Source organism: Triticum aestivum, chromosome 5D, assembly GCF_018294505.1.
Source record: "Triticum aestivum cultivar Chinese Spring chromosome 5D, IWGSC CS RefSeq v2.1, whole genome shotgun sequence".
In the NCBI taxonomy this organism is placed as follows: domain Eukaryota; kingdom Viridiplantae; phylum Streptophyta; class Magnoliopsida; order Poales; family Poaceae; genus Triticum; species Triticum aestivum.
In genome coordinates, this window is record NC_057808.1 from 130641591 (window position 1) to 130713679 (window position 72089).

Here is a 72089-nt window from a genome sequence, read left to right on the forward strand (position 1 = left end):
TCCGAAGAAAAATCATAAGCAAGCTTTTGGGATGAGACTCTGCCGCCACGAGGCGGAACCTTGGCGGAACCAATCTAGGGCTCCAGCAGAGCTGTTCTGCCGGGGAGACTTCCCACCGGGAGGGGGAAATCATCGCCATCGTCATCACCAACGCTCCTCTCATCGGGAGAGGGCCAATCTCCATCAACATCTTCACCAGCACCATCTCATCTAAAACCCTAGTTCATCTCTTGTATCCAATTCTTGTCTCTAAGTCTGGGATTGGTACTTGTAGGTTGCTAGTAGTGTTGATTACTCCTTGTAGTTGATGCTAGTTGGTTTATTTGGTGGAAGATCATATGTTCAGATCGTATATGCATATTAATACCCCTCTGATTATGAACATGAATATGCTTTGTGAGTAGTTACGTTTGTTCCTGAGGACATGGGAGAAGTCTTGCTATTAGTAGTCATGTGAATTTGGTATTCGTTCGATATTTTGATGAGATGTATGTTGTCTCTCCTCTAGTGGTGTTATGTGAACGTCGACTACATGACACTTCACCATTGTTTGGGCCTAGAGGAAGGCATTGGGAAGTAATAAGTAGATGATGGGTTGCTAGAGTGACAGAAGCTTAAACCCTAGTTTATGCGTTGCTTCATAAGGGACTGATTTGGATCCATATGTTTCATGCTATGGTTAGGTTTACCTTAATACTTCTTTTGTAGTTGCGGATGCTTGCAATAGGGGTTAATCATAAGTGGGATGCTTGTTCAAGTAAGAACAGCACCCAAGCACCGGTCCACCCACATATCAAATTATCAAAGTACCGAACGCGAATCATATGAATGTGATGAAAACTAGCTTGATGATAATTCCCATGTGTCCTCGGGAGCGCTTTTCTCTATATAAGAGTTTGTCCAGGCTTGTCCTTTGCTACAAAAAGGATTGGGCCACCTTGCTGCACTTTATTTACTTTTGTTACTTGTTGCTCGTTACAATTTATCTTATCACAAAACTATCTGTTACCTATAATTTCAGTGCTTGCAGAGAATACCTTGTTGAAAACCGCTTATCATTTCCTTCTGCTCCTCGTTGGGTTTGACACTCTTACTTATCGAAAGGACTACGATAGATCCCCTATACTTGTGGGTCATCAAGCATGCAAAACAGAATTTCATTTGAAGGTTTAGAGTTTGGCACATACAAATTTACTAGGAACGGCAGGTAGATACCGCATACAGGAAGGTATAGTGGACTCATATGGAATAACTTTGGGGTTTAAGGGATTGGATGCACAAGCAGTATTCCCGCTTAGTACAAGTGAAGGCTAGCAAAAGACTGGGAAGCGACCAACTAGAGAGCGACAACAGTCCTGAACATGCATTAAAATTAATAAACATTGAGTGCAAGCATGAGTAGGATATAATCCACCATGAACATAAATATCATGAAGGCTATGTTGATTTTGTTTCAACTTCATGTGTGAACATGTGCCAAGTCAAGTCACTTGAATCATTCAAAGGAGGATACCATCCTATCATACCTCATCACAACCATTTTAATAGCATGTTGGCACGCAAGGTAAACCATTATAAACTCCTAGCTAATTAAGCATGGCATAAGTAACTATAATCTCTAATTGTCATTGCAAACATGTTTATTCATAGTAGGCTGAATCAGGAACGATGAACTAATCATATTTACAAAAACAAGAGAGGTTGAGTTCATACCAGCTTCTCTCATCTCAATCATTCCATCATATATTGTCATAATTGCCTTTCACTTGCACGACCGAACGATGTGAATAATAATAGTGCACGTGCATTGGACTAAGCTGGAATCTGCAACCATTCAATACAAAGGAGAAGACAAGGCAAGATGGGCTCTTGGTTAAATCAACCATAATGCATATAAGAGCCACTTCAACAATTTCATTATGGTCTTCCCCTATCGACCCCCAAAGAAAAGAAAAGAAATAAAACTATTTACACGGGAAAGCTCCCAACAAGCAAAAGAAGAACGGGAAATCTTTTTGGGTTTTCTTTTAATTATTACTTCTACAGCATGAAAATAAACTAGCTAAAAGCTACTACTAATTTTTTTTGTTTTCTTAAGGTTTTTTCAAACACACAAGAAGAAAGCAAGAAAAGGAAAATAAACTAGCATGGATATTACAGTGAAAAAGTATGAGCACCGACATCTAGCAATGAGTGTGTAAACATGAATGTAATGTCAGTGAGAGATACGTACTCCCCCAAGCTTAGGCTTTTGGCCTAAGTTGGTTTATGGCCACGGCTGGCCTGGTGGATACCCGAAGTTGTAACTGGGGTCGTACTGAGATGCAGCCTCAGGTTGCCACTGGCTGGCCACCTCCTCCGGATCCCACTGGTAAACAGAATGGCGTGGAGGAACAAATTGTGGTTCCGGATCTGGCTCTATAGCTGATGTGGGGTTCCGGTAGGTGTGAATGGCTTCCAACGGAACAAGGTACTAGCCTGCAGATAAATCAAACAAGGAAGGAGCAGGCAAGGTAATAGTCTCAGGGTGATTTTAATCAAATAACAGTCTATAGTTAAGCTCCTTTTTCCTGTTCTTAACAATGAAATCATGTGCAACCATACTCTTGTAATCTAGAAAAATAGTAGGCAACAACTTTTCTTCTTTCTCATAATGCCTAATAGGTATGTTAAAGTATGCAGCGAGGCGCGAGGCAAAGATGCCTCCCAAGATGGGGCCCTTAGTACGGTTAAGATTTAACCGCTTTGCAACAATAGCGCCCATACTAAATGAGTCATCACGAAACAAGGCATGGCACAAAATAACAATATCAGGGGCACTTAGGTTGCCACAGTTTCCGCGACCAATTAAGCATCTACTAGCAAATAATGCAAAGTAACGTAAAACAGGAAAATGTATGCTAGTGATTCTTGCATCGGAAACTTTCCTAGTTTCTCCTACAGCAATTGTATCAATAAACCCCTCCACATCGTCACGATGTGGTTCCTCTACGCTGCCCGAAAAAGGCAACTTGCAAACCTCACAAAATTCAGAGAGGAGCATCTCCTTGTACTCATCATATAAATAGAAATCCACCGAAGGTGGAGACCTCCTAGAATGGAAATGAAAATTTTGCACAAAGATATTAGTGATTAAGAGGTACTGTTCGCGTTGGTCGCGGAGGAAGTCGGTGAGGCCTGCATTCTCAGCCAATTCATAAGAATCATCATAAATCCCGGCTGCTCTCAAGAAATCAACACAAGGCCATTCACACGGCCGAACTTCCGTGGTGCGAGGGAGATTATACTTGGGCCTCTCTTCTTCTTCACTTTGCTTTTCCTTCGAGCTTCGGCTCGAAGAGCCCCTCAAAAATCTCTTCATCATTTTCTGAAAATTTCTGAAATTTTTAGTAACTTCAAATAAAAGTGAACCAAACTCAATAAAATTGATAGCAACTAGTCTCACAAGTGCCTAGAGACTATATCATGCATTAGAACTACTTGGGATCAAAAAAAATTTGACATGCAAGCTCAAGAATAGGGTTACCTAAGCAGCAAAAATTTGCAATAAATAAAGCACTAGAACAAAAACTAATTGGACCATTGGAGGAGTCACATACCGAAGAACAATCCCCCAAAGCAGTTTTGTGAGAGGTGCTTTGAGCAAGGAGATCGAAAATCGCAGCAAAATGAGCTAGAACTCGTGCTTGAGCTGGTTGGTGATTTTTTTGGGAGGAAGAAGGAGTGTGTGGTGGCTGGAATAAGTGGAGGGGAGCCACCATGGGCCCACGAGGCAGGGGCGCGCCCTGGACCCTCGTGGCCAGGTGCTTGCTCCCCTGATGTGTTCTCAGTGCCAGATATTCTCAAATATTCTAGAAAAAATCATATTTCATTTTCGGGGCATTTGGAGAATTTTTATTTTCAGGGTATTTTTATTGCACGGATAATTCAGAAAGCAGACAGAAAATACTAATTTTACTTTATTTCAACTAAATAACAGAAAGTAAAAGGAGGGTACAAAAGGTTGTGCTTTCTAACTTCATCCATCTCATGCTCATCAAAAGGAATCCACTAACAAGGTTGATCAGGTCTTGTTAACAAACTCATTTCGAATAACATGAAACCGGAAAAATTTCGAATAACACTATGTTACCTCAATGGGGATATGCACATCCCCAATAATAAGAATATCATATTTCTTCTTGACAGTAGGAAGAGGAAATTCAAAACCTCCAAAAATAATCGATGGAATTTTTCCAATAGAGTTTATACTATGAACTTGAGGTTGTTTCCTCGGAAAGTGTACCGTATGCTCATTGCCATTAACATGAAAAGTGACATTGCCTTTGTTGCAATCAATAACAGCCCCTGAAGTATTCAAAAAAGGTATTCCAAGAATAATAGACATACTATCGTCCTCGGGAATATCAAGAATAACAAAGTCCATTAAAATAGTAACATTTGCAACCACAACAGGCACGTCCTCACAAATACCGACAGGTATAGCAGTTGATTTATCAGCCATTTACAAAGATATTTCGGTAGGTGTCAACTTATTCAAATCAAGTCTACGATATAAGGAGAGAGACATAACACTAACACCGGCTCCAAGATCACATAAAGCAGTTTTAACATAGTTTCTTTTAATGGAGCATGGTATAGTTGGTACCCCTGGATCTCCAAGTTTCTTTGGTATTCCACCCTTAAAAGTGTAATTAGCGAGCATGGTGGAAATTTCAGCTTCCGGTATCTTTCTCTTGTTTGTAACAATTTCCTTCATATACTTAGCATAAGGATTCATTTTAATCATATCAGTAAAACGCATACGCAAAAAGATAGGTCTAATCATTTCAGCAAAGCGCTCAAAATCCTCATCGTCCTTTTTCTTGGATGGTTTAGGAGGAAAAGGCATGGGTTTCTGAACCCATGGTTCTCTTTCTTTACCGTGCTTCCTAGCAAAAAAGTCTCTCTTATCATAACGTTGATTCTTTGATTGTGGGTTATCAAGATCAACAACAGGTTCAATTTCTACATCATTATTATTACTAGGTTGAGCATCAGCATGAACATCATCATTAACATTATCACTAGGTTCATGTTCATCACCAGAGTGTGTTTCAGCATCAGAAATAGAAATATCATTGGGATTCTCAAGTGTGTCTACAACAGATTCACTAGAAGCATGCAAAGTCCTATCATTTTTCTTTTTCTTCTTTTTAGAAGGACTAGGTGCATCTAAATTAGTTCTCTGAGAATCCTGCTCGATTCTCTTAGGGCGGCCCTCAGGAGACAAAGGTTCCTGAGTCACTTTACCTCCTCTAGTTGCAACTCTAACATCATAGTCATTATTCTTACTATTCAATTCATTGAGCAAATCATTCTGAGCTTTAAGTACTTGTTCTACTTGAGTGGTAACCATAGAAGCATGTTTACTAATGAGTTTAAGTTCACCCTTAACTCTAGACATATAATCACCCAAGTGTTCAAGCATATCAGCATTGTGTTTCAATTGTCTACGAACATAAGCATTGAAGTTTTCTTGTTTGACAATAAAATTATCAAACTCATCTAAGCATTGGCTAGCAGACTTATAACGAGGAATATCACCTTCATCAAATCCATAGAGAGAATTTACCTTTACTACCTGCCTCGGGTTATCGAGACCATGTGTTTCTTCAATAAGTGATGGATTAAGACCATGTATTTCTTCAATAGGCGGTAAATTAAGACCATGTATTTCTTCAATAGGAGGTAAATTCTTAACATCTTCAGCTTTAATACCCTTTTCTTTCATAGATTTCTTTACCTCTTGCATATCTTTAGGACTGAGAAATAGAACACCCCTTTTCTTTGGAGTTGGCTTAGGAGTTGGTTCAGGAAGTGTCCAATTATTTTCATTGGTCAACATATTATTCAATAGAATTTAAGCTTGACCAACAGTTCTTTCCCTGAAAACACAACCAGCACAACTATCCAGGTGGTCTCTGGAAGCATCGGTTAGTCCATTATAAACGATATCAAGTATTTCATTTTTCTTGAGAGGATGATCAGGCAAAGCATTAAGTAATTGGAGAAGCCTCCCCAAGCTTGTGGGAGACTCTCTTCTTCAATTTGCACAAAATTGTATATATCCCTTAAAGCAGCTTGTTTCTTATGAGCAGGGAAATATTTAGCAGAGAAGTAATAAATCATATCCTGGGGACTACGCACACAACCAGGATCAAGAGAATTAAACCATATCTTAGCATCACCCTTTAATGAGAACGGAAATATCTTAAGGATATAATAGTAGCGAGTTTTCTCATCATTAGTGAACAGGGTGGCTATATCATTTAATTTAGTAAGATGTGCCACAACAGTTTCAGATTCATAGCCATAAAAAGGATCAGATTCAACCAAAGTAATTATATCAGGATCAACAGAGAATTCATAATCCTTATCAGTAACAAAGATAGGTGAAGTAGCATAAGCAGGATCATATTTCATTCTAGCATTCAGAGTTTTTTGTTTTAGCTTAGCTAATAATTTCTTAAGATCACTTCTATCATTGCAAGCAAGAAATTCTCTAGCAGTTTCTTCATCCATAACATAGCCTTCAGGCACAACAGGCAATTCATATTTAGTGGGAGAATCTTCATCATCACTTTCATCAATATTATCAGTTTCAATAGTTTCTTTCTCTCTAGCCCTAGCAAGTTGTTCATCAAGAAATTCACCAAGTGGCACAGTAGTATCAAGCATAGAAGTAGTTTCATCATAAGTATCATGCATAGAAGAAGTGGCATCATCAATAACATGCGACATATCAGAATTAATAGCAGAAGCAGGTTTAGGTGTCGCAAGCTTACTCAAAACAGAGGGTGAATCAAGTGCAGAGCTAGATGGCAGTTCCTTACCTCCCCTCGTAGTTGAGGGATAAATTTTTGTTTTCTCATCTTTCAAGTTCTTCATAGTGGCCAGCAGATATAAATCCTAAGTGACTCAAAGAATATAGCTATGCTCCCCGGCAACGGCGCCAGAAAATAGTCTTGATAACCCACAAGTATAGGGGGTCGCAACAGTTTTCGAGGGTAGAGTATTCAACCCAAATTTATTGATTCAACACAAGGGGAGCCAAAGAATATTCTCAAGTATTAGCAGCTGAGTTGTCAATTCAACCACACCTGGATAACTTAATATCTGCAGCAAAGTATTTAGTAGCAAAGTAGTATGATAGTAACAGTAACGGTGGCAAAAGTAACAGTGATAGTTTTGTAGTGATCGTAACATTAGCAACGGTAAAGTAAATAAGTGAAGAAAAATATGTGAAAAGCTCGTAGGCATTAGATCGGTGATGGAGAATTATGCCGGATGCGATTATTCATGTAACAGTTATAACATAGGGTGACACAGAACTAGCTCCAATTCATCAATGTAATGTAGGCATGCATTCTGAATATAGTCATACGTGCTTATGGAAAAGAACTTGCATGACATCTTTTGTCCTACCCTCCCGTGGCAGCGGGGTCCTAGCGGAAACTAAGGGATATTAAGGCCTCCTTTTAATAGAGTACCGGACCAAAGCATTAACACATAGTGAATACATGAACTCCTCAAACTATGGTCATCACCGGGAGTGGTCCCGATTATTGTCACTTCGGGGTTGCCGGATATAAAACATAGTAGGTGACTATTGACTTGCAAGATAGGATCAAGAACTCACTTATATTCATGAAAACATAATAGATTCAGATCTGAAATCATGGCACTCGGGCCCTAGTGACAAGCATTAAGCATAGCAAAGTCATAGCAACATCAATCTCAGAACATAGTGGATACTAGGGATCAAACCCTAATAAAACTAACTCAATTACATGATAAATCTCATCCAACCCAGCACCGTCCAGCAAGCCTACGATGGAATTACTCATGCACGGCGGTGAGCATCATGAAATTGGTGATGGAGGATGGTTGATGATGATGATGAAGATGGCGACGGATTCCCCTCTCCGGAGCCCCGAACGGACTCCAGATCAGCCCTCCCGAGAGAGTTTAGGGCTTGGCGGCGGCTCCGTATCGTAAAACGTGATGAATCTTTTTCTCTGATTTTTTCTCCCCGAACACGAATATATAGAGTTGGAGTTGAGGTCGGTGGAGCTCCAGGGGGCCCACGAGGCAGGGGGGCGCGCCCAGGGGGGCAGGCGCGCCTCCCACCCTCGTGGATAGGGTGTGGGCCCCCTGGCCTTGTTTCTTTCGCCAGTATTTTTTATTATTTCCAAAAATAATCTCCGTGAAGTTTCAGGTCATTTCGAGAACTTTTGTTTCTGCACAAAAATAACACCATGGCAATTCTGTTGAAAACAACGTCAGTCCAGGTTAGTTCCATTCAAATCATGCAAGTTAGAGTCCAAAACAAGGGCAAAAGTGTTTGGAAAAGTAGATACGATGGAGACGTATCAGGGGGGCACAACCCACCTGGCGCGCCTGGGGGCCCAGGCGCGCCCTGTTGGGTTGTGCCCACCTCGGTGGCCTCCCGCACCGCCTCTTTGCTCTATAAATACCCCGAAAATCCAAAACCCTAGGGGATTCTATGAAACACAATTCCAGCCGCCGCAAGTTCCAGAATCACCAGATCCAATCTAGACACCATCACAGAGGGGTTCAGCATTCCCATTGGTGCCTCTCCGATGATGCGTGAGTAGTTCATTGTAGACCTTCGGGTCGGTAGTTAGTAGCTAGATGGATTCCTCTCTCTCTTTTGATTCTCAATACAATGGTCTCTTGGAGATCTATTTGATGTAACTCTTTTTGCGGTGTGTTTGTTGGTATCCGTTGAACTTTGAGTTTATGATCAGATCTATTTTATCCACGAAGGTTATTTGAGTCTTCTTTTGATCTCTTATATATATGATTACTTATAGCCTCGTATTTCTTCTTCGAATCTTTGAATTAGTTAGGCCGACTAGATCGATTTTTCTTGCCATGGGAAGAGGTGCTTTGTGATGGGTTCGATCTTACGGTGCTCAATCCCAGTGACAGAAGGGGACATGACACGTCTGTATCATTGCTATTAAGGATAACAAGATGGGGGTCTATTCTGACATGAATAGATCTTGTCTACATCATGTCATCATTCTTATTGCATTACTCCTTGAACTTAATACACTAGATGCATGCTGGATAGCGGTCGATGTGTGGAGTAATAGTAGTAGATGCAGGCAGGAGTCGATCTACTAATGTTGGATGTGGTTCCTATATAATGATCATTGCCTGGATATTGTCATAATTATTTGAAGTTCTATCAATTGCCCAACAGTAATTTCTTTACCCACCGTATGTTATTTTTCTCGAGAGAATCCACTAGTGAAATCTACGCCCCCCGGGTCTATTCTTTTTCATATTTGCCTTCGAGATCTATTTTTACTCGCTTTTATTTTCAGATCTATTATTCCAAAAACCCAAAAATACCTTGCTGCACTTTTTCTTTGTTTATTTTATTTTGTTTTATCGAGAGATCTATTTATCCATTCTACTACAAATTTATCTATCTTTTTACTCGGGAGAGATTGACAACCCCTCTTACGCGTCGGGTCGCAAGTATTTGTTCTTTGTGTGCAGGTACCGTTTACATAGTGTTGCTTGGTTCTCCTACTGGTTCGATAACCTTGGTTTCAGCACTGAGGGAAATACCTACCATAGTTGTGCTGCATCATCCCTTCCTCTTTGGGGAAATACCGACGTAGTTCAAGCGCATGAAAAGGAATTTCTGGCGCCGTTGCCGGGGAGACATCGTCAACATCTGTTAGGTTCCTAATCATAAATCTCATCTCCTTGCAATTTACATTATTTGCCATTTGCCTCTCGTTTTCATCTCCCTCGCTTCACAAAAATTTGCCGTTTTATTCGCCTTCTTTTTCGTTCGCCTTTTTCTCGTTCGATCTCTTGTTTGCCTTTTTGCTTGTGTTGCCACGTGTCTTCTATTTGCTTGCATCTTCGCTTGCTAAAAATCTATTCGGAGATGGGGGGTGAAGTGGCAGGTGGCTCCATCCCGGTAGTGGTGGGCCTGGGTTCCCGACGGCCCCCGACTGTTACTTTGAGGCGGAGCGAGAGGGCAGGTTGAGTCCACTTAGGAGAGAGGTGGGCCTGGCCCTGGTCGGCGTCCGCGGTTACTTCAAAATAACATGCCTAACGAGTTCTTGGTATTTGATCTGAGTCTCACCATTTGGTCTATACGCACTAACCAACTACGCGGGAACAGTTATGGGCACTCGGTGTCGTGGTATCAGCCGAAGCCTTCGTGACGTCAGCGACTGAGCGGCGCGCGCCGGGTTCGACCGCGTAACGTGACTTCCTTTGCAACGGAGGTTGCTAGGTCTGCTCTCCGGCCGCGTACGCAACGTGCAGGTGTGCAATGGGCGATGGGCCCAGACCCCTGCGCGCATAGGATTTATACCGACGTGCTGACCTCTCTGTTGTGCCTAGGTGGGGCTGCGACGTGTTGATCTTCCGCAGCCGGGCATGACCCAGAGAAGTGTGTCCGGCCAAATGGGATCGAGCGTGTTGGGTTATGTGGTGCACCCCTGCAGGGAAGTTTATCTATTCGAATACCCGTGTCCCTCGGTAAAAGGACGACCCGGAGTTTTACCTTGACCTTATGACAACTAGAACCGGATACTTAATAAAACACACCCTTCCAAGTGCCAGATACAACCCGGTGATCGCTCTCTAATAGGGCGACGAGGAGGGGATCGCCGGGTAGGATTATGCTATGCGATGCTACTTGGTGAACTTACCATCTACTCTCTTCTACATGCTGCAAGATGGAGGTGGCCAGAAGCGTAGTCTTCGACAAGATTAGCTATCCCCCTCTTATTCTGGCATTCTGCAGCTCAGTCCACCGATATGGCCCTTTACACATATACCCATGCATATGTAGTGTAGCTCCTTGCTTGCGAATACTTTGGATGAGTACTCACGGTTGCTTTTCTCCCTCTTTTCCCCCTTCGCATTCTTCTTGGTTGTCGCAACCAGATGTTGGAGTCCAGAAGCTGGAGATCCCGAGGATGATTCTACGTGGAGTTCGGCTTCGAGGAGTAGTTAGGAGGTCCCAGGCAGGAGTCGTTGCCTTTTCGATCGTTGCTACTTTTGTGCTAGCCTTCTTAAGGCAAACTTGTTTAACTTATGTCTGTACTCAAATATTGTTGCTTCCGCTGACTCGTCTATGATCGAGCAATTGTATTCGAGCCCTCGAGGCCCCTGGCTTGTATTATGATGCTTGTATGACTTATTTACGTTTTTAGAGTTGTGTTGTGATATCTTCCCGTGAGTCCCTGATCTTGATCGTACACGTTTGCATGCATGATTAGTGTATGATTGAATCGAGGGCGTCACAAGTTGGTATCAGAGCCAACTGCCTGTAGGAATCCCCCTTCCAAACTCCTTGGCCGAAGTCGAGTCTAGTCGATGAAAACTGTTTTACTAACATGGTTGTGCGGCCCATGGGCCCACGTCGCCATTGGGTGGTATTAGGATCTTTTACTCCTCGTCTATACTCTGGGACTCTGATCTCTCTTCTATTCGGGTTAAGTGATTTTACTAAATCTAACTCTAGGTTCTCATAGCTACTTCCTCCCGGAGAGCCACTCGATACAGGTGATTGCCTGATGCACTAGAAGATTCCGAAGTTACTCTCCGATGTTCCCTCGATACTTTGTGCCATCGCTTTTGCAATTCCCTTCCATCGATAAACCCCTATGGATAACCACGTATACTCGCCATTCATACAATGTTTCCCAGTTGATCTTGTTACTACAAGATACCCCGAAATTCTCTCTGTTGTTCCAAGAATCCTTTGAGCTTAGTGCCTTGCTGTTCTTTGTCACCTGAATACCCCTATGGATAACTCTCGCACTTACCGAGTATCCGCTCATCCCCAGTTGATTCAACTAATTCACAAAAATCTTCGAAATGCTATTTGAACTTCCAAAAATCCCAAGCAGCCTATTGCTCTTGAAATTCTTGCTTGCTTGCATTTTTTAATCCCATAAGTCTCGTAATCATATTGGTATCCCTTGTCAGTATCATTTTGAGTCCGTTGATTCAAAATGTTGTGAATGCTCGCAATCCTCAATCAAATCCTAGAATTCATCCTTCCGGCTCAGACATCATTTTAAAGATGAGCTGGATCTCGACCAATCGAATTGCCATCGATTGTACCCCAAAAACAAAAACCTACTCAACTTATCCACCCTTAATCAGCGCGTTTGCTTCTGGTCCCTTGAATTGGAAATCATAGTTCCTTTGCAGTTGGGCTTTGAATTAGGCAGTTGATTCGATGATCCAATGCCTTTGCATTGTTTCTTCCTCTGGTTGTGTGCCGATGCTCACATCAGCTCCATTATGGACCGTCTGATTCCTTGTTGAATTATCATCCGATAGTGTCCTTCGTATAAAAAAACATCGAGAAGTTCTTTCCTTGATACATAATGCCATTGGTGAATCCTATTCTTTAATTTGGCCAACAATGCTCTGCTTTCGAGCTGGTGGTATTTACTCTTGAAGCTTGAGGTAAATGTTTCTAAGATGCCCCGATGGGTTGAACCTATACCTTCCCTAAAAACCGTATGAACCTGAAGGTTTTCACAAGTTGTACCCTTCTGGTGTTTTACCAGATAATTTTCTACCATACAATTTCTTCGAGGACGAGAAGTGAATGAAAGGTTATGCATTGAAGAAGTGGGAGTCGACCTTGAACTTTGTGTTCATGCCCTTGGACACGATGTAGATCTTATCATGGAAGCTTCTATTAAAGTAATTATTCCCTTGGTATAAGTTCATCTTATATCTTGGATCTGGTCTTTTGCAACCGTGGTTCCGACCATGATTGTTCTCCTTTGATTCTATTTCTCGGACGAGTAAAATACTTGCCTTTGCATATCAATACACCTCTGCAACCTCTATTATGATCTACCTTCGAGTATTACCCCGTGGTATCTTGATAATATCATAGAACCATATTACTTCTTATGAGTTCTTCTTCAAGTATTATTTATCACTGATTCCAAATTTCCCCGGATTCTGAGTTGTTAGACACTCAAGGACACCGATAGTGAATCGAGTCTGTACTCTGATTCAATAACTCTAAGTACTTTTCATTGCTTACGAGTTTAATAATCCTTCAAGTCATTCCTAGCCCGGTTGGCTATATCATTATCATGCTAAATTTTAACTGTGCCACCTGGTCCTTATTCCTGGAGCACAACTTTCGACGATGAGCTAAACTTACGTCGGTCTTCCTCATCTTAACGTTCACCTCAAACAGCAAGCTTGATCCCGAGTAAATGTCGTATCCATGGTTCCAATAATCTCCCGTGGTAGCAGACCTTTTGCTTGATTACAGTCGCTGTTCGATTGCTTCTTCGTGGAGCCTCTCGACAAAATTTGTCATGATCATCATCAATGTTTTGACTCCTTCTAGGATATCAATTGAATCCATGATGAGAAATACCATCCTTGCCCTCTGTCGGGTGGTTGGTGCGACATATGCCAAGGGATGGCTTATCATTGTGGGAGCCAATAAAACGTCGCCGGTGCCCGGAAACGGGATGAGGCGAAGACATGCACGCCGGCGAATCTTACCCAGGTTCGGGGCTCTCCGAGGAGATAACACCCCTAGTCCTGCTCTGCGGGGTCTCCGCATGATCACTAGATCGATAAAGGGTAGCTACAATCGCTCCTAGAGCTGTTGAGGTCAAGGGAGAAGAAGAGCAAGCTAGCTCCTGCTTCTCTCTATCTATGGTGTGTGTGCTATGCTTGGGTGCGAACCTAGAAGCGAACCCTTTGCATGGGTGCTCCGGGGGGTTTATATAGGCCTACCCCCCGGGGGTACAATGGTAATCTGACTGGGAACTGGTCCCAGCCGTCAGTGTCTACGCTCGCCGGCTTCTCCGCCGGCTGCTGGGTCCCGCCGGCTGCCGGCTACTTGGTCGACAGGCCGGTCCCACCGCCTAGGGTCTTGTCGGCGGCTGCTTACTGTAGCCGTGCCTCTGATGATGAGGGCTTTGTTGAGGTGAGCGTGGCTACAGTGGGTCGCCTCGGGGGCTATCACTGTAGCCTCACCTCGTCTTGTCTCCTTAATGGGGCTCCTGCTTCGAGGAAGGGAGTAGCCGGCTTCTGGAGGCCGGCTATACTCTTGGCCGACTAGGAAAAGCCGGGCCGCCTTCACGCCTCTCTCTGGCTGAAGGGGCCCGCAGTCCTTGGGCCGTACAGGAGTGGGTCGTGGATGACGTCGAGGCTAGCGTGGCTACAGTGCCGAGCCGCACGGGAGACGTCCATCCTGTACGGCCTCCTGTAGCCATGCCCGCCTCGGGCTTCGGGGGTCGTGAGCCGCACTGTGGCCACACCCCGTCACGTCGCCGTTATGTAGGAGTGGTTGTGGTCTTGGCCGGCTCCTAGGAATCGGCGTCCTTCTTGGCCGGCTTCTTGGAGTCGGTCTCCCCGTAGTTGCCCTAGGGAGGAGTCGGTGAGGCTGGGTCGCCTTCCGGGAGTCGGCTTTAGTGGTAGCCGGCTAGGGAAGGCGACCCAAATGCCTGGAGTGCTTGAAGGCCCAAAGGCCTGATAAATTTTCCGAAGAGCCAGGGGTAGTCGGTTAGGCTACCCGTGGCCACTTACTCCGACACCCTCGATGATTTGTATTATCACCGACCACTTTATTGCCTTTCGTTCAACACAAACTTGTTCGTGTTTTGTGTTATATCTTGAGATCCTTGCTATCCAGCAATTGTTCTCCTTTACCTTGGAGTATTACCATCTTTATGTCAAGAATGTCGTGAGAATTTCTCCACCTCTTAGAAATTCTCGGTATGATGATACTTCTCACCATCACCATTCTTCCTTGGTCCCCGTGTTGTTTTTAACCAGGATACCAATATGCTAACAATGTTGTTTGAGTTATGTACTTCTAGCAACCCTATTGCTTTGAAGTTAACGATCGACAGTTCATTCTTAGACTGTTGGTTATTGAATCGTCACTCTAACATTGACCTTGCTGCCTAAGGTCATATTCCGGGCACACCTTTCGACTAATGATTGATGGTGTATGCTTTCCTAGAGCATACAACATTATATCATTTGAATTGACAAGTGTTATCTCCTTGTTCACATAATTGTGGAAATCCATCTTTTGGAAATCTCGATGAATTGTCCTTAGCCCATCAGCCACCTCCTTGTCCTCTCCTTGGGTTAATGATGAACTCTTGTTAATGGAAATCACTTCATAGTTCATTTCCTGAGAATCTTACAGTGTCATCCCGTCAATTTGTCTGGCACCTTTTCTTCTCAGGCATCCTGAGTCTGAGGTTTCCTAACACCGATCAGATCTGAATCTCGGTCAGCTATGATGGTTGGAGCATATTTTCAAGAGTTATAACACTGGTCTTTATAAGACCCAGTAAGGTGATGTCATGCCTAGCACACCTGGGCGGAGTACCTATTATTATAGTATTCTTTTTAGCAAGGTTATCTATTCTTCCATGAGGAAATGGTAAGACTTATTCTATAAGTTGTTCCTGATGAATCATTTGAGTATCAAGGTCTGACCTTTGCTTGAAGACCATGTCTGTGGTACTCCAATTTTCAACAAGAACATTTGAAGCCCAATGCTAAATGTTTCTTACTCAATTATCCAAACACCGTTGTATGGGTAATATCATGAAATTTCTCTCCCCTTACCTAAAGGATTTTCTACTTTATATCCTGTCATGGATATCATGCTCTGCTTGTCCTTGGGAAGGATATACCCCTGAAATATGTGTTTAAACACATTTTTCTTTCCATTGTTTTGATTAAATCTGATAAACAATTTTCCTTTCCATTGTTTTGTTTAACCTTTCTGGTGATCTATATGATATAAGTAGTAATATTTCCCTGCTTATGTAAACACCTCGGTGTACAACCTTGTCAGTAAGACCTTGTTACTACTGTTGACAGCATTCCGGTAACCACCGATGGACGAGAACTTTGCCTATTGGTCCGCCTCGTTTCAACGAGCAGGAAAATGGTTCTCTTCGTCCCTCGCCCTTGGTACCAGCATTGTTGCCATCATAACTGGCAGGCTACCCTCTGACATGCCTTGCTATCATGACCATACAAGATGTCGCTGCCCCTCTTACTTTAACCCACATGGTGGGCCCATAACCCACAGTTCCATAGGATCAAAACCTAACTCTCCTGTACACCTTGTTGTCAAAGTTATTCCTCGCGCTTGACTTTGTATGTAATTCACGGGCCACCTGCCTAGTGATCTATACTCGTATCAGATGCAATGCTTATTCACATTGCTCTAAACCCCTCCAATACTTCGTTTTAGGCAAGGAACGATTGCCTATGCGCTTGAAACTTCTATTTTTGTACCTTCTTACTTTGCTCTCGATAATTTCTTAAGTTGCAATTCGAGAGTTACTTTCCGCCACCTTCCCCAATGTTATCGACCAGATAGTCAACCTTACAAAGGTCCGTTCTCCCGGAATACCCGCCCTTTATCCTTTTCGTAAGTACGATGAAGATCTCGAAGAAATGATGCCTACTTCATGATGATGACCTGAAGTAGAGAAATGAAGACATGAACGTAGTGGATCGACCACTTCGAGAAGAGTAACCAAGACCAAGAAGACTCGTTAGAATCTCGTAACCAGATCTTCCCCCTTACTCCGCCTCCTAAATCTCGGGACGAGATTTCTTGTAGTGGAGGAGAATTGTGACGCCCGGATAATTATGCGACAGTAAAACTCTGCTAATGATGCCACGTCACCTCCGTTACTGTTGCTAATCTTTCGTTAGTTCAAAACCGATTCAAAAATCAATTCAAAATATGGCAAACAACAAAAGTTTTCAAACATTAAAATAAAAATGTTCGGAGTGTGCAGTTAAATGCCTAGGTAATTATTGTGGAGAAAACTCATATTTAGAAATTGCCTAAATATTTTAAAGTGATTTAAAATAGAAAAGAAAATAACTAAAAGAAATAAAATAAAATAAAGCAAAAGAAAAAAACACACAAACCACTGGGCCAACCGTGGCCTAGTTGCCAGCTCAACTGGGCAAAGGCCCAACCGCCCCACACACTCACCTTATCCCCTCTCGCCCGAAACCCTAACCCCCCACTACTCCCACTCGCTCCCACTCCCTCTCCCTCGTCCCACTCCTCCTCTGCCTCCCTCCCCCCATCCAGATCGGATCGGGGCATTGGGGCCTGATCCTGAGCGCGCCTCGCCGTCGCCACCCCGACGCCACGCCCCATGCTCGCCGTCGCCACCCCGTCGCCGCTGGACCTCGTCGTCCCCGTCCTCAGCCCCGACGACCGCGCACGTCACCGCCCTCGCCGGATTCGTCAAGCCCCTCCTCACCGGACTGCCTCCTCCACGTCGCCGTCGTCCCCGACCTCCTCCTCGTCCCTCGTTGCCCCTGACCCTACAACCCCCCGTGAGGAACCCCTCCTTATCCTCTTCCCCCAATGCCCGCACGTGCCCTGCAACCGCGCGCCTTGCCGTTTGCATCTTGCTTCACCGGCGCCAGCGCCCCACCGCTGCCCACGCCGGGCCGCGTCCTCCTCCGCCCGGCAGCGCCAGGCCGCGCCCGCGACCCCGCCGCTGCTCCACTCCGCCCCTGGCCACCAGCCACCTCGCCCCGCCGCCGAGTCTCGCCCGCGCCGCCCCGCAGCAGCTCCGCGCCCGCGCAGTTCGCTCGCGCGGCTGCGTTCCTGCCGCCGCAGCCCCTCCTGCCTCCGGCCACCGCTAGCCCCGCCGTGGCCACGGCCTCGTCCCGCACCCGGGCGGGTTGCAGCCTCCGCCGCCCTTCCCCGCACCCCTGGGCATGCGCCCGTTCGGGCTGCGCCCAGCGCCCGCAGTACCGAACCCACTATGGCCTCGGGCCAATGACATGTGGGGCCTAGCCCCCAGAACGTTTTTAAAAAAGAGAATAAAAAATATTAATTAAAAAAATATATTGATTAATTAATTAATTAACTTAATTAATCATAATTAGATTAATCTAATCACTAATTAACTGTTAGTTAATTAATCAGAGTATGACAGGTGGGTCCCACACGTCAGTTTGACCCAGTCAACGCCCTGTTGACTGCTGACGTCATGCTGATGTCAGCAAACACTATTCTGGATAAGGTTGAATTAAATTAATTAATTAAATTCTAGAAAAAGATTTAAAACTTTAAAAAATCATATAAAATAAACCGTAGCTCGAATGAAAATACTTTGTACATGAAAGTTGCTCAGAACGACGAGACGAATCCGAATTCGCAGCCCGTTCGCCCGCCACACATCCCTAGCATAGCAAACACGCCACTTTCCCACTCTGGTTCATTTGTCCGAAAACGCGAAACGATGGGGATACTTTCCCGGGTGTTTCCTCCCTTCGCCGGTATCACCTCTTACCGCGTTAGGGCACACCTAACACCGTTGTTTGCTTTGTCATGCATCGCTATGCATCTGTTTGCATTGTATTCATTGTTTATCCCCCCTCTTCTCTTCGGTAGACTACGAGGCCGACGCCGCTGCTGGTGCCCCGTTCGACTATGGTGTTGACGACCCCTCCTTGCCAGAGCAACCAGGCAAGCCCCCCCCCCTGATCACCAGATATCGCCTATTCTTCTCTATACTGCTTGCATTAGAGTAATGAAGCATGTTACTGCTTTCGGTTAAATCCTATTCTGCTGCATAGCTTGTCATTATTGCTACAGTTGATACCCTTACCTGCAATCCTAAATGCTTAGTATAGGTTGCTAGTGTTCCATCAGTGGCCCTACACTCTTGTGTGTCTGCCATGCTATACTACTGGGCCGTGATCACTTCGGGAGGTGATCACGGGCATATGCTATATACTTTATACTATTACATTACTTATGATACTGTTCGGATATGGGGGCTGAAGGGGCAGGTGGCTCCATCCTGGTAGCGGTGGGCCTGGGTTCCCGACGGCCCCTGACTGTTACTTTGAGGCGGAGCGACAGGGCAGGTTGAGTCCACTTAGGAGAGAGGTGGGCCTGGCCCTGGTCGGCGTCCGCGGCTACATCAAAATAACACGTCTAACAAGTTCTTGGTATTTGATCTGAGTCTGGCCATTTGGTCTATACGCACTAACCAACTACGCGGGAACAGTTATGGGCACTCGGCGTCGTGGTATCAGCCGAAGCCTTCGTGACGTCAGCGACTGAGCGGCGCGCGCCGGGTTCGACCGCGTAACGTGACTTTGAAATGGAGGTTGCTAGGTCTGCTCTCCGGCCGCGTACGCAACGTGCAGGTGTGCAATGGGCGATGGGCCCAGACCCCTGCGCGCATAGGATTTAGACCGACGTGCTGACCTCTCTGTTGTGCCTAGGTGGGGCTGCGACGTGTTGATCTTCCACGGCCGGGCATGACCCAGAAAAGTGTGTCCGGCCAAATGGGATCGAGCGTGTTGGGTTATGTGGTGCACCCCTGCAGGGGAATTTATCTATTCGAATAGCCGTGTCCCTCGGTAAAAGGACGACACGGAGTTGTACCTTGACTTTATGATAACTAGAACCGGATACTTAATAAAACACACCCTTCCAAGGGCCAGATACAACCCGGTGACCGTTCTCTAACAGGGCGACGAGGAGGGGATCGCCGGGTAGGATTATGCTATGCGATGCTACTTGGTGAACTTACCATCTACTCTCTTCTACATGTTGCAAGATGGAGGTGGCCAGAAGCGTAGTCTTCGACAGGATTAGCTATCCCCCTCTTATTCTGGTATTCTGCAGTTCAGTCCACAGATATGGCCCTTTACACATATACCCATGCATATGTAGTGTAGCTCCTTGCTTGCGAGTACTTTGGATGAGTACTCACGGTTGCTTTTCTCCCTCTTTTCCCCCTTCGCATTCTGCTTGGTTGTCGCAACCAGATGTTGGAGTCCAGAAGCTGGAGATCCCGAGGATGATTCTACGTGGAGTTCGGCTTCGAGGAGTAGTTAGGAGGTCCCAGGCAGGAGACCTTGCCTTTTCGATCGTTGCTATTTTTGTGCTAGCCTTCTTAAGGCAAACTTGTTTAACTTATGTCTGTACTCAGATATTGTTGCTTCCGCTGACTCGTCTATGATCGAGCAATTGTATTCGAACCCTCGAGGCCCCTGGCTTGTATTATGATGCTTGTATGACTTATTTATGTTTTTAGAGTTGTGTTGTGATATCTTTCCGTGAGTTCCTGATCTTGATCGTACACGTTTGCGTGCATGATTAGTGTACGATTGAATCGTGGGCGTCACACTCATGTTGGCAACCAATAAATGTATCTTCTTTTATTCGTTTGCAAAACTATGTGAGACATTTTTATTTTTATTCGGCTTGTAAAACTATGCTATTTTATTTGGTTCAAACTATATTATTTGACTATGTTTAAATGCAAATTCATCAATGCAAAATAGGGCGGCCAGCCGGCCACGCCGGCACATATGAGTGGGCGCGTTGCCGACCCATATCTAAAACAGGGCGGACGCCGGACGAACGACAGACCCAAACGAAGAAAAAACGGACGAAATCACCATTCATTTGGGTCGTCCAATTAAAGTTGCTCTAAACGAGAACTATGTCCGTTTACGTGGGCCGGTTGGAGTTGCCCTGACATTTTACTTTTTGAGATAAAATACTTTGCAATTCAACAGGCTCGTGGAAGGAAACGACGAGACCCTGGGGCCTGTGACTTGTGAATGGTGTCGGGGAGATGAGCCCGTGAGTACTGTGGGCCTAGGTGGGACCATGTGAAGTGTCGCCGTTGCTTGAAATCTGTTGCATTTCATCTAGACCCTTAAGGAAAATGAAAATCCGTGTTGGTGTCCATCGCCCGGCCGCAAGCAGCGGAAAACGAACCCATCTTTCCTACTTAACCCCCGCGCTTTTCCAGTAATCCAGAGACACCGCGGCAAGAGAGGAGACGCGGCGGCGGCCATGGCGATTCCCCTCGTGCTCGTCCTGCTCCCGCTCGGCCTCCTCTTCCTCCTCTCCGGCCTCGTCGTCAACACTGTCCAGGTAACCTCGGGCGACCCGGGTCTGGCAATCGTTTCCTGTAATTCTCTGTGGCCCCCTTTCTAGGGATTGTGCGGTGATCTGGAGAGGTTCGCGAGCAGAGATTCAATTGTCTCTCGTAAATGTTTTCCTTTTAGTAGGTTCGAGTTGGTGATTTCATCATGCGTGCCCACGTTGCTTCTTCGCTTGCTCGGATCAAATATGTTTTGTTGGTGTTACGCAGTCCGATCTGATGCCATCATTTTGAGTTCAGCTGCTTAGTTTGGGAGATTGTTCAATTTGCGGTCTCAAAATTGGCAAATTTTGCACTTTGATCTGTTAATTGGCACTGGAATTTCCGTTAAGCCGTTCCTGGTCTCTTACTATATTTGCATAACGTTGCAGGCCGTATTGTTCTTGACGATAAGGCCATTCTCGAAGCGATTGTACCGGCAGATCAACGTATTCCTGGCCGAGTTGTTGTGGCTTCAGCTGATCTGGCTTGTGGACTGGTGGGCAGGTATTAAGGTATGTATAATATTGAAGCAAAAAGTCAACCATCTTTTCTTCTTTATACGCCACTTACACGTCAAATCTGAAGTTAAATCAAAGTGTATATTCACACGATCCTTCATTTTGGGCTACAAGGCCTCTCTTGTTTATCTTTTAAGTTGGTACATGGATAGCGACCTTAGGGTGAATTTGCTGCTTAATTACTTGCATAAAGTTAGATTGCATGCCTTTGGATGATCCACAATTTAATCTGGCATGATGATGGGCATTGCCTTTTTGATAAAAGGCAATGCTGAGGGTTGGTTGGATTGATCACAATCAAGACCATCAGTTAGCATATACCAGATGATTAAAGTCAACATGCTTTTTCAAAGTGGTTAAAGTCTGAATAGACAAGCCATCTTGTTGAGTCAACTGAAATTTGCGATGTCATTTGAGGATGCTTTGTGTCATGTTTTCAGTTATACTGTTGATTTTTTGTTTGCAAATCAACCTGAATAGCAGCACTAATATATATTTCAAAAGAAAAGAGTGATAAGGGTGCAGTATATAAGCAGGTTAGGGATGTTGTAGTGCCTTTTTTTAATACTCTGAGTGAACGTTTCAACGTTTTCGTTTGACAAGAACTTGTATTGCAGTAATCCGTACAAATTTGACCCAATGGTGGCATGTAATTGAACTGGTGCTGCTCCCTCTGTATCTAAATATAAGACGTTTTTGCGGTTTAAATTGAACTGCAAAAACGCCTTATATGTTGACACAGTGGAAGTACAAGATAATTATTTAAACTATGATGTTTTCCTCACTGTTGCATTAAACAGGAAGCAACTTATCTGTATGATCTTAACTTCAACAATCACTGATCAAAACACACTCACCCAATGCCACTGTTTTTTTTATTCAAGTGTGTGCCTCCTTGATAATTCAATCACAGTACGAAAAGCTCTTGTACTTAAATTTCGGTGGAAAGTTGAGTAAACAGAATTTTCAAGTGCTTGTTTGCAGATCATAAGTTGTTTGGACCTTTTTGAAATAGTAATTGATTTCACAACTATAGTTCCCTGATATTAGTCCGTGCAAATTTTGCAGGTACAGGTGTATGCGGATCCAGAAACTTGGAAACTAATGGGTAAGGAGTTAATGCCAATATTACCATTTGGGAACTGATATCATTTCATTATTCACTTAGACCATATTTAGAAAAGGATGTGTTTTGAATACGACCTTATCTGAAGAATTCTTTAGGCAAAGAGCACGCCCTTCTCATATCCAATCATCGAAGTGACATTGATTGGCTGGTTGGATGGATTTTAGCACAGGTTCTTATCACTTGCTAAGCATTATGTTTTTAATTATTAATCTGTTAAGTACATTATGATGAGTCGCCCGTGTTTGATGGTCAGCGTTCAGGATGTCTTGGAAGCGCAATAGCTATAATGAAGAAATCCTCAAAGTTCCTTCCAGTAAGTTAGCACGTACATTTCTATCATCACATTTGGTTCTACATTACTCATAGTTCAGTGATCTTGATAAGACTAAGGCAAGGGAAATTAATCAAATAAGATTACTCAAATGGAGAATTGTGCTAAAGTTATATGGTACACTACTATTATATTTAGTATTTCCTTTTGGCCATCATTTTAATGGCCTTGTGGTGAAGAAGAATGATGCCCTTTAAAAGGTCATCCCTACTGCTAGGTTCCACAAAGTGGAATTTAAGACCTTAAGAAGAGACCATCCCCACTGCTAAAATACAAACGAAAAATAGTATCTAAGAAGAGCAACCCACATTGTTTGGATATAAGATATGGTGTTTCTTAGTAAACTTTGGAGCGTCAGCAAACAGGCACAAGTCGATGCAGTGATAACTGGCAACCAAGGGTTGTCTGACAGACTGAGAGTTAATTTGTACAACATATATGTTGCCCTTGGTGACACTACTTCTGTCTAATAGTAATAACAGTAGTACTAAACTGTTTATAAGCTATTAAGCTTAACTGATTCTTGTAGAATATAGTCTAGGTTCAACTTGTGGAATCAGAACTACCACATTTGAAGAAAAAAAAAAGCAGAGCTAAAATAATTGAATGGATGCTATTTTTTGCTGGAACTAAGAATACTCACGTAATCGTAGCACTGGAGAACTAAAGCCGGATATCATGGCACAGATATAATACCTCTATGCATCAGACAAGCATGATCTCTATGGTCTGTGTAGTTTTTTTTATGGAAACTTCGACAGGCATTATCTAGAATGGGCTGCACATGCATTTAGCTGAAGAAAGTAGTTATTGATTGTGTCTTATCTTGATCAACGATTGCAGGTTATTGGTTGGTCCATGTGGTTTGCAGAATACCTCTTTTTGGAGAGAAGCTGGGCAAAGGATGAAAAAACACTTAAAGTATTTTCCACCTTACCTAATACTACAATGCCTTGCGGTTCATAGTAAATTAATGATATTTACACTCTTAAATGCAGTCGGGTCTTCAAAGGTTGAAAGACTTCCCCAGATCATTTTGGCTTGCCCTTTTTGTTGAGGGTACAAGATTTACTCCAGCAAAACTTTTAGCAGCTCAAGAATATGCAGTCTCACAGGGTTTGACAGCGCCTAGGAATGTGCTGATTCCACGAACAAAGGTATTTAATTTTTTTTCTTCCAATCTGAAATATCGGACTCTGTGCAGTACTAACTTTGCACATCAGATGTCAAATCTGTCCTTAGTTTTCTCTGTTTACTTGGTCTCATTTTGTACAACTTTTTTAATGCTTCGTTGTGACACGTATACAATTCTTAGATTTATCTTCTCTTTTAACAGAGTTGATTGCGCAAAACCACAGGTTTTTGGCTGTGTTAACACAAATGGGCAGGTTGTGGATATTTTATAAAAACAACCACGACTTCTGAGGTAGCCTGTAGTGCTACACCCAAACCTTTCACGGTGAAAATGACAGATAGAGCCTAGACACTCACGTCGAATTACTCATGCCTCATGCTTAAGTGGACATGGGCTGATGGGCTCCACAAGTCAGGTCCTCCTATTCTTTCTGTCTCTCATGCCAATGCCACTGTCTCGATCTCATTCTCATTCTCATCTCTCCTGATGTGACTGGAAGCAGCCATGCAGTGACCTTGATTCGGCAATTCTCTGGTCACAATTGGGAGCTGGGACCAGCAGCCATGGCCTTTGTCGGCTGCGCTTGGCTACCCACATCGGAAAGGAGGAATGGAGTATGGAATTAGGGGGGGTTGGTGCATGCAAAGTCCTGGTTTGCCAGAAACTCATGTGTTTTACTTGGAAGCGGAGGAGCGGGATTGTGTCGGGTGAGGGCTGGACAGTGGCAGATGGCAACATAGGTGGACTGTGGTGGCTCAGCTCCCTGCACGAGAGTATGCACGCATGGTCAAGAGGATGTGCATGGTCCTTAGGGAGATGCAGGAAGCAGGAACGAGTCTGAGGACATGCTAGAGATCGTGAATCATGGCGGCAGTGGTCAGAGACAAAGAAGATGACCTTGATGCAGCAATTCTCTGGTCCAAATTTAAATTAGGGGGTGTTTGGTTCAGAAGTCCTAGGACTTTTTCTAGTCCCAGGGACTAATCAAAAAAGACTCTCTAGTAGAGTCTTTTTCTAGTCCCTGTAGAAAAAGTCCCTCCCGTTTGGTTCCTAGGGACTTTTTAGGGACTTTTTCTAGTCTCTGGGACTAAAAAGTCCCTGAACCAAACACCCCCTTAGTAAGGGGATTAGACAGAGGATAGTTGTGAACGAACGGGAAGGTTGACTAGAGGCTACTGTGCTGGTTTGTCGCCAAATTTAGGATGTCCTTCTCCAGCTCCGACCACTGCCGCCGCCTCTCGATCTCCACCTCAAGTGAGCCTCTGGAAAATTCTTCTCCAAAATGCTCTCTTCTCCATTGATGTTTCCCTCTATTAATTTGACGCTGCTGCAACCACACGGGATAGCAACCAACGCGATCCGGGCTCACCACTGGTGACCACCAGAGCATAGCGGGTCGCCTTGCTGACAAGCTCCCAGTGGTTGCCCTCATCTGTTCCTCTGGTTGTCTCTCGTGCCGCAGCCCTGCCTTGCTGGCACATTGGCCTGCTCGCATGGCAACTAATTAACATGGCTGTGCTGACAGGTGGACTCAGCTGGTCAGTTTTATTGTCAAAACGACTCAATATTTGTCACCGCATCCACAAAACAACCTGTTGTTTTGCGCAATTGCCTCCTTGTAGTATGGTGCAAAAAATCTCGCCTTCCCTTCCAGTGGTCAAACCTCTAAAGACAACAACCTACACGGACACTGACTTGTGGTTATTTGTTACCGCCAAACCACCTGTTGTCTTGCACAATTAACTTCTTGTAGTATGGTAACAATAAACCGACATGAACACTTAGTCAGAACTAATATTTGGTTGTTTGATGCTGTGCATTTGTACATTTTTTCCAAAATTTATCTCCATGTACTTAGTTTATCCCAGAAGTGTCGTTATTCTAACAACTCTTTTTCATTTGAACATCTTAGGGATTTGTATCAGCTGTAAGTATTATGCGTGACTTTGTCCCAGCTATCTACGATACAACAGTGATTATTCCGGAAGATTCGCCTAAACCAACAATGCTGCGTATTCTTCAGGGACAATCATCAGTTGTAAGTATTCTAACTTCTGCAGTCTAGAAATTTACTAGCTGTGAACTCTAGCCATTAAATTTCTTGAAAATATTTATGATTAAAAAAATATATTCATAGAAACCTGAGTTGTTTTTCAGAACCCATCGGATTCTAGCTCGAAGATTTTGATTTGGTACCTTTGGTATTTCAATCATATTTACAGCTCCACTGTTATTATAGGTTCATGTCCGCATAAAACGCCATTCAATGAGTGATATGCCTAACTCGGATGAGGATGTTTCAAAATGGTGCAAAGATATATTTGTAGCAAAGGTATGGAACTAATAATATTAATTATAGGAAACTATGATCATATAATGTGTTATTGTTGGAACAAACCAAGAATTGGCTGATGTGCTACTAATTTTTTTCCCTGTGACAGGACGCGTTATTGGACAAACATATAGCAACTGGTACTTTTGATGAGGAAATTATACCAATTGGCCGTCCAGTGAAATCTTTGATGGTAAAACATAACTAAGGCACCACTTTATGCAATATCATTAACTTTTGACATAAAAAATCTGCGTCAATTATTACTCCCTCTGTTTCAATGTGAAAAACCCTCAGCCCACCAAGCGTGCATGCAAAGAAAACATTAAATCTGAAGAAGTGCTAACTAAACACGATCATGCATACCCCAGTTAAATTCCATGCTGCAGCCAAGCCTCTTCTAAATCATTAAAGTAGGTTTAAGTTGTAAACATTGTATTAACATACCGATTCTTGCTGGACAATTATTTTGAAACGGAGAGTCCAAGGGCAAGGGCAGGGACAGTTAGAATGGAATGGACGGAGTGGATGTTAAGAAACAAGAATAGTATGCAGTCACATGTGCCCTTAAGGTCCTTTAGCACCTTGTAAGATAATGTGACACTTATTATCAAACTATTGACATGTACAGAATTAGAATAGTGCCTTTGAATAGAAAAAGAAGCGGGAAAATGCTCAATTCGATCATGTGACACGCCACGACAACATTATTCGTTTTTCCCACACAACTACAACATGACAGAATATTTTTCTCTTATTCTTAGCATGCCATAGGTACGTGGGTACATCTGCATATGTGTGCAGCTCTTCTACTATTCTGCTATGAGAACTTCTAAGATTATGCTCATGCTCTTTCAGAATAAAATGGGAACTCAAATTACCATATACAAATAGCTTATTTCTTGGTCTCACTTGAGTTCTTGCTGTTGGTTCAGGTGGTCCTGTCTTGGTCATGTCTCCTCCTATATGGTGCTCATAGATTCTTACAGTGGACCCAGCTCTTGTCGACGTGGAAAGGAGTGATCCTCTTTGCTTCTGGATTGGCAATGGTAACCGCCGTTATGCATGTATTCATCATGTTCTCGCAGGCCGAGCGCTCAAGCTCTGCGAAAGCAGCAAGGGACCGAGTGAAGAAGGATTGATAGCTCGTGTGAAATTCAGTCTATAGGGGAACTGCCAATTTATTATGTTCAGAATATATGTAGACACAGGCTCCATGGGTCAAATCTAGTATGTCCTTGTTGTCCTCGGTAAGAGCTTCAGGAATTTTGTGTGGCGAGAACTGTGAGCTTTCTTCCTTCTTTCTCTACTTTGTAATGACTTGTAAAGATTTGCTTTGCCATACCAGGAATCGCTGCTCGAATTTATCGAAGCTTTTTTTTATCAGACTGTTCAGGCAATCCTTGGTACAGATTGCTATTGCCAACCTGGTTATTCTGTGCTTTGGTGTCGCTATGACATCGTGTTTGCGCTGGCTCAAGGAGGGAAATGCGAACGCCAAAACTTTTTCACCTTGTGGCCAATGGACGAGCGTGCTAAGGACATCCCATCTCTTTGTTCTGGTTCCGACCTGATCTTGGACCAAAAGGTTATAGATGAGGTGTTCTTCCAGTTCCAGGCATATGACTTGAGATATGTATGCTGTGCATTGAAGCGGCACTCTACAATGTATTAGGGCAGTCCCAATGCTACACCGTGTGCTATATATCTTGGACGCCAATATTGGCTGACGTCAGCTCCTAGGCCATCTCAGTGAAGGATCGCGGCTGCTGCGTATGTACGCTCGTCTTCTGCTGCTCGGTGCTTGGTCATAGGTGGAGCGTACATAAGCGGCCAATTGATGGAGCGAAAGAGACAGACGAAAAAAAACAGCCACAGCAGAAGCTGGATGCTATTCACCTTCCTCGCTCACGTTTCCATCCCCGTCACTGCCCAGCGCTGGTGCTAGCAGGAGGAGGATGGCGGTGGCGCTAGTAACAGATGGGCAGGTCTTTGTAACATGGACGACGGGTATAGAGTGTGTGGTCTCACGGCGCTTGCGAAGCGATGTACTAGAGTATGATCATACTTTGTGGAATTGCAAGTCGATGGAGGGAGGCGCTCGCGAAGTGATGTACACTAGAGTATGATCATACTTTGTGGAATTGCAAGTCGATGGAGGGAGGCCCTCGCGAAGCGATGTACTAGAGTATGATCATACTTTGTGGAATTGCAAGTCGATGGAGGGAGGCGCTTGCAAAGCGAGGTACTATAGTATAGTATGATCATGTTCATCGTGAATAGGTGAAAAATATTATTTTTTTGAGCCAAAACCGTAGAACAATCATTCTACAGTATTTTTTATATTAATAAATAAAACAAAGTACAATTACAAAGGCTATAAGTAGCCAGACTAAAGAGGATCAACCAACACCAGTTTTGGGAAACATGGAAAAATTAGAGATTTTGTACTATCCAACTGCTAATCAAATCAACTTTCTTCTGCTTTGCTCGAAGTCTAGTAATTGCAAGTCCTTCTCTGAGATAATGCTTCCATGTTCCATAGTGCATCGGTGCCTTTCTGAAAATTTTGTCATTCCTGGTCATCCAGATGCTCCAACATCCCATAATCACCACCTCCATAGCAATATCCTTTGGTATTTCGCGAGGAGTGAACAAGACCTCATCATAGGTCGATGTACCTCTATGTTTATTAGGAACAATCCTATTCCAGCAATTCCAAGCAAACTGGCAGTCCCAGAAGAGATGAATGCTTGTTTCTTCCATAGCCTCAGCACAAAGTGCACAATTATAATCATCTAAGTGCATGTTCCCGCGCTTAATCATATTCCTTGTGCTTAATCTGTCATGGAGTAGTAACCAGAAGAATATTTTGTGCCTTAGCCTGCATGCAGTTTTCCAGACCATCTGAAAGATACTAAGTGCTTGGCTGGGACCAGTAATTGCTTTATACATGCTCATAGAGGAGAATTTTTGTGTGGTGCCACCCATGATCCAAGAATCTCTGTCTGCTCTCTGTTTGTGAGTACCTCTTGAAGTTCATTGAACTGGTTGAATGCTTGGAGTGACAGAGGTCTATGGAAAATGTGGCTTAAGTCCTCATGCTGTTGGGCCTGTAACAGAGTGATGTCTTTATTGATAGCAAAGAGTGTAGCTCAGGGAACAGGGTGTTCAGAGGGTTGTTCATCCATTTATCTGTCCAGAGCATTATAGTATCTCCTCTACCAGCTTTGCACTTTGTATGCTCTTTGAATGTGGGCAACAGTTTCAACACATATTTCCACCAGAATGATCCAATCAATTTATCTCCTGGTAAACTCTTCTGGTAATATGTCTCCCAAATAATATTAACCCATGGCATGTCTTCTCTATTGAAGAATTTGTGCAGAAATTTCATGAGCAGGGCTTGGTTATGAACCTGAAGATCTAGAACCCCCAGGCCACCATGGGATTTAGGTAGACAAACTTTATTCCAAGAGATCAATACCATGCCTCTTTCCTGGGATCCAAATTTTCTCCAAAAGCAGTTCATCAAGTAAGAGTTAATTTGTTTAAGCAGTCTTGGGGATCATGAGAGTACACATGAAAAAGGTTGGCATGCTTGTAAAGACTGACTTGAGGAGTGTAAGCTTATCTGTTTTCAATTCTCTTCAGCATTGGCATATAGTCTTCAACTTTTAGTTTGGTAGAGCCCGGAAGTCCCAAGTAAGTGCGAGGCCAACACAGATTCGAACGGGGCAAAGAGAAGTGGTGATATGGATGGATCGTTTCTCGCATTGGAACACACAGGCACATTTGCTAGTAAACTAAAACAATGGTATGCAGTTGCGTACTCCTGAGAAAAATTTAAATAAAATGACAATCCTTGATAATTATCAGTCTAGTCTTATTCTGAGACCTGATGAAACATTACCGAGTACCCGTCATATACAAGAGCATTCGCTAGTAAAGGACTATCACAAAGGTTCAGGCAATCTGCTGCCCAGGTTATACACGATTATTCATCAGGTTGGACACCAGCTAAGCTGATTTCCTTCTGGAGGGTAATTTGCAAAACTGTTCAAAGGCAGAGTAGAATGATCATCCTTCGCGATACACTAAACTGGAAACAAAAAGCTCAGCTCGATGCATTTACATGGACAGATATCAAAGTATCATGCCCCCAGGTCCTTCAGCTTTCTCGGAACTTTGACAAAAAGTTTTGAAACGAAGAGAAACCTTCCATCGCATCGTGCGGCATGTTAAGCGTGAAGGGGGGAAGAACACTCGGGCCAGCCTTCAGATCCTTCAGGCCAGCGGCTGACGGTAGCGCAAGCGCAGGTTGCTGCCTATTGAGCTTTTCTATGATGTACGAGAAAGTTCCAAAGGCCAGACAGCTCTGAATCAGAGTTTGCGGTGCACCTGCAACAGACAGCAGAAAGTATGGTACTGAGGTGATCAATACATACGAAGCAGTTTATTTATGCTACAGGAGCGAAAACAGAAACACTAACTCTTGCCCCACTTCCTACAAAAAGCACAAAGAGAAGTTGTATTCTCAGCACAATTGGTGAGGGACTTCTCAATGTATATCCGTACAATAAATGACCAACCAACAGCAAATATATATCTGTACAATGATCACTGGTATGCATGAGTTGATCTACATGCCAGACATGATACAATAAGGAAGAACTGTTTCTTCCTCCTCCCTCCCGCGTCGCTCCCGTAGGCGACGGGGAGGGAACCCTAGCCACCGGGCTCCTCCTTCCCTGCTGCCGCCGAAGGGCACAACCGAGCGAAGCCCGGCGGCGGCAGGGCTTCTCACCTCCTCACGCGTGGTCCAGGGCGCTGCGATTTCAAGGGTCGTGGTGCTGCCGCTCGGTGTCTTCCGCGGTGCCGCTCAGGGTGTGTTTGGTTGGGGTCACCAAGTGGAATGTAATGGGCCGGTTCCGCACCCAAGGCCCATTCCAGTGTTTGATCTGTCGAAGGAACAGGGAATGGCATATTCCCTGATTATGCCGATCCAAGCGATTCCCCCAATCGAGCGGCAAGGTTGTCAGAATCGCGATTCCGCTATACGACTTTATGATCCAAACTAACCCCTTTGATTCTACGATTTTGGTTAGTAGAATCTACGTTTCTACGATCCTAATAGTTAAGATTCTATGACTGGCAATCCTACCATCAGAGCTCCGATCAGATTCAAAATCACGATTCTGACAACCTTGTCAAGCGGACCAAGCGGAACGCTCATTTCAGCATCTCTCCCTCTCTGGATCTGCGACGACGGCGAGCACTCACACCTCTCTCCCTCTCCGGCAACGGCTGTCCCTAGCCTCCCCCTCGTCTCTCTGTGATGGCGTGCAGCAGCAGCGGGCGGTGACCTAGCAGCAGCGGCTAGGTACAAGCGTGGCGACGATCAAGCAGCTGGGCGGCGGCTGTAGTGGCCAGCTTGGGCAGAGCGGCGGCAGCAGAAGGAGCAGCAGCTCATGGGCTGTGGCAGTGGCTGGTGGTTGCAGGTGGCGGCCTCACCTGCTGGGCGGCAGCCAGGCACTGCACGTCTCGATTTGTTGAGCGGCACATGATGAGAAATTGGCAGGCGGCGGCTACACCATGGAAGAGAATCAGGCTCTGGTCCATCGTCCTCTCTCCCTTGTGTGTCTGCTAGACTAGTGATCCTAAATGGAAATTTGTACATGCTTGTTCTTTCCTTTTGCAACTACTGTAAATTTGTGTGTTTGCTAGACTAGTGATCCTAAATGGAAATTTGTACATGCTTGTTCTTGCCTTTTGCAACTACTATAAATTTGTGCATGCCGTGGACCATTTATTGATGATTCTTTCTAACCTTGTTAGTTAAATATGATTGTGTATAGACTATTGATGTTATTTATTTGGCATGACTGTGAAGCAAAACATAAATTGTTGGTGATGAAAAGAAAATAAAACATTGTTTTGAAATTAAATAAAGTGCTTCCGAAAATACAATTAACGTTGCATATATAGCCAGAAAAGCAAACACTAATTTGAACATTTCTCATTCCATTCCATCAACCAAACACTGAGATGTAACCGTTTCATTCCACCTCATTATTCATACGAAACACACAGATGGAACCATTACATTCCATTCCACTTGATTCTTCAACCAAACACACCCTCAGTGTCTTCAGCGGTATGGCTGGCTTCTGGGCGGTGGGGCGCGCTCGTGGTGGCCATGGCGGCGACCTAGGCTCCGCCCAGATCTGGCATTCGGTAGCGGCTAGCGGCGCGGGCCGGTGGCTTCTGTTGTGCCTAGGACGGCAGTGGCTGGCGACAGTGGCGGCCCAACAGTGCTCGGTCACGGCGGCTGCCGAGACTTTGCCTTTCCCTACGGGCACGCAGGGCGTGCGAGATGGTGGCCCTAGGCGGGTTACGGTGGGACTGGCAATTGTGTGGGGTCTCAGAGGATGATGCGGCCGGTGATGCCGAGGCTGCCCGGCGACTGGAAGTGCCGGTTCCTAGGCAGGTCCCTGTTGAGATCTGGAGGAGCAAAATCTTGACGGGGTGCTGGCTGCCGCTCCCTCCGGAGGTTCTGCCAGCAGGTGGCTGGCGCGCGAGCCCAGGTGCAGGGGTTGGGTGTCCCCCGGGACGGGCAATTTGTTGGGCAGCCGTGGCGGCGAGCTGCCCGGCTATGGCCCCCCTCCGGCCGACCTTGTGGTGGGACCCAGAGGGTAGGTGGGAAGGTGTCTTCCTTCGGTCGGCGGCGGCCACATGTTATGCCATCGGTGAGAGGTTTGGACAAGGATGCCGAGGCGGCAACCTCAGGTGGCGGGCTACTCGGTAGGCTCTCCGACGGGTCTACGGGTGGCACAGTGGTGGTTCTGCTTCTTGGTCGTGTGGGCGGCGAGAGGTGTTGCGGTGGGTGGCCTTGGCGTCTTCTCTGCTGTGGCAGCGAAGGGATCTAGTTATGGAGATCCCGGCTTCGTAGCAGCGGCTGACTTTGTTACTTCTTCGTGCCTCAGGGTATCAACCGGGTGAAAGTTCTGTGCTTCGTCGCCGGCGGCGACGGCGTCCTTGGGTGCTACTTTCCTCTTGAGGACGTTGTCGCAGTTTCCCCCTACCAGGGTTTCGAGTGAAAAACTTTGTTCATTCCATCGGCGACGGTGACGCTTTGCGCCGTTTCCTTCTTGAGGGCGTTGCCTATCGTTGGTCGTGGAGTGGTGTTGTCTTCAGGCCCTCCTGTATTCTTGCTCATCTTCGTCGTGTCTTTCCATCCGATGTATGTTGTCCGTTATTTTCTATGTTCTACTTTGTTTGAGGGCTTACTCACCATCATGTATCGTTCACGTCCAGCCATGTACTTGTGGTTCGTGCTTTACCCTCCATGCCAGCAATTGTGCATACATAAATGGATCCAAGGGGGCAAGGCAAACCAAGGAAACAAAATAAAAAGCTATGACATCAAAACTGTAAGAACTAAGAAAAAGTGTCATGTAACACCAAACTAATTCGGAAATCATTAGCAACATGCGGTAAACCACGAGAGATTACAGAAGCAGGTGAGCAACTGATGGAGAATTCAAAACGATCAATTTTTTAGCCTGATAGAACTTGCAACTGATGCGAGATATCTAACCACGACCTAAAAGGCTATGTGTGCTCTCAAAGCAAATCCCAAGTCCAGAAACCACCATGACACTAGCACACGTTTGCAGCCAACACTGGGGTTGCCAATCAGGTAAGATCTTTTATCCAAATATGCACACTAGGCAACTAGAACAAAACAGGCAAATCATTCTCACACTTATTGTTAAACTACATTAAACTATGTCAAAACCATAGTCTTTGGGCAAGGTATCCAGGAACAACGTGTAAATTTAGATAGTTCCAGCTATTAATTGCATTGCTATAACTTTACCTGGAAAACTCAAAGCAAGGCCAGTGCAACAGCCTGCAACTCCTGCGTTAATAACTGCAGACAAAAGATCCACAAGTCAATGGTCATCCTTGTCATTTTAATTTTATACACCCTAAGTACTTCAAAAAAGGTAGCAGGCTAGCAGCGCAATCTTAAAGGGGGCATCAAAGACAGACCGTCATCTTTGCCACGTAGCTTTCTCAAAGAGCAAGAAACCAAGCTTTGAACGCCGGCAAGAACAGCAAATATCTAGAACAACAGAAATAATTCTCAATATGATGGTTAACAGAGAAAAATCTATTACAAATGAAGTGAACATTGGTATCCAACAATGAACTATGTATCATCATACCTTAGCAGAAGAGGCAGCGTCAGCAAATGAGCCTTTAAACCCTTTTGTAGTAACCAAACCTTTTCCTAAAAGGTCACCAGATATAGTTAACATAACAAAGAGATAATTGTTGTGTTTTGAATAGAATGATGACACACAGCAGGGCAGCCTGACAGCACGTATGCCAAACAAAAATATTGTGCACAATAAACATACAAGGCTGAACCAATTCCAATTTACAGGTAGCATTAAATGATTGAATTGATTTGACATGACCACCAGATTCACTACCATATTCCATAAAAGATCTACGTTGTTATATTCAAGGTGGTAACGGCCGTAGCTAGATAGGCTATTTTTGTTATCCGCAAATTAAGGCGGCATTTAGTTGGTGATAGGTTCATTGGGCCTCAGCCTGACTGTCAGTGGTGGAGTGCACAAAGCAGTAATTGGTTTGTTTATAAAAAAATTAGACCAGTAGTTAAGTATCACCCATGCATGGCGAGCAACTTAACATGATAACAGCCGCCGCCAAGCTCCATACATGCCTCCTTTACTAAGAAAGACCCTGCATGAGAATGCAACGTCGGGACCATCTAATCTACCAATTAATCACCAGGTCAAGGTAAAACAGATTTGACAATTGACATGCTTTGGATTTTGGGCATCCAAAAACTTCTATGGATGACAGTGAGACACAAAATCCAAATATTGTATTCTAAAATTAGGCGTGTGCGTGAACCTATTTCTGTGCCCAAACCACTGGTAACAGATTAGCAACCAAAAACTGAGCTAGGTGTGTAACTCCATTGTTTCTTTGTGAGTTGCTTTTACTTTAGTTCTTAGTCCATAACAAGTTGTATGAACACAGTAAACATATGAGTTGAAAGTGTGTCCATATCCAGTTTGGTATGTTTGTGTGAGCCAAAAGGAAGTTATCTACCAAATTTTCTGAGAAAACCCGCACATGTTCTGTCACAATTTTTTCATTTGGCAGCATTAGCAAGTAATTTTATTTTATTGCAAGGAATAAACACATACTGCAGCTTCCAGATAGGTACGTATGCATGCAGCCAGGCCTTAAATCAAGTATAAACGGAGCACAAAAAATTTGGTTTTGCCAACATTTCTGAGAAATTTCGCACATGTTTCAATCTAAGTAACCACGTGATTGTTCATGAGGAATAATTATTTGCGGTTAACTGTAAAATCCATCAACAATTTACTCCACGATCCTCGGTGCCAGTGTCACACAAATTCAACAAAATTGCTACAAGTTCAACTGTCCTGAACATGTAATTATAATCAGCTGCATGAAACAGATTAGACAAACACCTTAAGACATAACCTTATCGAATATAATCAAATCTCATCTCCTGCCCGTCAAAAACCTTATCAAATTACGAGAGGCCTAGAATAGAAAGGGAGCCAGCCAGGACCAAAGATCGCAGAGCCCTAACCCTAACGGACGTGTCGAGCCGAACGAGGAGGTGGAGGGACGGGGTGTTACCATATCCAACGACGGCGCCGACGAGGGAACCGGCGGCCGACTCCCAGGCGAAGCGGAGGAGGCAGACCCCAGGCGCCGCGGTGGCGGCGGAGAGCGGGCTCGGATTCCGCGACACGGAGAGGCGCGTCAGTATGGGGTTGGCGCGGGGGCCCCTCCGCGGCTGATGCGGGGACTCGTCGGAGGACTCGGCGTCGGTGGTGTCACCGCCATCGGAGGAGTAGTTTTCGTCCGGCTTCGGGTCGCCGCTCGCCATGGCCGTCGGTCGTGCTCGTGACACTGCTGTTCGCGTGTACGCGCGCGCGCGTGTCCCTTAGCAGCAGCAGCTCGTCACGGGTACAGTGGCAGTGGGACTTGTATTCGTAAGATTCAGCTATTTGCCCGTGCAATGCGAGCAATGCGTTTTCCTCTCGTGACAGGGTCATGTTCCGACGGCTCCACTTTTTCTTTTTCGGGGAGAAAAAGAGTTTATTTCAAAAATAGAGTTACATTGCAAAGGCGAGAATTCCTCGGTACATGGAGGCTCTCTGTGTAGCCAAACACCAGTGCTACATTCAGTATGACTATATCTCGCTAAACAATCTGCCACTATATTCTGAGAATGATGAAGATTTTGCGAAATAAACTCCCGACCTCTCGTATGGCTAGAATCTCCAATGTCAAATGTCCATATGAAGTCCGAACTAGTGACCCATCACAGAAGATAGTTAGGGCATGGACGAGTCTGACTGCACAATGACGACCGGAAGTTCCGTGTGTTGCAGGGCTAGCGCCATGCCCTGCATCGTAGCGTGAATCTCTGCTTCTAATGCATCATTGCAGTGGAACAAATACATGTAGGCTCGTCGATGACCTCTCGATCATCGATGGTGAGGGGGGCGCCGGATCCCGCTCATGTGGATTTTGTAGTTTTAGGTTTTGGTTTGTCCGACGTCTTGGCTTTGGCGACGATAACGGTGGCACTGAATAAAGTTCCTGATTTTTCCCGGCGAGGCGATCGACTAGCCTCTTTAAGCGGGGATGTCGTGACGATGGCAGCATCGCTGTGTTGAAATGTGTTCTCTGTAGAGGCATGGTACTTGGGACACGGTCCAGAAACGGATGCAGATAGTGGTTTGCATTGACGACATCCGAAAGACGAATCGTGTGCTAGGCGTGGTTGATGGCTGGCAGGTATGGTCTCATCCTCCAGTATTTTTGTCGTGCAGGGTCCAGATCTAGAGTTCGATGGCGTATCCGGGTGCTACCTCGGTCACATTCTTTCAACTGTAATGGATATGCCTTTGGTAAGACACTTTGGAGGCCCGTGAAGCTTCATATTAGCGACGGAGACACATCGGGCTCGGCTGAAGGGGTGATTCGTCGTATTTTCCTTTGGCGGCGGCTGTGGTGGTGCCGTAGGCAGGTGACAGGTAGTGGAGTCATGCACAGGGGTTCATCGATCTTGATTGTAATTTTCTTTCTTGGTTGATGGTCTTTTGTGTAAAGGCTAGCGTTCTGTTATTGTTCGGTTTTGTCAAGTCGGTGTCTATGTGGCTCGTATCTTCACCTTTGTTATATGAATGAGACACGACTACTGTGAAAACAATATGATCACTCTGTTATCTCATCTCGCAATCCCTCTATAAGTATTTGTTAGTGGCTTCACCCTTTGTAAGATAAATGGGTCAATTGGGCTAAAGCGGAAGAAAAACCTGTATCTATTGATGGCGAGCCCAAATAATTGAAACAAGCAAGATACCATCTCTTCTTTAACTGATCTAGACAGAGCAAACCTCAACTGATGCGACCAAAGAGCAAGTGGCTGAACTGCTCTTCCTTGCTATGAATAAAATGGAGAGTAGGACCAAACTCTTAAAACTCTAATTACCAATATCTTTGGATACGTAGACCAGGAAGAGTTCCTCCAATCTCTTTAAACACACTAATTGGGAAAGTGGTAGGTGTCTATTAATGGCTATTCCTAGCTCGGCTCCGATGAGATGTAAACATAGAGGAGCTCAATGTTGTTTCACCAATGTGTTGGCATTATCTTATTCCTCATTCATGGAGGTTTCCAACCACAAAGGCTTGGCCTCGGTTGTGTTGCCACAACGGTTCCACCAAGTGCAAGCCAACTTATCCCACTATGTCTCATTGAGCGCAAAGGTCAAACCTCGCTCAAGGTAGGTCTTGGCATGTAGAAGGTGATATGCAGACCTTATGCAAACTCTTGATTCCTTCGCAATGCGAGTGTTGTTTCGTATAAACAGCGAAGATATGGGGTATCTCCCATAACATAGTCAAGACAATCACAAACATGGGATTGGTCTGACGACCTTATACCAAAGATCGTTGTGCCAAAACACAGTCGACGCCTCAACTTGTTTTTTAATAGGTTCAATCGACTTGTTGAAGCGCGACCTAACCTATGTTAGGAGAGGTGTCGAGGGGGGTTCAAGCATCAAGTTGGGTCATGGCAAAATCTCCGTAGACGAGTAACTCAACACCGAGGCACTCCTCGCATCATCATTTTGAGGGCGAGAATAACTCCTCGAATCCAAACTATGGCTCACTCCTAGAGCTCTAGCCCTCTCCCCTTGAGATTATTCCGATAATGGGGAATGAGTTACATACCCATAGGGGCTTGTATGGCTAGGGTGTCTCAAAGCTAAAGAAAAAAATGTTTTGCGGTTGCAAAAATTTGGGATAATAAAAGAAACGCGAACAAGAAGATGTACCCCAATGTTCAGTCCCTTGGAAGGGGGTTAGTCACTGTTGGAGAGGTGGAAATTCCATGAAGGAAGACCAACACCACAAAGGCTCGCCTTCTTCTCCTTGATACTCCTATATCACAACAAAAGCTATTCTCAACCACTCATGCTAGATCTTGAGGTGGTCTCCAAATCTACAAACTTTAGGGCAGATCACAGATCAGTTTTCTTGCTGGGAACTCCTACCGCGCCTAGGAGTCTCCTAGGGTAACAAGATCGACGGGAAAGCTTTCAATTGGTCTCTGACCATCAAATTAAATGTGAATAACCAGTCCTCCTCTCTTTGAATCAAGAGGTGCTTTTTCGGTTTTTGTGCGTGCTTCAAACAAGTTTTGTCTTCTCCATATTACCATATCTCTAGTGTCAATATATATATATATATATATATATATATATATATATATATATATATATATATATATATATATATATATATATATATATACGAGGAACTATCGAAGGTGTCCTTGGGGTGATCTTGTAGTTCCTACGGGGTGGAGACAATGGGGTCGGTCCATGGATTTTCCTTCCTATTGCTATATTTCGCTCGAAGGGTTATGGATTAACAACCTTTATTTGGTTGTATTCACATTCATATTAACCAATCATAACAGCAATTAGGTGTGATAGTTGGCTACTCTTTTGAGTATCTATTTATTTTTATTGGTATCTATGGACTCTTTTTAGTCCTATGAGACACGACTGAATGAGCTATTTTACCTCAGGACCTCCCCAAGAGTATCGCCACCACAATAGAGTTTAACCACCAAATTCAAGATGGATTGGTGTGGTTCCTCATTTCTTAAAATATCCCATATATGCACGAGAAAATGAGGAAGAGGACAAATATATCCATCAACTCACCCAAACCACGAATCCAATTAGTAAAAAAAGAAGTGGATTTGTACTTGGATGAAACCATGTCTCAAATCTCTCCACAAATTCCTCGAGCCGGTTAAGGCAATGGTCATTCATCCCGTCTGACAGGTGGCCATCGCGGGCAATCAGTTGTTACAACGATCAGGTAAGGAGGGAGGGGCATGGAGCTAGGAAAGCAGCATAAGTTACTATCATGGGAGCGTTTTCAAAAAGGTTGCCATGGCGGCCATGTTTGTTGTCATGGCACGAGTTTCGGAAGCAGCTCAATTTCAATCGAATCGATCATATATTTGGTATATGGTTATAAGATTTTAAATTACCACCAATTTTTGTTCTAAAAGTGAAGCCATCCTTAGGATCGGTTTGACCAATGTTTGTTTTGCGGTGTGCATTAGTTAGGGGCAGAGAAAGGAGTGCGTTCGCCTCCCTCCCAAAAGTGATGCCAACAGTGATGAATAGTCGCATCCATGAACGGGGTATGAGTGGTCGTGTGCATGGAAGTTTGGCATCTGGACAGCTTACCTCGAGTCGTAAAGTTCGTCTCAATGTTCATCTTGTTGTGCGAGTCTGTTGTTATACATGTAATGTGTACTACTCAGTCTTTTTTGCTGATCTTTAATTGAGATCTTATGATGGGCGTTGATTGAGATTTTATGATGGAGGTGTATTGGTTGTTCTTATTTAGTTTTTCTGGTCCCAAACCATGTAACTATATGTGTATTAGGCTGCCATCTATTACGTTTTTGATAATACATTTCTTACGTGTGATCGTTGACGTATGTTTGGTCTTCTGGTTGGGCGTTGTGCCTGGATGTGGTTCACTCCCTTGTGATGTTGGCGGGGGTGTGACGCTCATGGACCTCGCCTGGCTATCCCGTCTAGAGTTGGCTGGTGATGTGCTTAGTGTGGAGCGGGTATTTGTCCGCCCAATACGATGGACAAGGGGCTACCAGAGGGGATAGAAGGTCCGTGTTTTGTTCACGCCTTGCAATGCTGGCGGGGTACAACACTCATGGATCACACTTGACTATTCTGTCTAGAGCCTGCTTGTGATGGGCCTGACGGGTATAGAAGGCTCGCTGCTGGGACTAGCCAGTTGGTCCAGATGTTACGCATAGAGCCATCGACGTCATTGCCCATCACATCGCGCGATGAGTTCTCGTCCGCTTGTTGTGTACCATTCGGACTCATCGTTTTCTTTCGTCTTGTTGATCCCTCTCACCTTTATCTTCCCCATCATGTGCGGATGGTTGGTTTCGTGGCTGGCCATTGTGACTGGATTCGATGGATTTTTGAACACCATTGTGGTCGGTCTGTCGTCCCTTACCCGGTAACTGATTGTGTCTGCTAGACGCTGCCTAGCGATGGGCTTTGTGTTCTGCTACCATCCAGGTCATCGGGTATACACGCGATTGATTTGTTAGTGGGTAAGTGATTTCAATATAAAAGTGCATCTAATCTCCGGGTGGTTTTGGTAATTCATCACATCATATACATCATTAAACTAATGCCTACTCAACAATTGGATATGAATGTGGACCCCTTGAAATGCTAAGGATATATGTTGGTGACAACTTGCAAGTGCCCATGGTTTAGTTTAGCTTGCTCAAAATAAGAGTATTGATCCCACAGAGAGCACATGAATCAGTCTTTGTCTCTTTAAGGTTTAAATAGTAGTGCCCGCAAGTTAGATCTGGTCCAAAGCTAAGTGTAATGGAATAGAACTATAGGGTGATTGTGGTAAATAGAGAAATAAACTAGCAACAGTAAACTAAAGTGACGCAAGATGTAAGTGAAGGTTGTTGAAATTGATAGGCTAAAGCATTATTAGGGAGTCCGGATTCCACACTAGTATGTGTCTACACGACTGATGCCTAAGCATAATCCTACGTCGGATTCCTAAGCCACTTTATATGTTTTTATTTGTGGGCAGAGCCAAGTATAGAAATGTGCATACACGTGGCGGCCTCCTATCACGTACGCCAGTACCATTCATCCCCACTCCGGTTACTAAATGATAATTAAGGGCTTTTCCCCCGAGGGCACATCTTAAAAAGCGGTCTCGTATACCCCTTGCTGCATGATGCCCACAAGTACATGGATTAATCGTAGTAATTTTGATAAGTAAGAGTGTCGAACCCAACGAGGAGCAGAAAGAATTGATAAGTAGTTTTTAGCAAGGTATTCTTTGCAAGTGATGTAAAGTAGTTGTGACAGATAGTTTGATGGCAAGATAGTTCATATCAAGTAACAAGGTGCAACAAGGTGGCCCAATCCTTTTATTGCAAAGGACAAGCCAGAAGTACTTATAATGAACAAAACATTCTCGAGGACACATGGGAATTTCGTCTAGTTAACTTCATCATGTTTCATTGATTCGCATTCACGGCTTTGATAAGTTGTTTTGTGGGTGGACCAGTGCTAGGGTGTTGTTCTTACTTGAAAAAACAACCCACTTATGATTACCCCCTCTCGCAAGCACCCGCAACTACGAAAGAAGAATTAAGATAAATCTAACCATAGCATGAAACATATGGATTCAAATCAGCCCCTTACGGAATATCGCATAAACTAGGGTTTAAGCTTCTGTCACTCTTGCAACCCATCATCTACTTACTAATCCTAAATGCCTTCACCTAGGCCCAAGCATGGTAATGTGTCGAGTAGTCGACGTTCACACGACACCACTAGAGGAAAAACAACATAACACAACGTCAAAACATTGAACGAAAACCAAGTTCACATGGTTACTTATAACAAGACTCCTCCCATGTCCTCAAGAACGAACAAAACTACTCACAAATCATATTCATGTTCATGATCAAAGGAGAAAAATATATGATTAACAATCTGAACATATAATCTTCACGAAGTAAACCAACTAGCATCAACTACAAGATGTAATCAACACTACTAGCAATCCCACATGTACCAATATGAGGTTTTAGACAAAGGTTGAATACAAGAGATGAACAAGGGTTTGGAGATGAGATGGTGTCGGTGAAGATGTTGACGGAGATGAGTCTTCCCACGATGAGAGGAATGTTCTTGATGATGATGGCTTTGATTTCCCCCTCCCGGAGGGAAGTATCCCTAGCGGAATCGCTCCATCGAAGAGCAAAAGCGCTCCTGCCCAGGTTCCGCCTTGAGACGGCGGCACTTCATCCCAAAAGTCTTTCTCCTATTTTTTCTAGGCAAATGGCTTCATATAGTAGAAGATGGGCATCGGTGGACCTCTATTGGCCCCACAAGGCACCTGGGCGTGTCCTGGGGAGTAGGGCGCGCCCCTACCTTATGGGCCCATTGAGGCTCCTCTTTGGCACTTCTTTATTTCGATATTTTTAGAAGAAATCAAGAGGAGGCACACCAAGAGAAACAGAGCAAAAGAAGGTGTTCCATACGACCCCGAGTGCTCGCATGAGCGGTCTATGGCGCGGATTCCGAGGCTCCTTGTCCACCTGAACAACTTTTATAAATGGGTCTAGGTCGAAATGTAAATAGAACTTCCATGAGCAAAGCCAGAACAGGGTCATCTTCATCCCCCTGCATCAACCCTAGCGCCGCCATTTTCCATCTCCATAGCCACCATCACCACCATAGCGCTTCCTCCTAGATCACGCTATAATCGTGCATCACACACGACATCCATTGTAACACATATTATCAATCAAGCAATATTCAAGATGTGTTCTTCATGCAGTCCGATCTCCATGTGTGAGTAGTTCGGTAAGGTATGGACTGAGGTGTAGGCCTTGTAACCCTCTGTATTTGATGTGGGGATCAATGGAAGTGCTTTGAATTAACATCCGTATGTGTGAAATAAAATTGTTCATGTCTTGTGTCTTGTATGCGTTCTTCATCCCTGTAGGGACCCAGGATCATGGAGAGCGAGCCACGGAGAGGCTAAGGGCAGGGAGAACGTGAAGTGTTATTCTGAACACCACGGTTTAGTACGGTAACACGAATCCATTCCTTGCGGATTCACGAGGTGTAGTCACTAAACGCCCAAAGCTTTTGTCTGATTATTATAATCTTAATTATTGAGGCAACCCCGCGCAATGGATAGGGCCTTCGGTAGGAAAACCGATTCTTGATGCAGGATGCATGCCGGTCAAGATGTTATTTGGACACATCCCCCACTCTGGTTCGTAACAAGCTGATCCCGATGGGTGTTCTTGTGCACAAATTAAGATCATATCTAGTCCCAACACAAATACATGGTTGTAAGCATTAAGAACTCATACTCATACCTCTTTTCATTATAAGTGTTTTAACCTTATTAGCTTGATTTGGTCCAGTCAAAAGCTGAACTATTTCTTTGACAAAAGCTTGCTATAGACCATCGCTTCAAGGGACCTTCCTCTCGCGGTTTCGATAACCCATTCTTGGGGAAATAGGTGTGGGACACTTTCTGATTCATTACCAGATCACTAAAAGGAGGTATCAAGCGTCTCGTACGAGCTTGCACGCTCGTATGTGCGGTCATATGAGGTATGCAAAGTTTCAATAATGGCTCCATAGGGCAAGACGACGCCCGCTCGTATGGCGCCCTGGCGGCCACAAATCGGTCGAGGAAGGAGGTATCGCTCCTACAACTTCTTTCTTTCTTTCTTCTTCTTCCTCCCAAACCTCTCCAAACCCTACCACCACTTTGTCGGATCTCTCTACTCATTCAATTTCAGTTCAAACCCTTCCACGTGATCAAGCTACGACATGTTTCTCCTCTGATCCCCAACTTATTTTTCACGAATCCACGTTCGATGTGCCTAGCATTGCCATGACTATAGGGTATGCATACTTTTGATCCAAATTTTGTTATGGCTTCGATTCATTGATGTTTATAGAGGAGACTGATGTTGTAGTTGTTGTGGGATCACTATTGTATCATTCTATTGGATTGAAAAAATAATTTGTGTAGAGATGTTTATGAGGGGATCCGCACGTGTGTCTCGTGGTGATTGATATGTCTCGGTCGTATCTATAATTTTTGATTGTTTCATGCCAATATTATACAACTTTCACATACTTTTGGCAACATTTTATATGATTATTGGACTAACCTATTGATCCAGTGCCCAGCGCTAGTTCATGTTTGTTGCATGTTTTTTGTTTCGCAGAATATCCATATCAAACGAAGCCCAAACGCGATAAAAAATTATGGAGAATTGTTTTGGAATATATGTGATTTTTGGGAGTTGGAATCAACGCAAACGGAGGCCCACAACCACCACGATACACCTGGGGGCGCCAGGCAGCCCATGCGCATGGTGGTGTACCATGCCCTCCTCGTAAGTCGGTTGGAGCTCTACTTCGGGCGCAAGGAAGCTTATATCCGGAAAAAAATTGTGTTAAAATCTCAGCACAATCAGAGTTACGTATCTCCGGGAATATAAGAAATGGTTTTCGGCCAGAAAACAAAAAGGCGAAACAGAAGAGAACAAAGAGACATATCCAATCTCGGAGGGGCTCTCGCCCCTCTGTCGCCATGGAGGACATGGACCAGAGGGGGAACCCTCCTCCCATCTAGGGGGGAGGCCAAGGAAGAAGAAGAAGGAGGGGGCTCTCTCCCCCTCTCTCTCGGTGGCGCCGGAACGCCGCCGGGGCAATCATCATGTAACGGTGATCTACTTCAACAACTCCGTCATCTTCTCCAACATCTCCATCACCTTCCCTCATCTATATTCAGAGGTCCACTCTCCCGCAACCCACTGTACCCTCTCTCCCGGTGGCGCCGGAACGCTGCCGGGGCAATCATCGTGTGACGGTGATCTACTTCAACAACTCCGTGATCTTCACCAACATCTCCATCACCTTCCCTTGTCTATATTCAGTGGTCCACTCTCCCGCAACCCGATGTACCCTCTACTTGAACATGGTGCTTTATGCTTCATAGTATTATCCAATGATATGTTGGCATCCTATGATGTCTGAGTAGATTTTTGTTGTCCTATCGGTAATTGGTGAATTGCTATGGTTGGTTTAATTTGCTTGTGGTTATGTTGCTGTCCTTTGGTGCCCATCATATGAGCGCGCGTGTGGATCACACCATAGGGTTAGTTGTACGTTGATAGGACTATGCATTGGAGGGCAAGGGTGACAGCAGCTTCAGCCTAGACATAGAAATTGATACGTACGGGACTGAAGGGGGACCAATATATATCTTAATGCTATGGTTGGGTTTTACCTTAATGAACGTTAGTAGTTGCAGATGCTTTCTAATATTTCCAATCATAAGTGCATAGGATTCCAAGTAGGGACGACATGCTAGCAGTGGCCTCTCTCCCACATAAAAACTTGCTACCGGTCTAGCAACGTAGTCAATTGCTAAGGGACAATTCCTCAAATCACCACCACCAATGCACACTCGTTTTACTAAACTTAATTGTTTCTTTATTTAAAAAACACCTAAATTTTATTTTCACGTTCTTTATTATCTTGCAAACCTATCCACACCTACAAAGCACTTCTAGTTTTATTCTTGTTCTAGGTAAAGCAAACGTTAAGTGTGTGTAGAGTTGTATCGGTGGTCGATAGAACTTGAGGGAATATTTGTTCTACCTTTAGCTCCTCATTGGGTTCGACACTCTTATTTATCAAAAAAGGCTACAAAGGATCCCCTATACTTATGGGTTTTCAAGACCTTTTTCTGGCACCGTTGCCGGGGAGCAATAGAGTGGGGTGAATATTCTCGTGTGTGCTTGTTTGCTTTATCACTAAGTAATTTTTATTTTGTACTCTTGTTTTCTATCTTTAGTTATGGGTAGGAAATGCAAAATACCAAAAAAAATAGTTGTACCTGCTAAACCAATGGTTGAACCAAAATCTATCATACTGCCGAAGCCTTCTACTTGGATCATCTTCGATCCATTTGTGCTCGTGCTGAAAACCCAACTAGCTTAGTTGAGGGGAAATCATTAAATGAGCATGCTTATTATGTGTGACACCGCTTATCTCAAAAAGGGAAATTTTTTATGGCATCAAATTAATACTATGCAATGTTATGCTTGGAATTTATGTGAATTATATGATTTTACTTGTTGTTCTGAAGACCATAAGAAACACCTTCCCTACCAATGTGAGTTTAGTGATAATGGAATCTTATTTATTATGCCAAGGGTGTTTATAATTATTATGATGTTGAACAAATTGAAGAATTTGTTGCTTTTAAGGGTGCTTATGAAATTGCTTCTTTGATTGAAAAGTATGATGCTACTCTTTACAAATCTGAAAATTTTGCCATACTTAAATATTGTTATGAAAACTATGCTTATAATGCTTATAGTAAAGCATATATTGAGGACTTCTCCGCTGTCCAAGAAGAGACTAATATTTTGCAGGAAACTATGGAGGAAGAAATTGATGAAACTGTGAGCTCATTGGATGAAAAAGATGATGAGGTGAGCGAAGAACAAAAAGAGGAAGAGCGGATTGATCACCCGTGCCCACCTTCTAATGAGAGTAACTCTTCAACTCATACATTGTTTAATGTCCCTTCGTTCTTACCGAAGGATGAATGCTATGATAATTGCTATGATTCATTTGAAATATCCCCTTTTGATGAACTTCATGCTTGCTATGCTTGTGGCCAAGATGCCAATATGAATTATGCCTATGGAGATGAACTTGCTATAGTTCCTTATGTTAAGAATGAAATTGTTTCTATTGCCCCCACGCATGATAGTCCTATTATTTTTTGAATTCTCCCAACTACACTATATGGAGAAGTTTGCACTTATTAATGATTACATTGATGGGTTGCCTTTTACCATTGCACTTGATAATTTTGATGAATATAATATGCATGTGCTTGCTGCTCCTATTTGCAATTATTATGAGATAGGAACTAAATCTCCGCCTCTCTATGTTTCCAACACGATAAAATTGCAAGAAACTGCTTATGCTATGTATTGGCCTTTAATTGATGTGCATGAATTGTTCTTTTATGACATGCCGATGCATATGAAGAGAGTTAGACTTCGTCATTGCATGATATATGTTGCTTTGTGCTCACTACTAAATTACAAATCATTGCTAATTAAAATTGGCTTTGATATACCTTGGGATGCGGGTGGATCCATTACTTGAGCACTTTATGCCTAGCTTAATGGCTTTAAAAAAGCGCTACCAGGGAGACAGCCCGGAAGTTTTAGAGAGTCATTTTATTCTGTTATGTGTTTTTATAAAGTTTAAAAACAAAAAAATAGAGGGGAACTGTCAGGACCCCGATTCCAAGTCACACCGATCTAGCCTGTAACACCTCATATCACATTGCGGGCTCACGCACGGTACTCCCACGGGTGTTGCCTTACCATGGCCCGGGACCGTTTGCGCCTTTTGGCTCACGTATATGACAATGTCGCTAGCATCCATATGACAGAGAACCCGGGCCGACATGGCTAGTTGTGAACCCAAAGCGGCACTAACGTATGGGGACAGGCATACATGAATCAACATCGAACGTGTCGGTCAGCAGCGTGTGAATCCGGGCTGTAGCACTGGGCTAACAGGACTCCGGGAACCCGGGCTGTAGCAGGCTAGGCAGGACTCCGGATGTCACCGCGTGACATTTCCCCGAAGGGACAGACACAGGAACGATATGACTCACATGCCGGCCAGTCAAGTGTCCAGAGCAGTAGTGCTGGGCTAGCAGGACTCCGGTGAACCGGGCTGTAGCGGACTACTATGGCTCAAGGAGGCACCAGACTACATTTCCCCATAAGAGAGGCTGCTAAAGATAGACAACTAGATTGTCGGATCCCACACATACCAAGCATTTCAAACATACACACAATATGCTCGATATGCGCAAATACAACATGGCATCACAACAAAACTCTACAACTCAAGTACTTTATTTAAAGGGCTCCGGAGAGCCTTACATAACTTGTTCATACAGATAGGGGTCGCATGACCCGACACTCAAGTCATACAATCATACAAGCACATGCGGAAGCAAACTGTCTGGGTACAGACACTAGAAAGAAAGAAGGCTTGACGAAGCCTGTCTATCTACATAGGCCCTTCACAAGCCTAGATCACCACCTGGGTGGCAAGTCACTCGTCGTCGTCGAGTTCTACGTAGAACCCGTCAGAAGGGGCGGTGTTGTCGTCTGAAAACAGTAATTAAAGCAACATGAGTACAAAGGTACTCAGCAAGTCTTACAACAGATCCTACTATACATGTTCATTCTCAAGAAGGTAGTGGGGTTATTGCAGCAAGCCAGCTTTGACTCTTGGCTAAGCTATCCTACGATACACCACTTGTGAAATAGTTTTCGCACACGAGTCCACTAATCACCAACTCAATACTCCACCGTGGATCCTCCCTCGTCATCCAACGAGAGGGCCATCCGCGGTACTCACACTTATCTTGAGGCTTTTAGTAGTATCCATTTACTTGTCTATGAACTGCATAAGCGACCAAGTAGTCCTTTACCGCGGACGCGGCTATTCGAATAGTTTCATACCCTGCAGGGGTGTACTTCGTCACACACGCTCTCACCACTTATCGTCGCTACACGACGTGTACTCGGCAACCTTCAAGCGGAAGCCCAACGTGGGTGTCGGCCACAGCCTACCTAAACACTCGAGTCTCTAGTCCAGGTTTATCGCCTATTCAGGTTCCATCCGCAGGGAGTCCGGCCGAGGTTTCCACATACGGCCCCGAACGATGTGTGCAGGGTTCCCGGACACCAAACGGGCGACTCGGTACACCGTGCCACGAGCCTACCGCATCACAGCCCACCCCTTGGTCAGCGCTGTCCACGGCCTCCAGCTTACTACAAACACCAGAAACTACGTGCAACTCCTGGACAGAGGACAAGGGTGAATAAGAAGCCGAGGGGGTCCATTGGTTTCGGGCCCAATGTGTGGTAGTAGCTGAATCTTAAATCACGCATACAGATCTCAGTTCTTAGGGACGGTCTCAATGAAACAACCCACCATGTACTCCTACATGGCCTCCCATCGATACCTTTACCAAATCGTATTCCAACACTTCACTCTCATTACCGACACACGCACTTTCACTCTAGTTCATCACCCTGATGAGCCAGACCTGACACAACTCTAAGCGTAGCAAGCATAGCATTGTAGGAACACAACATGGCTCAATCAACTCCTACACATGCTAGTGGGTTTCATCTAGTTACTGTGGCAATGACAGGTCATGCAGAGGAAAGTGGGTTCAACTACCGCAACACACACAGCAGTTTGAATCGCGTTGTCTTAATGCAGTAAACGAGAGCAGAAGCGAGAAGATGGGTTTGTATCGAAATGATCAATGGGTTGCTTGCCTGACAGAGTGGTGGTGGGATACTGCCCTTCAGTTGGATACCCGTGAATATCCTCGGAGGCAGGACCTACCACGATGAACACATCGAAGCACAATCAACACCAAGCAAGTGCAACAATATGATGCATGCATGAGACATGGCAAAATGGATGTATTGGGCTAATGCAACTAAGGCCAGAAGGGTTTGGACTAATTTGAATCAAAGATTCAAATTCCAAGTTCATAAATGGCCCATATTAGTGCTTTATCTTGTTCTGTAGAAAACAGTAGGTTAACTTGCTTAATCATGCATGAAACCAGTATAGATGGATAGAATGGATTTTTCTGATCATTTTTCATATATAAATCTTTTCATTCTGAGCTATAGATTATTTTCTATGATTTTTTGAAGTTTGTGATAATTTCTGGAATTTCCAATATAAGAATAATTCCAGTAAAAGCTTTACTGCATCAGCCTGACGTCAGTGTGACGTCAGCAGGTCAACGGGGTCGTCCAGGTCAATCCTGACGTGTGGGTCCCCTGTGTCAGTGTCACTGTTAGGTAATTAGTTAATTAGGATTAGTTTTAACTCTAACTCAGATTAGTTAGCAGGCGGGCCCCACTTGTCAGTGACCCTGGGGGGGTCAAACCGTGGTCAAACCACGCTGACTCGCCGGCGTTTAGCCGCCGGCGACGTCCAGACGCGGCGGTGGAGTGCGGGATCCCCCTCCGGCGACCAAAAGGACGGCGGAGAGTACCTACGTGTAGCTGGGGGCGAACCGCGTCGACTGGTGGTGGTAGTGGAGCTCGGGGTCGCCGGAATCGACGCCGGCGACGAGCCGTGCGGCTGCCGGAGTACGGGCGTGGTTGAAACCGTAGCTAGAGAGCACGGCGAGGGACATGCGATGGCGCTACGGGTTCCTGGCGTTGCGGTGAAGCTAATGGCTACGGTGGTGTGGCCGTTGGATGGCCGGAGCCTCGTCGGCGACGAGCTCATGCGGCGGCGCGTTCGGGTGAGCTTCGTGCGGTGGCTACAGAGCTCGAGAGAGAGAGAGAGGAGAGGACGGGAAGGTGGCCATGCTCACGGCGGTTGCGACGGAGCAGACGGCGAGGTCGGAGACGAGCTGTAGCAGTGGCGACGGCGGAGGGGATCTCCGACGGGGAGCGGCGAAGGCGAGGTCGGTGGCGGAGCTTCGGGGCAAACGAGCGCTCGGGGCTCGGCTTGCTCGAAGGAGTGGGCGACGGCGGTGCTGTAGGACACGTTAGTACGGCGCGAGGTCGACGGTGGCCACGGTTACTCCGGTGAGGTGGCTGCGGCGGCGTCGGCCATGGTGGGGAAAGGGCGAGGGAGAGGCGATGGGGGAGAGTGACGATGTCCAGGGGCTCGGGGCGCGTCGAGGAAGGTCGTCCAGCTCGTCCGCGGCGAGGGCGGCAAGCAGCTGGCGCGGTGGCGAGCTCGCGCTCGCCGCGTCACCTGTCTGCCTGCTCTGGCGAGAGCAAGCAGCTCGCTGGCGCGGGCCAGCACAGTGCTGGGCCGCCAGGTGGGCTGCCAGGTAAGTTTCTGCTTTCTGTTTCTTTTCTCCTTTTTATTTAGTTCTGTACGGTGTTTTGAAATAGTAAAAATACTATTTCATTTGGAAAAATCCTGAAAATATTCTGAGGCACCTTTGAGATTATTCCCAACAGCCTAAAAATACTTCCAAGGTTATTTGGGCATTTGAAAATATTTATAGCATTTAAAATGCCCAATTGCAAATACTTATGGCTTGTGCAAAAATCCAAGATGGCCTCCAAAAATATGAAACCATTTTTGGCAGAGGTTTTAACCAAGACCAAAGGTGGTGAACATTTATGGAGGGCATTTCAGGTTCATTGGAAAAATTTTAGTAAACCCTAGTTGTTCCAGGGGGGGTGCTGGGGGTTTCTGGCATCCCCATTTCAGGTTTCTGTGAAATGTAGCCATGATGCAACACTCTAATGCATGAACTAACTAGGATGTGACAACTCACCCCCACTCAAAAGAATCTCGTCCCGAGATTTAGGATCCGTTGGGAAGAAGGTGGGGTACTCAAGTCGAAGACGATCCTCCCTTTCCCAAGTAGCTTCTTTCTCGGAATGGTGTGACCATTGAACTTTGAGAAACTTGATGTTTCGGCGTCGAGTGGTACGCTCGGCTTGATCAAGGATTCGAACGGGATACTCCCGATATGTGAGATTATCTTGGAGATCAAGCGTTTCGTGGTCCACTCCACGGATAGGATCCGAGAAGCAACGCCTGAGTTGGGAAACGTGGAAGACGTCATGAACCTTGGAAAGATGCGGAGGTAGTTCCAATTGGTAGGCAACTTCTCCTCGCTTGGCAAGAATGCGAAAGGGTCCAATGTAACGAGGAGCCAATTTGCCTTTGATACCGAATCGATGGGTTCCCTTTAAAGGAGTCACCCGAAGGTAAGCCTTCTCGTCAACCTCAAAAGTCATAGCCTTATGTTTGCGATCATAATGGCTCTTTTGGCGAGATTGGGCTGTTTTCAATTTCTCACGAATAATGCGAACCTGCTCTTCTGCTTCCTGAATCATATCCGGGCCAAAGAGTTGTCTTTCCCCGGTTTCTGACCAGTTAAGAGGCGTTCGACATTTTCGTCCATAGAGAACCTCGAAAGGGGCTTTGCCCAAGCTAGCTTGGTAACTATTGTTATAAGCGAACTCGGCGAATGGAAGGCATTTCTCCCAATCCATGCCGAAGGAGATGACAGAAGCTCGGAGCATATCCTCCAGAATTTGATTAACTCGTTCTACCTGACCACTTGATTGAGGGTGAAAGGCGGTACTGAAAGAGAGACGAGTTCCCATAGCATTTTGGAAGCTTTCCCAAAATCGAGAGGTGAAGAGACTTCCACGGTCTGAGTTAATTTCCAATGGAACACCATGCAGAGACACTATTCGGGAGATGTACAAGTCTGCTAGCTGGCTAGCGGTTATACTCTCACGAACAGGTAGGAAGTGGGCTACTTTGGAAAGACGATCGACAACAACGAAGATAGCATTATTCCCTCTCTTGGTCCTGGGAAACCCGGTAATGAAATCCATACCGATTTTATCCCATTTCCATTCAGGAATAGCCAGAGGCTGAAGGGTGCCAGCAGGTCGCTGATGCTCTGCTTTAACACGTCGTCAGACGTCGCAATTAGCAATGTATTGAGCAATTTCTCTCTTCATCCTAGTCCACCAAAACCTCTGGCGTAGGTCTTGATACATTTTAGTACTACCGGGATGAATGGTGAGAGGAGATTCATGAGCTTCCTTAAGGATCAATCGCCTCAGGTTGCGTACCTTGGGAACCACTAGGCGGTCTCCAAAGAACACAACACCTTGGTCATCAACGGAGAAACAATCCGCAACTCCTTTCTTGATGTTTCTCTTAATACGGGAGATCCCCGGATCTACCTTCTGAGCTTTGATGATCTGATCCGTAAGGGTAGGTTTCGCCACCAGGGTGGATAGAAATCCTTGAGGAACAATGTGAAGGTTAAGCTTACAGAATTCCTCGTGGAGAAGTGGTTGGCTTTGTTGTAACATCAAGTTGTTACAATAGGATTTACGGCTTAGCGCATCAGCCATGACGTTGGCTTTGCCCGGGGTGTAAGTTATTTCTAAGTCGTAGTCTGAGATCAACTCGACCCAACGTCTTTGCCTGAGATTCAAATCCGGTTGGGTGAAGATGTATTTCAGACTCTGGTGGTCTGTGAAAATCTCGCAACGGTTACCGAGAAGGTAATGTCGCCATGTTTTGAGTGCATGGACTACGGCTGCAAGCTCTAGATCATGTGTGGGATAATTATCCTCATGTGGACGCAACTGTCGGGAAGCGTAGGCAATCACATGACGGTCTTGCATGAGTATGCAACCTAGTCCTTGTCGCGAGGCGTCGCAATAGATAACAAAGTCTTTAGAAAAATCTGGTGGTACGAGTACGGGGGCAGATGTCAGGCGTCTTTTCAGTTCCTGAAAGCTGAACTCGCACTGTGGGGTCCACTCGAACTTCTTATCTTTCTTGAGGAGTTCGGTTAGAGGTTTAGCAACCTTGGAGAAATTCTCGACGAAGCGACGGCAGTAGCTCGCTAAGCCAAGGAAACTCCGAACTTGTTTAACCGTTTCAGGGGGAGTCCAGTCAAGGATGGCTTGAACTCGCTCGGGATTGACAGCAATACCTTTACCAGAGATCACGTGGCCTAGGTAGGTCACTTCTGGCAACCAGAATTCACACTTGGAGAATTTAGCATAAAGGCGATGCTCTCGAAGTTTCGTTAGTACTAGCCTTAGATGCTCGGCATGTTCTGCCTCGTTCTTGGAGTAGATGAGTATATCATCGAGGTATACTACGACGAATTTATCCAAATACTCCATGAAGATTGAGTTCATTAACCGAGAGAAAGGTGGCTGGAGCATTGGTTAACCCGAAGGACATGACTGTATACTCGTATTGGCCATAACGAGTAACAAAGGCCGTTTTAGGAATGTCCCCGTTCTTGATTTTGATTTGATGGTAGCCCAACCTCAAATCCATTTTAGAGAAGACTGAGGATCCAGCGAGCTGATCATACAGGTCGTTGATCCTGGGAAGCGGATACTTGTTCTTGATTGTGACTAGGTTGACGGGTCGGTAATCTACAACCATCCGATCCGTACCATCCTTCTTCTTGACGAAGAGGACGGGGCAAGCCCACGGAGAAGAACTAGGACGGATGAAACCCTTTTTCAAGGACTCATCGAGTTGTTTCTTAAGCTCGGCTAGCTCTAGGGGTGCCATCTTATAGGGTCTTCTAGAGATTGGGACGGTTCCTGGAACGAGGTCTATCACGAACTCAACATCTCTGTCAGGTGGAATACCTGGCAGTTCTTCAGGGAAGACATCCGGGAAGTCACGGACTACCGGCACATCTTCGAGGTCTGGAAGAGGGTTGGCATTTAATGAGTAGAGCTGACGTTTAGACACTCGGGTCAAAACATTGACTGTCTTGCCCGACGGATGGGTGAGTTGAACAGTTCTAGTGGAGCAATCAATCTTAGCATAATGAGCTGACATCCAGTCCATACCCAAGATGATGTTTATGTCCGAGGACTTGAGAGCTATTAGTGATGCAAGGAAGACCAATCTGTCAACAAGAATTTCATTGCCATGGCTTATCTTAGAGGTTTGCCACTTAGAACCAGGGGTTTGGATTACCATGGAAGTGGGCATGTCACAGAATGTGGTGTTGTGTAATCGAGCATAGCTCTCAGAGATAAATGAATGAGATGCTCCAGTATCGAAAAGAACAGTTGCCGGATGGCAATTAACAAGGAGCCTACCAAGGACGACGTTGGGATCCTCATGAGTTTCTTCAGCTGAAACATAGTTGACATGGCCACGTGCTGTGGTGGCTGGCTTGGCGTAGTAAGTCTTTCCTGCTGGCTTACCACGGCCAACGGACTGTCCAGGTTGATTGAGGTTGTTTCGGGGGCACTCGCGCTGATAGTGACCCGTTTCTCCACACTTGAAGCATGTCACAATATTGGGGCGTGGAGCAGCATTAGCAGTGGGGCCACCATAGACTTTGGGCGGTGCATGCTGCTGGTTGGGGCGAGGCGCCTCGAAGGATGGCCTCGGAGTGAACCTGGGTGGCAGAGCAGTATTTGGAATCCAGACCCGGCGCTTCTGGGATCCGGAGCCAGATGAGGAACCAAAGTCACGAGAGTGCTTGCGTGTAGCGTCATAGTCAGTTTGTCCTGTCTCGGCACTGATGGCCTTATTGACCAACTTTTGGAAAGAGGTACACTCATGCAGACGGAGATCACGGCGAAGCTCGGGGCTAAGTCCCTTGCGGAACCTTGCCTGCTTCTTGGCGTCGGTGGATACCTCTTCAGGAGCATAGCGTGCTAGATTTCCAAACTCACGGCTGTATGCATCCACGGTCAGTCTGCCTTGGGTGAAGTTGCAGAATTCTTCGCGCTTGCGATCTATGAGACCCTCCGGGATGTGATGCTCACGGAAAGCCTCACTGAATTCAGCCCAAGTAGTGATTTGGCCAGCTGGGCGCATAGCCTCAAAGTTCTCCCACCAAAGGCTAGCAGGGCCTTCGAGGTGATAGGCAGCGTAGGTAACCTTATCAGCTTCGGCTACGTTGGCAGAACGTAGCTTATGGGTGATGCTGCGAAGCCAGTCATCCGCATCAAGGGGCTCGACGGAATGATTGAACTTCGGTGGGTACAACTTGATAAAGTCATTGAGGGACACCAGGTCGTTCCTCTGGTGACGTGCAGTATTCTGCTCAATTCGCTCTAGCAAGCGGTTAGTCTCACGCTTGTTTCTTTCTGCCTCCAGCATAACTTCGGCCAGTGAAGGCGGTTGGGGCAGATCCTCCGCCCTGGCTGCATTGGCTTCATCCTGCGCCTGGACAGCAGGGTTGTTGCGGGTGTTAACCATCCTAGGAGAAACAAGGCAACGATTTAGACGAGGATGGCTAAATCTTGATAGGGAAAGCGGAATGTAATGGATAACGCGGAATGCAGAGATGACCATCAGTATGACATGGTAACATAGCAACATACATATACCAACGGTCATACACGCCATACATAGTTTAGTACAAGCCCAGGCTAAGGTACAACTACGATGAAAGACGATACATCTCATCAGAGGCATTCCAAGCTCCTATACATTATTTTTCTACACCTCCGGAACGTGATACACACCAAGTTGTATTCCACAAGACACGCAGGACTGTGGAGATTACAACTGTTACAATACTAGTAGATCTACTGCCAACTCAGACGTCTCCGTAGTAATCCTCATAGAAGTCACCACCATGTCCTGGAAGCTGAACATGATCATCCGGAAACAGACGGTCCTGTGGAGCTTGCGGTCCATAGGGACTCGGGTGTGGCCTTGGTCCAACAAACGGTGGCAGACGGGGTCCACGAGGAGGGGTGATGCCTCCTACATCACACCATTCCATACATTCTGGCAGACCAGATCGCACGGGGTATAAGTCCCTCATGTCCATGAACCCAGCTTGCACGGCAGGTGCAAACCGTGTCAGTGTGGCCCAGTGATCAGCACGAGCATTAAAGAGCTCCATTCGCAAGGCACGATTCTCACGGTCCTTGTCCTCAAGCATCTCAGTGGTGGTGCGGAGTAGTGAGTCCTCATGGGTAGAATCACAGTAAGTAGCCTGATAGTACCCCTGTGCCCCAGGGAGTGCTGCTGGCATGTAGCGGTAGTCGGTGTTCTGAAGCAAAGCAGTTTTGGCTCGCATGATAGTCATCATTGAGTAAGCTGCGTCCTGCACAGACATCTCGATAGTAACCCCAAGTCCATAAGAGCAATGGAGGGGTTCAGTGGCTCCGGGATAGGATGGATAAATCCTGACGGTGCAAAGATATTGACTTTGGTTAAAGTCTCGGAACTGCTCCTCGACGGTATACTCGGGATACCAACGATAGCCTGTCTCAACCATCACTCGGACCAACATGGCCGTGTGACCAGGTACGCCGATGCACCGGGTCAGACGAACCACTTGGTTCTGGGAACGGGTGGCCATCTGAAAGCACGAAATGATGCAAGGCATTAGTATTACTAGGAGAATTCGGACAGCATAACGGCTGTAAATGCTCGAAAAAGGATTTGAGACATTCGCAACAGTTTGCAATACCACTCAACAACATCATGTCAAGGTTCTGGTTCAACCGACAACATACTAGGGTAGTAGAAACTGAACCGAAGCATGGAACCAACAATCCTATAAGTTACTACGGATTAGTAACACGTGAACCTGATAGAGAGGAGAGAGCCTAGTCCTTAACCCACGTAGAATGAGAAGAGAATGACTCAGATCAGAGGGCATGAGGTAAAGGAGTAAAAGCACCTTACGTTCCCTCCCACAATCAATTCCCCTACATATAACTAAAGCATTTCTAGACTCGACATCGACCAGTTTGGCTTATCGCACCTACAGGCAGTCCGGCTCTGATGCCAACGCTGTCAGGACCCCGATTCCAAGTCACACCGATCTAGCCTGTAACACCTCATATCACATTGCGGCCTCACGCACGGTACTCCCACGGGTGTCGCCTTACCATGGCCCGGGACCGTTTGCGCCTTTTGGCTCACGTATATGACAATGTCGCTAGCATCCATATGACAGAGAACCCGGGCCGACATGGCTAGTCGTGAACCCAAAGCGGCACTAACGTATGGGGACAGGCATACATGAATCAACATCGAACGTGTCGGTCAGCAGCGTGTGAATCCGGGCTGTAGCACTGGGCTAACAGGACTCCGGGAACCCGGGCTGTAGCAGGCTAGGCAGGACTCCGGATGTCACCGCGTGACATTTCCCCGAAGGGACAGACACAGGAACGATATGACTCACATGCCGGCCAGTCAAGTGTCCAGAGCAGTAGTGCTGGGCTAGCAGGACTCCGGTGAACCGGGCTGTAGCGGACTACTATGGCTCAAGGAGGCACCAGACTACATTTCCCCATAAGAGAGGCTGCTAAAGATAGACAACTAGATTGTCGGATCCCACACATACCAAGCATTTCAAACATACACACAATATGCTCGATATGCGCAAATACAACATGGCATCACAACAAAACTCTACAACTCAAGTACTTTATTTAAAGGGCTCCGGAGAGCCTTACATAACTTGTTCATACAGATAGGGGTCGCATGACCCGACACTCAAGTCATACAATCATACAAGCACATGCGGAAGCAAACTGTCTGGGTACAGACACTAGAAAGAAAGAAGGCTTGACGAAGCCTGTCTATCTACATAGGCCCTTCACAAGCCTAGATCACCACCTGGGTGGCAAGTCACTCGTCGTCGTCGAGTTCTACGTAGAACCCGTCAGAAGGGGCGGTGTTGTCGTCTGAAAACAGTAATTAAAGCAACATGAGTACAAAGGTACTCAGCAAGTCTTACAACAGATCCTACTATACATGTTCATTCTCAAGAAGGTAGTGGGGTTATTGCAGCAAGCCAGCTTTGACTCTTGGCTAAGCTATCCTACGATACACCACTTGTGAAATAGTTTTCGCACACGAGTCCACTAATCACCAACTCAATACTCCACCGTGGATCCTCCCTCGTCATCCAACGAGAGGGCCATCCGCGGTACTCACACTTATCTTGAGGCTTTTAGTAGTATCCATTTACTTGTCTATGAACTGCATAAGCGACCAAGTAGTCCTTTACCGCGGACGCGGCTATTCGAATAGTTTCATACCCTGCAGGGGTGTACTTCGTCACACACGCTCTCACCACTTATCGTCGCTACACGACGTGTACTCGGCAACCTTCAAGCGGAAGCCCAACGTGGGTGTCGGCCACAGCCTACCTAAACACTCGAGTCTCTAGTCCAGGTTTATCGCCTATTCAGGTTCCATCCGCAGGGAGTCCGGCCGAGGTTTCCACATACGGCCCCGAACGATGTGTGCAGGGTTCCCGGACACCAAACGGGCGACTCGGTACACCGTGCCACGAGCCTACCGCATCACAGCCCACCCCTTGGTCAGCGCTGTCCACGGCCTCCAGCTTACTACAAACACCAGAAACTACGTGCAACTCCTGGACAGAGGACAAGGGTGAATAAGAAGCCGAGGGGGTCCATTGGTTTCGGGCCCAATGTGTGGTAGTAGCTGAATCTTAAATCACGCATACAGATCTCAGTTCTTAGGGACGGTCTCAATGAAACAACCCACCATGTACTCCTACATGGCCTCCCATCGATACCTTTACCAAATCGTATTCAACACTTCACTCTCATTACCGACACACACACTTTCACTCTAGTTCATCACCCTGATGAGCCAGACCTGACACAACTCTAAGCGTAGCAAGCATAGCATTGTAGGAACACAACATGGCTCAATCAACTCCTACACATGCTAGTGGGTTTCATCTAGTTACTGTGGCAATGACAGGTCATGCAGAGGAAAGTGGGTTCAACTACCGCAACACACACAGCAGTTTGAATCGCGTTGTCTTAATGCAGTAAACGAGAGCAGAAGCGAGAAGATGGGTTTGTATCGAAATGATCAATGGGTTGCTTGCCTGACAGAGTGGTGGTGGGATACTGCCCTTCAGTTGGATACCCGTGAATATCCTCGGAGGCAGGACCTACCACGATGAGCATACCGAAGCACAATCAACACCAAGCAAGTGCAACAATATGATGCATGCATGAGACATGGCAAAATGGATGTATTGGGCTAATGCAACTAAGGCCAGAAGGGTTTGGACTAATTTGAATCAAAGATTCAAATTCCAAGTTCATAAATGGCCCATATTAGTGCTTTATCTTGTTCTGTATAAAACAGTAGGTTAACTTGCTTAATCATGCATGAAACCAGTACAGATGGATAGAATGGATTTTTCTGATCATTTTACATATATAAATCTTTTCATTCTGAGCTATAGATTATTTTCTATGATTTTTTGAAGTTTGTGATAATTTCTGGAATTTCCAATATAAGAATAATTCCAGTAAAAGCTTTACTGCGTCAGCCTGACGTCAGTGTGACGTCAGCAGGTCAACGGGGTCGTCCAGGTCAATCCTGACGTGTGGGTCCCCTGTGTCAGTGTCACTGTTAGGTAATTAGTTAATTAGGATTAGTTTTAACTCTAACTCAGATTAGTTAGCAGGCGGGCCCCACTCGTCAGTGACCCTGGGGGGTTAAACCGTGGTCAAACCACGTTGACTCGCCGGCGTTTAGCCGCCGGCGACGTCCAGACGCGGCGGTGGAGTGCGGGATCCCTCTCCGGCGACCAAAAGGACGGCGGAGAGTACCTACGTGTAGCTGGGGGCGAACCGCGTCGACTGGTGGTGGTAGTGGAGCTCGGGGTCGCCGGAATCGACGCCGGCGACGAGCCGTGCGGCTGCCGGAGTACGGGCGTGGTTGAAACCGTAGCTAGAGAGCACGGCGAGGGACATGCGATGGCGCTACGGGTTCCTGGCGTTGCGGTGAAGCTAATGGCTACGGTGGTGCGGCCGTTGGATGGCCGGAGCCTCGTCGGCGACGAGCTCGTGCGGCGGCGCGTTCGGGTGAGCTTCGTGCGGTGGCTACAGAGCTCGAGAGAGAGAGAGGGGAGGATGGGAAGGTGGCCATGCTCACGGCGGTTGCGACGGAGCAGGCGGCGGGGTCGGAGACGAGCTGTAGCAGTGGCGACGGCGGAGGGGATCTCCGACGGGGAGCGGCGAAGGCGAGGTCGGTGGCGGAGCTTCGGGGCAAACGAGCGCTCGGGGCTCGGCTTGCTCGAAGGAGTGGGCGACGGCGGTGCTGTAGGACACGTAGTACGGCGCGAGGTCGACGGTGGCCACGGTTACTCCGGTGAGGTGTCTGCGGCGGCGTCGGCCATGGTGGGGAAAGGGCGAGGGAGAGGCGATGGGGGAGAGTGACGATGTCCAGGGGCTCGGGGCGCGTCGAGGAAGGTCGTCCAGCTCGTCCGCGGCGAGGGCGGCAAGCAGCTGGCGCGGTGGCGAGCTCACGCTCGCCGGCGTCACCTGTCTGCCTGCTCTGGCGAGAGCAAGCAGCTCGCTGGCGCGGGCCAGCACAGTGCTGGGCCGCCAGGTGGGCTGCCAGGTAAGTTTCTGCCTTCTGTTTCTTTTCTCTTTTTATTTATTTCTGTACTGTGTTTTGAAATAGTAAAAATACTATTTCATTTGGAAAAATCCTGAAAATATTCTGAGGCACCTTTGAGATTATTCCCAACAGCCTAAAAATACTTCCAAGGTTATTTGGGCATTTGAAAATATTTATAGCATTTAAAATGCCCAATGCAAATACTTATGGCTTGTGCAAAAATCCAAGATGGCCTCCAAAAATATGAAACCATTTTTGGCAGAGGTTTTAACCAAGACCAAAGGTGGTGAACATTTATGGAGGGCATTTCAGGTTCATTGGAAAAATTTTAGTAAACCCTAGTTGTTCCAGGGGGGTGCTGGGGGTTTCTGGCATCCCCATTTCAGGTTTCTGTGAAATGTAGCCATGATGCAACACTCTAATGCATGAACTAACTAGGATGTGACAACTCACCCCCACTCAAAAGAATCTCGTCCCGAGATTTAGGATCCGTTGGGAAGAAGGTGGGGTACTCAAGTCGAAGACGATCCTCCCTTTCCCAAGTAGCTTCTTTCTCGGAATGGTGTGACCATTGAACTTTGAGAAACTTGATGTTTCGGCGTCGAGTGGTACGCTCGGCTTGATCAAGGATTCGAACGGGATACTCCCGATATGTGAGATTATCTTGGAGATCAAGCGTTTCGTGGTCCACTCCACGGATAGGATCCGAGAAGCAACGCCTGAGTTGGGAAACGTGGAAGACGTCATGAACCTTGGAAAGATGCGGAGGTAGTTCCAATTGGTAGGCAACTTCTCCTCGCTTGGCAAGAATGCGAAAGGGTCCAATGTAACGAGGAGCCAATTTGCCTTTGATACCGAATCGATGGGTTCCCTTTAAAGGAGTCACCCGAAGGTAAGCCTTCTCGTCAACCTCAAAAGTCATAGCCTTATGTTTGCGATCATAATGGCTCTTTTGGCGAGATTGGGCTGTTTTCAATTTCTCACGAATAATGCGAACCTGCTCTTCTGCTTCCTGAATCATATCCGGGCCAAAGAGTTGTCTTTCCCCGGTTTCTGACCAGTTAAGAGGCGTTCGACATTTTCGTCCATAGAGAACCTCGAAAGGGGCTTTGCCCAAGCTAGCTTGGTAACTATTGTTATAAGCGAACTCGGCGAATGGAAGGCATTTCTCCCAATCCATGCCGAAGGAGATGACAGAAGCTCGGAGCATATCCTCCAGAATTTGATTAACTCGTTCTACCTGACCACTTGATTGAGGGTGAAAGGCGGTGCTAAAAGAGAGACGAGTTCCCATAGCATTTTGGAAACTTTCCCAAAATCGAGAGGTGAAGAGACTTCCACGGTCTGAGTTAATTTCCAATGGAACACCATGAAGAGACACTATTCGGGAGATGTACAAGTCTGCTAGCTGGCTAGCGGTTATACTCTCACGAACAGGTAGGAAGTGGGCTACTTTGGAAAGACGATCGACAACAACGAAGATAGCATTATTCCCTCTCTTGGTCCTGGGAAACCCGGTAATGAAATCCATACCGATTTTATCCCATTTCCATTCAGGAATAGCCAGAGGCTGAAGGGTGCCAGCAGGTCGTTGATGCTCTGCTTTAACACGTCGGCAGACGTCGCAATTAGCAATGTATTGAGCAATTTCTCTCTTCATCCTAGTCCACCAAAACCTCTGGCGTAGGTCTTGATACATTTTAGTACTACCGGGATGAATGGTGAGAGGAGATTCATGAGCTTCCTTAAGGATCAATCGCCTCAGGTTGCGTACCTTGGGAACCACTAGGCGGTCTCCAAAGAACACAACACCTTGGTCATCAACGGAGAAACAATCCGCAACTCCTTTCTTGATGTTTCTCTTAATACGGGAGATTCCCGGATCTACCTTCTGAGCTTTGATGATCTGATCCGTAAGGGTAGGTTTCGCCACCAGGGTGGATAGAAATCCTTGAGGAACAATGTGAAGGTTAAGCTTACAGAATTCCTCGTGGAGAAGTGGTTGGCTTTGTTGTAACATCAAGTTGTTACAATAGGATTTACGGCTTAGCGCATCAGCCATGACGTTGGCTTTGCCCGGGGTGTAAGTTATTCCTAAGTCGTAGTCTGAGATCAACTCGACCCAACGTCTTTGCCTGAGATTCAAATCCGGTTGGGTGAAGATGTATTTCAGACTCTGGTGGTCGGTGAAAATCTCGCAACGGTTACCGAGAAGGTAATGTCGCCATGTTTTGAGTGCATGGACTACGGCTGCAAGCTCTAGATCATGTGTGGGATAATTATCCTCATGTGGACGCAACTGTCGGGAAGCGTAGGCAATCACATGACGGTCTTGCATGAGTATGCAACCTAGTCCTTGTCGCGAGGCGTCGCAATAGATAACAAAGTCCTTAGAAAAATCTGGTGGTACGAGTACGGGAGCAGATGTCAGGCGTCTTTTCAGTTCCTGAAAGCTGAACTCGCACTGTGGGGTCCACTCGAACTTCTTATCTTTCTTGAGGAGTTCGGTTAGAGGTTTAGCAACCTTGGAGAAATTCTCGACGAAGCGACGGCAGTAGCTCGCTAAGCCAAGGAAACTCCGAACTTGTTTAACCGTTTCAGGGGGAGTCCAGTCAAGGATGGCTTGAACTCGCTCGGGATTGACAGCAATACCTTTACCAGAGATCACGTGGCCTAGGTAGGTCACTTCTGGCAACCAGAATTCACACTTGGAGAATTTAGCATAAAGGCGATGCTCTCGAAGTTTCGTTAGTACTAGCCTTAGATGCTCGGCATGTTCTGCCTCGTTCTTGGAGTAGATGAGTATATCATCGAGGTATACTACGACGAATTTATCCAAATACTCCATGAAGATTGAGTTCATTAACCGAGAGAAGGTGGCTGGAGCATTGGTTAACCCGAAGGACATGACTGTATACTCGTATTGGCCATAACGAGTAACAAAGGCCGTTTTAGGAATGTCCCCGTTCTTGATTTTGATTTGATGGTAGCCCAACCTCAAATCCATTTTAGAGAAGACTGAGGATCCAGCGAGCTGATCATACAGGTCGTTGATCCTGGGAAGCGGATACTTGTTCTTGATTGTGACTAGGTTGACGGGTCGGTAATCTACAACCATCCGATCCGTACCATCCTTCTTCTTGACGAAGAGGACGGGGCAAGCCCACGGAGAAGAACTAGGACGGATGAAACCCTTTTTCAAGGACTCATCGAGTTGTTTCTTAAGCTCGGCTAGCTCTAGGGGTGCCATCTTATAGGGTCTTCTAGAGATTGGGACGGTTCCTGGAACAAGGTCTATCACGAACTCAACATCCCTGTCAGGTGGAATACCTGGCAGTTCTTCAGGGAAGACATCCGGGAAGTCACGGACTACCGGCACATCTTCGAGGTCTGGAAGAGGGTTGGCATTTAATGAGTAGAGCTGACGCTTAGACACTCGGGTCAAAACATTGACTGTCTTGCCCGACGGATGGGTGAGTTGAACAGTTCTAGTAGAGCAATCAATCTTAGCATAATGAGCTGACATCCAGTCCATACCCAAGATGATGTTTATGTCCGAGGACTTGAGAGCTATTAGTGATGCAAGGAAGACCAATCTGTCACAAGAATTTCATTTCCATGGCTTATCTTAGAGGTTTGCCACTTAGAACCAGGGGTTTGGATTACCATGGAAGTGGGCATGTCACAAATGTGGTGTTGTGTAATCGAGCATAGCTCTCAGAGATAAATGAATGAGATGCTCCAGTATCGAAAAGAACAGTTGCCGGATGGCAATTAACAAGGAGCGTACCAAGGACGACGTTGGGATCCTCATGAGTTTCTTCAGCTGAAACATAGTTGACATGGCCACGTGCAGTGGTGGCTGGCTTGGCGTAGTAAGTCTTTCCTGCTGGCTTACCACGGCCAACGGACTGTCCAGGTTGATTGAGGTTGTTTCGGGGGCACTCGCGCTGATAGTGACCCGTTTCTCCACACTTGAAGCATGTCACAATATTGGGGCGTGGAGCAGCATTAGCAGTGGGGCCACCATAGACTTGGGCGGTGCATGCTGCTGGTTGGGGCGAGGCGCCTCGAAGGATGGCCTCGGAGTGAACCTGGGTGGCAGAGCAGTATTTGGAATCCAGACCCGGCGCTTCTGGGATCCGGAGCCAGATGAGGAACCAAGTCACGAGAGTGCTTGCGTGTAGCGTCATAGTCAGTTTGTCCTGTCTCGGCACTGATGGCCTTATTGACCAACTTTTGGAAAGAGGTACACTCATGCAGACGGAGATCACGGCGAAGCTCGGGGCTAAGTCCCTTGCGGAACCTTGCCTGCTTCTTGGCGTCGGTGGATACCTCTTCAGGAGCATAGCGTGCTAGATTTCCAAACTCACGGCTGTATGCATCCACGGTCAGTCTGCCTTGGGTGAAGTTGCAGAATTCTTCCCGCTTACGATCTATGAGACCCTCCGGAATGTGATGCTCACGGAAAACCTCACTGAATTCAGCCCAAGTAGTGATTTGGCCAGCTGGGCGCATAGCCTCAAAGTTCTCCCACCAAAGGCTAGCAGGGCCTTCGAGGTGATAGGCAGCGTAGGTAACCTTATCAGCTTCGGCTACGTTGGCAGAACGTAGCTTATGGGTGATGCTGCGAAGCCAATCATCCGCATCAAGGGGCTCGACGGAATGATTAAACTTCGGTGGGTACAACTTGATAAAGTCATTGATGGACACCAGGTCGTTCCTCTGGTGACGTGCAGTATTCTGCTCAATTCGCTCTAGCAAGCGGTTAGTCTCACGCTTGTTTCTTTCTGCCTCCAGCATAACTTCGGCCAGTGAAGGCGGTTGGGGCAGATCCTCCGCCCTGGCTGCATTGGCTTCACCCTGCGCCTGGACAGCAGGGTTGTTGCGGGTGTTAACCATCCTAGGAGAAACAAGGCAACGGTTTAGACGAGGATGGCTAAATCTTGATAGGGAAAAGCGGAATGTAATGGATAACGCGGAATGCAGAGATGACCATCAGTATGACATGGTAACATAGCAACATACATATACCAACGGTCATACACGCCATACATAGTTTAGTACAAGCCCAGGCTAAGGTACAACTACGATGAAAGACGATACATCTCATCAGAGGCATTCCAAGCTCCTATACATTATTTTTCTACACCTCCGGAACGTGATACACACCAAGTTGTATCCCACAAGACACGCAGGACTGTGGAGATTACAACTGTTACAATACTAGTAGATCTACTACCAACTCAGACGTCTCCGTAGTAATCCTCATAGAAGTCACCACCATGTCCTGGAAGCTGAACATGATCATCCGGAAACAGTCGGTCCTGTGGAGCTTGCGGTCCATAGGGACTCGGGTGTGGCCTTGGTCCAACAAACGGTGGCAGACGGGGTCCACGAGGAGGGGTGATGCCTCCTACATCACACCATTCCATACATTCTGGCAGACCAGATCGCACGGGGTATAAGTCCCTCATGTCCATGAACCCAGCTTGCACGGCAGGTGCAAACCGTGTCAGTGTGGCCCAGTGATCAGCACGAGCATTAAAGAGCTCCATTCGCAAGGCACGATTCTCACGGTCCTTGTCCTCAAGCATCTCAGTGGTGGTGCGGAGTAGTGAGTCCTCATGGGTAGAATCACAGTAAGTAGCCTGATAGTACCCCTGTGCCCCAGGGAGTGCTGCTGGCATGTAGCGGTAGTCGGTGTTCTGAAGCAAAGCAGTTTTGGCTCGCATGATAGTCATCATTGAGTAAGCTGCGTCCTGCACAGACATCTCGATAGTAACCCCAAGTCCATAAGAGCAATGGAGGGGTTCAGTGGCTCCGGGATAGGATGGATAAATCCTGACGGTGCAAAGATATTGACTTTGATTAAAGTCTCGGAACTGCTCCTCGACGGTATACTCGGGATACCAACGATAGCCTGTCTCAACCATCACTCGGACCAACATGGCCGTGTGACCAGGTACGCCGATGCACCGGGTCAGACGAACCACTTGGTTCTGGGAACGGGTGGCCATCTGAAAGCACGAAATAATGCAAGGCATTAGTATTTCTAGGAGAATTTGGACAGCATAACGGCTGTAAATGCTCGAAAAAAGGATTTGAGACATTCGCAACAGTTTGCAATACCACTCAACAACATCATGTCAAGGTTCTGGTTCAACCGACAACATACTAGGGTAGTAGAAACTGAACCGAAGCATGGAACCAACAATCCTATAAGTTACTACGGATTAGTAACACGTGAACCTGATAGAGAGGAGAGAGCCTAGTCCTTAACCCACGTAGAATGAGAAGAGAATGACTCAGATCAGAGGGCATGAGGTAAAGGAGTAAAAGCACCTTACGTTCCCTCCCACAATCAATTCCCCTACATATAACTAAAGCATTTCTAGACTCGACATCGACCAGTTTGGCTTATCGCACCTACAGGCAGTCCGGCTCTGATGCCAACGCTGTCAGGACCCCGATTCCAAGTCACACCGATCTAGCCTGTAACACCTCATATCACATTGCGGCCTCACGCACGGTACTCCCACGGGTGTCGCCTTACCATGGCCCGGGACCGTTTGCGCCTTTTGGCTCACGTATATGACAATGTCGCTAGCATCCATATGACAGAGAACCCGGGCCGACATGGCTAGTCGTGAACCCAAAGCGGCACTAACGTATGGGGACAGGCATACATGAATCAACATCGAACGTGTCGGTCAGCAGCGTGTGAATCCGGGCTGTAGCACTGGGCTAACAGGACTCCGGGAACCCGGGCTGTAGCAGGCTAGGCAGGACTCCGGATGTCACCGCGTGACATTTCCCCGAAGGGACAGACACAGGAACGATATGACTCACATGCCGGCCAGTCAAGTGTCCAGAGCAGTAGTGCTGGGCTAGCAGGACTCCGGTGAACCGGGCTGTAGCGGACTACTATGGCTCAAGGAGGCACTAGACTACATTTCCCCATAAGAGAGGCTGCTAAAGATAAACAACTAGATTGTCGGATCCCACACATACCAAGCATTTCAAACATACACACAATATGCTCGATATGTGCAAATACAACATGGCATCACAACAAAACTCTACAACTCAAGTACTTTATTTAAAGGGCTCCGGAGAGCCTTACATAACTTGTTCATACAGATAGGGGTCACATGACCCGACACTCAAGTCATACAATCATACAAGCACATGCGGAAGCAAACTGTCTGGGTACAGACACTAGAAAGAAAGAAGGCTTGACGAAGCCTGTCTATCTACATAGGCCCTTCACAAGCCTAGATCACCACCTGGGTGGCAAGTCACTCGTCGTCGTCGAGTTCTACGTAGAACCCGTCAGAAGGGGCGGTGTTGTCGTCTGAAAACAGTAATTAAAGCAACATGAGTACAAAGGTACTCAGCAAGTCTTACAACAGATCCTACTATACATGTTCATTCTCAAGAAGGTAGTGGGGTTATTGCAGCAAGCCAGCTTTGACTCTTGGCTAAGCTATCCTACGATACACCACTTGTGAAATAGTTTTCGCACACGAGTCCACTAATCACCATCTCAATACTCCACCGTGGATCCTCCCTCGTCATCCAACGAGAGGGCCATCCGCGGTACTCACACTTATCTTGAGGCTTTTAGTAGTATCCATTTACTTGTCTATGAACTGCATAAGCGACCAAGTAGTCCTTTACCGCGGACGCGGCTATTCGAATAGTTTCATACCCTGCAGGGGTGTACTTCGTCACACACGCTCTCACCACTTATCGTCGCTACACGACGTGTACTCGGCAACCTTCAAGCGGAAGCCCAACGTGGGTGTCGGCCACAGCCTACCTAAACACTCGAGTCTCTAGTCCAGGTTTATCGCCTATTCAGGTTCCATCCGCAGGGAGTCCGGCCGAGGTTTCCACATACGGCCCCGAACGATGTGTGCAGGGTTCCCGGACACCAAACGGGCGACTCGGTACACCGTGCCACGAGCCTACCGCATCACAGCCCACCCCTTGGTCAGCGCTGTCCACGGCCTCCAGCTTACTACAAACACCAGAAACTACGTGCAACTCCTGGACAGAGGACAAGGGTGATTAAGAAGCCGAGGGGGTCCATTGGTTTCGGGCCCAATGTGTGGTAGTAGCTGAATCTTAAATCACGCATACAGATCTCAGTTCTTAGGGACGGTCTCAATGAAACAACCCACCATGTACTCCTACATGGCCTCCCATCGATACCTTTACCAAATCGTATTCAACACTTCACTCTCATTACCGACACACACACTTTCACTCTAGTTCATCACCCTGATGAGCCAGACCTGACACAACTCTAAGCATAGCAAGCATAGCATTGTAGGAACACAACATGGCTCAATCAACTCCTACACATGCTAGTGGGTTTCATCTAGTTACTGTGGCAATGACAGGTCATGCAAAGGAAAGTGGGTTCAACTACCGCAACACACAGCAGTTTGAATCGCGTTGTCTTAATGCAGTAAACGAGAGCAGAAGCGAGAAGATGGGTTTGTATCGAAATGATCAATGGGTTGCTTGCCTGACAGAGTGGTGGTGGGATACTGCCCTTCAGTTGGATACTCGTGAATATCCTCGGAGGCAGGACCTACCACGATGAAGCATACCGAAGCACAATCAACACCAAGCAAGTGCAACAATATGATGCATGCATGAGACATGGCAAAATGGATGTATTGGGCTAATGCAACTAAGACCAGATGGGTTTGGACTAATTTGAATCAAAGATTCAAATTCCAAGTTCATAAATGGCCCATATTAGTGCTTTATCTTGTTCTGTATAAAACAGTAGGTTAACTTGCTTAATCATGCATGAAACCAGTACAGATGGATAGAATGGATTTTTCTGATCATTTTTCATATATAAATCTTTTCATTCTGAGCTATAGATTATTTTCTATGATTTTTTGAAGTTTGTGATAATTTCTGGAATTTCCAATATAAGAATAATTCCAGTAAAAGCTTTACTGCGTCAGCCTGACGTCAGTGTGACGTCAGCAGGTCAACGGGGTCGTCCAGGTCAATCCTGACGTGTGGGTCCCCTGTGTCAGTGTCACTGTTAGGTAATTAGTTAATTAGGATTAGTTTTAACTCTAACTCAGATTAGTTAGCAGGCGGGCCCCACTCGTCAGTGACCCTGGGGGGGTTAAACCGTGGTCAAACCACGTTGACTCGCCGGCGTTTAGCCGCCGGCGACGTCCAGACGCGGCGGTGGAGTGCGGGATCCCTCTCCGGCGACCAAAAGGACGGCGGAGAGTACCTACGTGTAGCTGGGGGCGAACCGCGTCGACTGGTGGTGGTAGTGGAGCTCGGGGTCGCCGGAATCGACGCCGGCGACGAGCCGTGCGGCTGCCGGAGTACGGGCGTGGTTGAAACCGTAGCTAGAGAGCACGGCGAGGGACATGCGATGGCGCTACGGGTTCCTGGCGTTGCGGTGAAGCTAATGGCTACGGTGGTGCGGCCGTTGGATGGCCGGAGCCTCGTCGGCGACGAGCTCGTGCGGCGGCGCGTTCGGGTGAGCTTCGTGCGGTGGCTACAGAGCTCGAGAGAGAGAGAGGAGAGGATGGGAAGGTGGCCATGCTCACGGCGGTTGCGACGGAGCAGGCGGCGAGGTCGGAGACGAGCTGTAGCAGTGGCGACGGCGGAGGGGATCTCCGACGGGGAGCGGCGAAGGCGAGGTCGGTGGCGGAGCTTCGGGGCAAACGAGCGCTCGGGGCTCGGCTTGCTCGAAGGAGTGGGCGACGGCGGTGCTGTAGGACACGTGGAACGGCGCGAGGTCGACGGTGGCCGCGGTTACTCCGGTGAGGTGGCTGCGGCGGCGTCGGCCATGGTGGGGAAAGGCGAGGGAGAGGCGATGGGGGAGAGTGACGATGTCCAGGGGCTCGGGGCGCGTCGAGGAAGGTCGTCCAGCTCGTCCGCGGCGAGGGCGGCAAGCTGCTGGCGCCGTGGCGAGCTCACGCTCGCCGGCGTCAGCTGTCTGCCTGCTCTGGCGAGAGCAAGCAGCTCGCTGGCGCGGGCCAGCACAGTGCTGGGCCGCCAGGTGGGCTGCCAGGTAAGTTTTCTGCCTTCTGTTTCTTTTCTCTTTTTATTTATTTCTGTACTGTGTTTTGAAATAGTAAAAATACTATTTCATTTGAAAAAATCCTGAAAATATTCTGAGGCACCTTTGAGATTATTCCCAACAGCCTAAAAATACTTCCAAGGTTATTTGGGCATTTGAAAATATTTATAGCATTTAAAATGCCCAAATGCAAATACTTATGGCTTGTGCAAAAATCCAAGATGGCCTCCAAAAATATGAAACCATTTTTGGCAGAGGTTTTAACCAAGACCAAAGGTGGTGAAAATTTATGGAGGGCATTTC

At 46.2% G+C, this 72089-nt stretch overlaps 2 protein-coding genes across 2 annotated transcripts; one reads left to right on the forward strand and one right to left on the reverse strand.

Moving 5' to 3' along the window:
- The first annotated feature begins 20755 nt into the window (after window positions 1-20755).
- LOC123119882 (1-acyl-sn-glycerol-3-phosphate acyltransferase PLS1) lies at window positions 20756-27839 on the forward strand. The gene is made up of 11 exons (XM_044539845.1): window positions 20756-21016; window positions 21398-21520; window positions 22595-22634; window positions 22751-22824; window positions 22909-22968; window positions 23830-23907; window positions 23985-24143; window positions 26034-26159; window positions 26361-26453; window positions 26563-26646; window positions 27389-27839. Exons 1-11 carry the CDS (start codon window positions 20936-20938, stop codon window positions 27593-27595), a joined length of 1125 nt encoding a protein of 374 aa, XP_044395780.1. The 5' UTR covers window positions 20756-20935; the 3' UTR covers window positions 27596-27839.
- A 2459-nt stretch (window positions 27840-30298) lies between these two features.
- On the reverse strand, window positions 30299-36544 carry LOC123119883 (mitochondrial import inner membrane translocase subunit TIM22-3). Its single transcript, XM_044539846.1, has 5 exons — window positions 36177-36544; window positions 34688-34752; window positions 34512-34584; window positions 34336-34389; window positions 30299-30854 (listed from the first exon to the last, which is right to left on the reverse strand). Exons 1-5 carry the CDS (start codon window positions 36427-36429, stop codon window positions 30625-30627), a joined length of 675 nt encoding a protein of 224 aa, XP_044395781.1. The 5' UTR covers window positions 36430-36544; the 3' UTR covers window positions 30299-30624.
- Between the last annotated feature and the right edge of the window lie 35545 nt (window positions 36545-72089).

Bases quoted from the DNA above. Each gene is read 5' to 3' on its own strand.
- LOC123119882 (XM_044539845.1), top strand. From the start codon at position 20,936: ATGGCGATTCCCCTCGTGCTCGTCCTGCTCCCGCTCGGCCTCCTCTTC. The intron at 26,160-26,360 runs GTAAGTATTCTA...CTGTTATTATAG, and splicing joins TTCAGGGACAATCATCAGTT to GTTCATGTCCGCATAAAACG. The intron at 26,647-27,388 runs GTAAAACATAAC...CTGTTGGTTCAG, and splicing joins GTCCAGTGAAATCTTTGATG to GTGGTCCTGTCTTGGTCATG.
- LOC123119883 (XM_044539846.1), bottom strand. From the start codon at position 36,429: ATGGCGAGCGGCGACCCGAAGCCGGACGAAAACTACTCCTCCGATGGC. The intron at 34,390-34,511 runs GTCTGTCTTTGA...TTTTGTCTGCAG, and splicing joins GCTACGTGGCAAAGATGACG to TTATTAACGCAGGAGTTGCA. The intron at 30,855-34,335 runs GTAAAGTTATAG...TGTCTGTTGCAG, and splicing joins CCTTGCTTTGAGTTTTCCAG to GTGCACCGCAAACTCTGATT.